The sequence below is a fragment of the Ascaphus truei genome, chromosome 11 (assembly GCF_040206685.1).
Source record: "Ascaphus truei isolate aAscTru1 chromosome 11, aAscTru1.hap1, whole genome shotgun sequence".
NCBI classification, from domain to species: domain Eukaryota; kingdom Metazoa; phylum Chordata; class Amphibia; order Anura; family Ascaphidae; genus Ascaphus; species Ascaphus truei.
Genome location: NC_134493.1, coordinates 60,015,098 through 60,087,186, shown reverse-complemented (window position 1 = coordinate 60,087,186; position 72,089 = coordinate 60,015,098). Strand labels below are relative to the sequence as shown.

Sequence of the window (72,089 nt, the reverse complement as noted above, 5' to 3'; positions counted from 1 at the left end):
CTGAATAATTTCGGGTTTAACTCAAGCCTCTTCCTACTGGCGGCCCTCAGCATTGAAAGATGTCTGGCTGTTCTCTACCCCATCTGGTACAGATGTCAACGTCCAAAGCACCTATCGACCATAGTGTGTGGGTTAATGTGGGGATTGTCCATCTTGATAACCCTACTGGAAAAATTTATCTCGGCTGAATACCAATCCCTCTACATATTCACCTCCATATTGTACCTTATCATAGCTATACTCATGGTCTTCTCCAGTCTGTTCCTTCTCGTTGAGATCCAGAAGAGCTCAAAGTGTTGTCGTCCCCGTAAACTCTACATTGTCATCATAGCTGCCATTGTAACCTTCCTCATTTCGCTGGTTCCAGTTAGAGTGATGAGGATGCTTCTCATTTTTGCAATAATTCCCTCAGGTCCCGTAAAGGTCATCATCTACGTTGTGGTTAACTTGTGCTCAGCCATCAACTCCAGTGCAAATCCATACATTTATATCGTGGTGGGGAGGTGGAGGAACAGAGCGTCCATCAGGGTGGCATTGGAAAGGGTCTTCAGGGAGGAGGTGGGAAGCTCAACACAACAAGAAGAACAAGAAGCCTCTGGATAACAATCGACATTAGAAGCAAAATTCAACAATCTGACGGCAGATAGAAGTTGTCTGGGAAAACCAAGAGGGAGGTAATCGGAGAGAATTTGGACCTCAATAATTACCTTCAATGATTGGGTTTGCATAGTGATCTGGTATTAACGAGCTGCCCTCTGCTAGATGTGAAACAGCATCTGCCCCTCAAGAGAAATGACTAGCAGTTAATATTGGAATGTATACTGAATCAGTGTACAATATAACACACTGCAATAGATAGATTACATGGGTCACCTCTCTTATCTGTCCTGTGATCTGCTTTACTGAGTGACCTGCAGAAGGGAGAGGAGACAGGGTAGTGGTTCTCTCTTATCTGTCCTGTGATCTGCTTTACTGAGTGACCCTGTAGAAGGGAGAGGAGACAGGGTAGTGGTTCTCTCTTGCTGTGCTAAGGGCACCCCAGTGGGCCACAGGTCTCTTCTGTCTGGGTAGGTACCATGGATCTTCTTTGCCACCGTTTGCAGAACAGGTGCGGTCAGCTCCAGTCCTAAAGGGCCACCAACAGGTCAGGCTTTCGGGATATGCCTGCTTCAGCACAGGTGGCTCAATAAGTGGCTCATTCATTATGTCTGCACTGCCTGTGCTGAAGCAGGGATATCCTGAAAACCTGAGCCCTGTTACAGAATATTATGGAGTTACACTGCGGTGTCAGAAATGCCGATTCCTGGAAGTGTGGGGCTGATCTATTTCCGTGCAGGCGTGTGTAATCACACAGATTAAGGGCTGACACAAGCAACACTTTAATTGTTACTATGTAACTCCAAGCGTCCTCCCTCCCGCAGGTACCATACTGCATCTTAATGCTGATTTAATTGTTACTATGTAACTCCAAGCGTCCTCCCTCCCGCAGGTACCGTGCCATACTGCACCTTAATGCGGATTTAATTGCCTCTTCCTTCTGCACAGGAATGTCAGACACCGGAATTGAGTAACCGCTTAAAAGAAAAGTTGTTAAACTCATTTCTGTAAATGCAAAATACCTTACTGAGGCTACGCCTGCTATCCATGCAAATAGTCTGTTTGCTATATGATTCTGTATATTTCCTTATCTCATTCTGTAATGTTTGATGTAACCAGATAATGTACAAACGTGTGTGTGTGCGTGTGCGTGTGTGTGTGTTCTGTATCTGTCATCATGACTCTGTGCCCAGGACATACTGTACTTGAAAACGAGAGGTAACTCTCAATGCATTACTTCCTGGTAAAACATTTTTATAACTAAATATATGTGTGTGTGTGTGTGTGTGTGTATATATGTATGTATGTATGTATGTATGTATGTATGTATGTATTGTGACAGAAACCAGGGGTTGGTAATAAACTCCATATACAGGGCTCCCAGGATACTGAACAGTTTCTGTCCTGTCTAAGCTGAACAGGGCAGCCTCGTGGTACAGGCACTCCATTCCACAGTTTGTCTGCTGCCTGTTTTCTGTCACCTGTCATGCTGATTAGAGTTCAGGTATATAAGACCTGTTTCCTGTTTCCTCTGAGCCCCGCCCAAGAGCCTGGAAGGCTGCTGAACTGCAGAGGGGTGAGAAAGCCTCTTTCCCAAATCGCTTCATTCATTCTGTTAGTTTGTCTAAAGACTGCAAAGGTACTTATTTTGTTGGTGGAAGTGGACAAGCCACTTCCAACTCTGAGTCAGGGACATCTAAGTTTAAGTTATCGCTCAGACGAGCAGCTTTTTGTTTGGCTTTGTTTTCTGTTTAAACTGTGGCAGTCTCAGTGCCTGGGACTGAATAAACCAGGCATAGCCTGTTTAAAGGAACAGTACGTGACGTCTCATCATTTAACCTACCCTAAAAGACCGTGTTCTAACAGTCCCGGACAGACGGCGGAGCCCCGGAGTAAGCCGTTTGTCACATATGGTGGAGAATGCGGGCAGAACACTGAAAGGTCTGGGGGTTAAAGAACATTAAAAAAAAAAAAAAAAAAAAAAAGAAGGTTTTTTTTTCTCTCTCTCCAAACAAGATGGAAGACGTGGTGAGTGCGCTGGTACGCAATGTCGCTGTCCAGAAAGACGCGAATGAAGCCCAGCAACAGGCGAGTGAAACCCAGCGACAGCTGTTAATAACCCAGCAAGAGACTAATGCAAACCAGCAAGAGACAAACCGCCTGCTGAGAGAGGAGCAAAAGCGGTTCGCTCAGGGCTTACAGCAGGAACTCGAGATCCTGAGGGGGACTATCAGTAACCTTCCACTGGCAGAGGCAGCCCCAGTTCCGAAAATGACCAGGGCAAGCCACTACCTTCAGAAGATGGGACCCTCGGATGATGTGGAAGCCTATCTTCTCACGTTTGAACGCACGGCACAGAGAGAGGGATGGCCAGAAGCTGAGTGGGCTGGTCTAATCGCACCCTTCCTAAGCGGCGAACCCCAGAAGGCTTACTTTGATCTAGAGCCAGCCGAAGCTAACGTCTATGCAAAATTGAAGTTCGAGATCCTCGCCCGCCTCGGCGTAACCACGGCTGTTCGTGCCCAAAGGTTTCACGCATGGTCCTTCACGATGGATAAAGCCACCCGAAGCCAGATGTATGACCTCATCCACCTCGCCCGGAAGTGGCTACAACCCGAGATCAACTCAGCAAGCCACATCGTGGAACGGTTGGTCATGGACCAGTTCTTGAGGAAACTTCCCTCTGCCTTACGCCGTTGGGTCAGTCGGAGTGACCCCCACAATGCGGATGAGCTTGTGGCCCTTGTAGAAAGGTACAGTGCAGCAGAAAAGCACCCGCAACCCACAGTCGTGGAGCAACCCCACTATCCGAGGTTCCAGGACTCTTCCAGAGACGGTAAAAGGGTACCGGGGTTAAGGGGCGCTGAAGAGCGGCGACCACCTTCACGCTGCTCCAGCAACAGTGGTTCGCACACTAAGGGTAATAGCCAACATGGGGAGCCGGGAAAAGGCTCTAAGTGGGACACAGACTATGTACCTAAATGTGTAAATTGTCATGAGAGGGGCCACACAGCAAAAATCTGCCCACTAAATGATGAGCCCATGCAATGCAACAGCGTGGAACCTTATTCGCTGTTGTCCCAATGTATGGGCCCTAGCCCAGAGGACCCCTTGAATAACCATCTGTGGGCATTTGTAAAGGTTAATGGTAAGAGGGTTCGGGCACTTCTTGACTCTGGGAGTATGGTCACACTAGTGTCCGAATACCTATTGCCCATTAAGAAGAAACAGGTAAACAGTTCACAAAGAGTGGCAATTTGTTGTATACATGGGGATAATCATGAATATTCCACTGTTGATGTTTTTTTTTAAACAGAATTTGGTTCTTTAGATTTCAAGGTGGGTGTTGTACCCAAACTGGCACATGATGTGTTAATAGGGACCGACTTTCCCCATTTTCTAAAAATGTGGTCCCCAGCTCAGAATAGCGCCCAGAGTTCAATAGCAGACCATAACGAAGTGTTAGAAGAAACAAATCCTTTCCCTTTTTCAGAAATGGAGGTTGACGAGGGCCCAAATAAGAAGGGGGAAAAGGAGGAGTGCTTTGAAATTCCCTTCCCCATCACTACTTTGGTAGGGAATACCCCAAATCAAGATGGTGATCAGGCACTTACCACCCCAGTACAGGATAAGACCCTCGCTGACCTAGAGGTCAGTCCTGGGAGTTTTAAGAAGGCCCAGTGGGAGGACCCCACATTAGCGGTAGCAAGGGGAAATATACGGGACCAGAATAGTACTCATGGCCAACCAGATAGGTCACTTGCTTACCCCTACTTCGAGGTAGAGAACGACCTAGTATATCGGGTTGATAAAAGAAAATCAGTTACAACTAAACAATTGTTGGTACCACGGACATTCCGTAACGTAGTATTACACCTCGCACATAGTCATCCATTGGGGGGACACCTAGGGGTGGAAAAGACAAAAGAAAAGGTTCTCCGAAGCTTTTATTGGCCTGGGGTTCTGGCAGAAATTACAAACTATTGTTCCTCATGCCCAGAATGTCAGATCACCGCCCCGTTCAAAGCATACCGCAGCCCATTGGTACCCCTTCCCATAATAGAGGTACCATTTGACCGGATTGCTATGGATCTAGTAGGACCCCTAATAAAGTCTGCTAGGGGACATCAGCATATATTGGTAATATTAGATAATGCTACCCGATATCCGGAGGCAGTTCCCCTACGTAGCACCTCTGCTAAAAACATAGCAAAAGAGTTAGTACTTCTGTTTTCCCGGGTCGGAATTCCTAAAGAGATCTTATCTGACCAGGGAACACCATTTATGTCCCAAGTAACAAAAGAGCTATGTAAACTCCTAAAAATCAAGCATCTCAGAACCTCAGTCTATCATCCACAAACAGATGGTTTAGTGGAAAGGTTCAATAAAACCTTAAAGAGCATGTTACGCCGGGCGGTCGATAAGGATGGGAAAAACTGGGACTGTTTGTTACCATACCTGTTATTTGCCATTAGGGAAGTTCCCCAGTCATCCACAGGCTTCTCCCCGTTTGAACTATTGTATGGCCGACATCCAAGGGGCTTACTGGATATAGCCAAAGAAACTTGGGAACACGAGGTTACCCCTTACAGAAGTGTAATAGAGCATGTTGCCCAAATGCAGGACCGCATTGCTGCAGTCCTACCCATAGTGAGGGAACACATGGAGAAAGCTCAAGAAGCACAAAGGAATACGTATAATAAGGGTGCTAGGGTCAGAATTTTTTTTCCAGGTGATAGGGTACTAGTTCTGGTTCCCACCGTGGAGAGTAAATTCCTTGCTAAATGGCATGGGCCATATGAGGTCTTGGAAAGAGTGGGAGAAGTAAATTATAGGGTAAGGCAGCCAGGTAGGAGGAAACCTGAGCAAATTTACCATATAAACCTACTCAAGCCCTGGAAAGATAGAGAGGTCTTGTTAACCCTAGTACCCCCAGGTCCGTCAGAGAATCAAGAAACTGACCCAGAGGTTAGCATAGCTGAAACACTGTCCGTGCATCAGAAACGAGAGGTCCAGAGTTTAGTGAGAAGGAACAAAGAAATCTTCTCTACACAGCCAGGTAAAACTAACGTAATTAAACATGACATAGTCTCTGAACCGGGGGTCCGAGTTAACCTTAAACCGTACCGAATCCCAGAGGCCAAGAGAGAGGCTATAAGTTTAGAGGTTAAAAAAATGCTAAAACTAGGCGTAATTGAGGAATCCCAAAGTGGGTGGAACAGCCCTATAGTTTTAGTCCCAAAGCCAGACGGTACAACAAGGTTTTGTAATGACTACCGGAAACTAAACGCGGTGTCAAAATTTGATACTTATCCTATGCCCAGGGTGGATGAACTTGTAGAGAGACTGGGCAAAGCCCGATATCTCACAACCCTAGACCTAACAAAAGGGTACTGGCAGGTTCCCCTCACAGAAAGGGCAAAAGAAAAAACAGCCTTCTCAACCCCAGACGGCCTCTTTCAATATAAGGTGCTGCCTTTTGGCTTACATGGAGCTCCCGCCACATTCCAAAGAATGATGGATAAAATTTTAAAACCACATGTTCGGTACGCTGCCGCCTACCTGGATGATGTGGTAATCCATAGTGAAGATTGGCAGTCCCACCTTCCAAAGGTCCAAGCTGTGCTCGACGCAGTTCGTTCTGCTGGACTAACTGCTAACCCCGCTAAATGCACTATTGGTCTGGAGGAGGCCAAGTATCTGGGGTATTCTATTGGTAGAGGGTTACTCAAACCACAAACACTCAAAGTAGAGGCGATACAAAATTGGCCAAGGCCAGTCACAAAAAAACAAGTAAGGACCTTTTTGGGGTTAATTGGCTACTATAGGAGGTTTATTCCCAATTTTGCAACTAAGGCAACCCCACTAACCGACCTCACAAAAGCAAGAGGACCGCTAATGGTAAAGTGGTCCCCCGAAGCCGAACAGGCCTTTAGAAGCCTGAAAGAAGCTCTCTGTGCCCAACTAGTGTTGGTCACACCTGACTTCTCCAAAGAGTTCGTAGTCCAAACCGACGCATCTGAGGTAGGGCTGGGGGCGGTACTCTCCCAGGAGTCTCAAGGGGAGGAGCACCCCATCCTTTATTTAAGTAGGAAACTAAATCCCCAGGAGAAAAATTACTCCATAGTCGAGAAAGAGTGTCTCGCAATAAAGTGGGCTGTAGAGACACTCAAGTATTATCTGTTGGGGAGAAAGTTCCGATTGGTCACAGATCATGCACCCCTTACCTGGATGTGTCAAAATAGGGAGAAGAACGCTAGGGTGACCAGGTGGTTCCTAAGCCTACAGCCCTTTAAATTTTCTGTGGAACACAGGTCGGGGCACAAACATGGCAATGCCAACGGGTTGTCAAGGATGCACTCCCTAATATCCATGGTCGCTCACCCCTCGAGGTCTGAGCTGGGGGGGAGGATATGTGACAGAAACCAGGGGTTGGTAATAAACTCCATATACAGGGCTCCCAGGATACTGAACAGTTTCTGTCCTGTCTAAGCTGAACAGGGCAGCCTCGTGGTACAGGCACTCCATTCCACAGTTTGTCTGCTGCCTGTTTTCTGTCACCTGTCATGCTGATTAGAGTTCAGGTATATAAGACCTGTTTCCTGTTTCCTCTGGGCCCCGCCCAAGAGCCTGGAAGGCTGCTGAACTGCAGAGGGGTGAGAAAGCCTCTTTCCCAAATCGCTTCATTCATTCTGTTAGTTTGTCTAAAGACTGCAAAGGTACTTATTTTGTTGGTGGAAGTGGACAAGCCACTTCCAACTCTGAGTCAGGGACATCTAAGTTTAAGTTATCGCTCAGACGAGCAGCTTTTTGTTTGGCTTTGTTTTCTGTTTAAACTGTGGCAGTCTCAGTGCCTGGGACTGAATAAACCAGGCATAGCCTGTTTAAAGGAACAGTACGTGACGTCTCATCATTTAACCTACCCTAAAAGACCGTGTTCTAACAGTCCCGGACAGACGGCGGAGCCCCGGAGTAAGCCGTTTGTCACAGTATGTATGTATGTGTGTATTTATATATATATATATATATATATATATATAAATACACACATACATACATACATACATACATACATACATACATACATACAGAACAAATGGGAGCGAAAGCACACAATTGGCAAGAGCATTGTCATAAATAGTAGGGTATTTAATTTATACCTGTGGATATGGATTAAATACCTTTATTTTTCATCTTGCTGTAGTGCATGGTCTCCTTCCTAGTCATTTGATTTTCGTGATGTGTCTTTGTATATACTGTACCAGCAGCATACTTCTAATGGGAGGAGTGTGGTAATATGTACAGTCTTCCACAAATGTTAGGCCAATTCTTTTCCATGCTGCATACGCCATAAGCGCATTTAATTGTGGTGTTACTGATACGTTAGGTTAGTTACAGAGCAGTCCCTTGGAGGTGTATGGCTCCTCCCTTCAGGATAAAGCCCCTACCAATTCTCCAATTAGCATAAAGGTAGAACACGCCTCATTGTCAGTCTGCGCATCACCCTCCACTGAAGAGCAGGTGAGTGTGTTAGGCTAGGTCCCCAGTGCGGCCGTGCGCGCGTCTCTCAGCAGCCCCTTACCTGCTCCCTGGCTGTCCCCGGTCCCTCCTTGCTCACTGCGCACTGTGACGCATCAGCCGACAGGGGCTACAGCCAGTTTGTGATCCCGGGCGGCGGCGCATCACGTGGTGTGGCAGGGAGCCAATCAGAGAGGCGGGGGAGTGGGAGCGAAGGGGGGGAGGGCGAGGGGGGCGAGAGCAAGGGGGTGGGAGAATTCTGCTGAGCTCCGTGTGTGTGTGTAGTGTGTGTTGGGGGGCATGGTTTTTTTTTATAGTTTGGCCGGCGTCGTGGCCCCGCCCCCTCGTCATAGCCGCACCCACACAGCCCATTTTGGCCACGCCCCCCGCTCCTCAGAACGCCGCCTGCAGATCGCGGTATAGCGCTCTGCACGCGCCGCCAGGTCACAAGGCGGGCGTGCAGTGGGGCCTCAGTGGGGCCGCAGCCTAAGGCTGACAGAGAGAAGAGATCTGTGTAAGTATTAATATTTCACACCAGGGTATTTGTGCCCCCGCAGGTTACCTTTATAATAAGGAAACTCTGAGACTGGCTGTGGCCAGCTTTTAATTGCACTGAATGACAAAACTTCATTTATTTAACCCCTTCAGTTCACATATTTCACAACGTTGAGTCCATATGACAATAAGAAATGACATATATTGAGTGTAGGTAGCTGCTAATCGGAGGTTACCGGGACGAGGTTGGCAGAATTGAATCATATTTTGATCAAAAGATGCAGCCAAATGACTCCTTTGTCACACAGACGTAGGATCTAAATGTAAACATGTGACTGGTATATTTTATCCCAATTTGGTAGGGGCGCAGGACCTGTTCTTTTGTTTTCCATAAATGAATAGCCTTGGCTGGGCTAGCTATCTTTCTGCCTTCCCTGTCACGTAAGTTCTAGTAAGATCCAGACCGTGACAGGCTATCCTGTGGGGGTTTCCCCCTCCTGCAGCCTCTGTGAGTGACAGAAGTGGAGATGACATGGGAGTCTGTGTCTGTCAAATAACGATGCAGAGCCTGTGCCCTCCCCATTTGCACTATAGAGGAGGTATCCTAAATTATAGAGATGTAACCAGCCCTCACAGGGTGGGGTTCAGGCAGTTCCCTCTTCCCCCGCAAGGGATGAGGGTGTAAGCCAAGTCTCCTCCCAGCTGGGAGGCAGACGTGCTCAGCCCTCATGGGCTGGGTGCAACCACTTCTCTAGTAAGGCCTCATCATTACCAGCAGGCCTGTACCATCCAGGTGCCTGGAAGCTATCCTGCCAACTGATTGCAATCGCTGTAATAACATCATGCAGTGGCTGCAGAATAAAGACCATCCCTTTTTATATATCTGGCTGAGTCGCAATCTATTAGACAGATGTATGGGGATAAAAGACTGTCATGGTGGGGATTGCCTTCATTTCTACTGGAGCCCACTATGGCTGGAGGCACTGACACCAAGAAAGAACATCCAGTATCACCCCACAAGCCTATCCTTTATCCCCATGTCATCGCGGAAGACTCAGCATCTCCTGAGCCAAACAGATACCGAGCACCACACAGGACTGTAGCCAGGGTAAATATCATGGAGGCGGGGAGCAGAGAGGGGGGGGGAGGCCTGGAGGCAGAAGCAGTTCTACAATTGGAGGCGCTGCTGAGATCTCAGACCTGGGGTGCCCTACTCAGCCGTCAAATTGTTAAAACTAAATCCACACCATGTTCATGCCCTCCCAACTACGAGGATCTCATGGAATGGATCCAAGATTAGGAGGTCATCCTCTAATTCCAGCATCCTGGGTTAACTCGCGACCCATCTCGAGAAGACCGATCTACGACTCGCACCAACAGACCCACAAGGGTGAACCCAAGGGAGTCTCTGCTCCGAAGTTCAAAGAAACCTACAGTACGGAGGATGACCTTCCTCCCAAACCTCCTAACAGCAAACCCAGCGCATCCGGGAGAACATCCCCTACTTATAGGACCGACGGGGACCTCAGTAACATCATCTGTTACCACTGTGGCCAGAAGGGTCACGTCACGGGCCTGCCCAGAGAAAAAAAACTCCTCCACTAGGACTGTCTATCCTAATGAGCTGTGGAGTCCAGGTGACCGAAACATCTTCCGTAACTGCCGAAACCCCTCCCGAACCAAACTCACCGATGGAACCCCACCATTGGACGCTTACAGTCGGGTGGGACCCGCCACCATCATACGCATCCTTGTGGACGGTGTTTATTCATCAGCGTTGCTGGACACTGGGTCACAAGTGATCATTGTTTACAGAGAGTTCTACAATCAACATCTCAAACACCGATCCTTACAGTCGGCGGAGCACGTGAAACAGTGGGGGCTCAGTAATGGGGTAGTGAAGGTTCGGCAGGAGATCCTGCAGTTGAACACTGGCAAGTTGCACCCTATGAATGTGGAGGCGCTGGTAAGCGTCCGAGCAGCCAGCCGGGCTGACATTCAACTTCGGAGATTAAACACTGCCGGCCGAGTGTAAAAAAGACGACAAATGGCCAGATTGGATGAATGCCGGGCCGTATTCTCCACAAGTGAGATGGACGTGGGCTGCAGCCAACACACCCAACACACTATCCGGCTAAGTGACGCCACCCTCTTCTGCAAACGTTCTCGTCGCATCGCCCCTTGGGATGTGGACGATGTGAGAAATGTCTTACAAGAGATGGAGACAGCAGGGATAGTGACTGAGTCCTGGAGTCCATTCGTCTCGCCTATCGTGGTGGTGAGAAAGAAGAATGGGTCGGTACAACTGTGCGTCGACTACAGGACTCTGAACCGTACCTGACCTGTACACTCTTCCAAGAATAGAGGAGATACTAAACATGCTGAATGGGAGTCAGTGGTTCAGTGTTCTCGACTTGTGATCTGGGTAATACCAGGTACCGATGAGTGCAGAAGACCAGGAGAAGACCACCTTTGTCTGTCCCCTGGGCTTCTATCAATTTACACGCATGCCTCAAGGCATCTGTGGAGCCCCTGCGACATTTCAGCGCCAAATGGAGAAAACCATCGGCGACATTAACCATTGGGAATGTTTGGTCTACCTGGACAATATCATCGTCTTTGGAAAGACCTTGGAAGAACATGAAGAACGGAAGCTAAAAGTGCTGGACCATCTGGGTCGAGAAGTCCTGAAACTGTCCCTAGACAAGTTCCGGTTCTGCCACACCTCTGTGACCTTCGTGGGACACATTGTGTCAGCCAATGGGATCGCCATTGATCCGGCCAAAGTGGAAGTCATGGTGAATTGGCCACGACCCGAGAACGTCATGGAGCTACACTCTTTCTTCTGCTTCTGTGGTTACTATCGCCGCTTTGTGGAGGGGTATTCAAGTAATGCAAAAGCCCTCAACAACCTCCTAAAAATATACCCCAAAGACACCGGGCGGAAAGCCACCTCTGCCAGATAGCCGTTCGACGACAAATGGATGACTGACTGTTAGAAGGCTTTAATTGGGCTGAAGAAAAGCTTAACTGAGGCACCCATTCTCGCTTATGCTGATCCAGAACAGCCCTACATTCTGCATGTAGACGCAAGTCTCAATGGTCTAGGTTTTGTACTTCACCAAAAGTATCCGGCTGGCATCTGACCAGTGGCCTACGTCTGCCGCAGCCTGACCAGCGGGCAAAATTATCCGGTACATAAGATGGCGTTTCTCGCTCTCAAGTGGGCAATCGTGGATAAATTCCATGATTACCTTTACGGCGTCACTTTCGAAGTGAGGATGGATAACAATCTGTTAACATACATATTAACATACGCCAAGCTGGATGCCACCGGCCACAGATGGCCTTGAAGTACAAGCCAGGGCCCCTGAACATCGGGGCTGATGCCTTGTCCCGAAGAACGTGACTAAATGTCACTCCGGACTATTACCTCTGGGAGGAGATCCCTGGACCAGGGATGCGAGTTATGCGCAATACTGCAGCTGTCGTGGGAAATGAAGTGGCTTTCTCTGAACTGAGTGTCGCAGATTCATTAGGATGCCAATCCAAGGCCATCCCCACCTCTTACTGTGACCCAGATGGTGTGAACATTATCCCAGATAAGATCATCGCATGGAAGGATATGGTACAATATCAGATACGGGATCCCGTGGCTGGCATTATCCATCAGGCAGTTCAGAAAAACAAGCCTGCAATCCTGAAACGTGCCCCCAGCGACATGGTCAGCATCCTCATGCGAGAAGCGGACAAATTTGAGATTGACAATGGTCTACTCTATCGGGTGGTATAATAACACAACCACCCGGATAGACAACGGGTCCTGCCCAGGAACCTACAACATATTGTCCTGAGGTCATTGCACGATGAACATGGACATCTCGGAGTGGAGAAGAACTTTGGACTGGTCAGAGACAGTTTCTCCTGGCCACGGATGCGTGAGTTGGTGGAACGAGACTGTTGCCGATTTTCAAGGTGCACCCAGCGCAAGACTCTCCCTACCAGAACCGCAACAATGGCTCATCTGAAGAGCTTGGGCATATATATATATATATATATATATATATATGTATATGCAGTGGAACAGTACACCCCAGGAAGAAGATCCCTCTGTAGGATCGAAACGTCTTTTGTTTCTGTTAACAATACAATTCTTTGTATACTTACCGCTGAGTGCTGCCTCTCTTTGCTGTTCCGCTGCTTGCTGGAAGGTAACGTACTATATATATATATATATATATATATATATATATATATATATATATATATATATATATATATATTCGGGCTTCAGTCTCCAGTGGTGTGTAAATGTCTTTATCTTGCTGTATACTGTATGAAGAATAAGGTCACAATAAACTGATATTGCACCAGCGTTCAGATCTGTTCATTGCACATTTTTCCGGATTCCTCATTTCTCTGCGATACTTGTCTCCGCTCACTGTTAGGGTTGTCAGGTGGCTTCTCCAAAAATACTGGACTCCATGGTGAAAGGTGCGTCAGGTTACTATGTCCAGGTACCTCTATTTTTTTACTGGACAGAATGTCCAAATACAGGACAGTCTGGTTCAATATTGGACACCTGGCAACCCTACTCACTGTCCCTAACTCCTGATATGGGAAGCTCTCTCCCATTCGGCTTCCAGTCTCCCCCATGCTCAGTGATAGATCATCATGATTATATACAGATATCGCTGGCATTTAGGCCTCCGGCGCCCTCCCTACGTCTATGTGATATTGGTTTATAGATTCACCTGAAGGGAACCTTACCTGGGTATGTTGACTAAATGCCTCCTTTAAATGCTGCGGAGGCCTGTAATGCTAAGCAAAGTAATGAGACGTGTCAAGCAAGTAAGGGGTGGAAGTTTTGTGTTTATTACTGAAAAGTATTTGTTAATAAAATGCATCCACCCACTCGCTGGTCATTAATCCACTTGGTGGTCATTAACAAACTCACTTGTCATCAACCCACTAGCTGGTCATTCACCCACTCACTGATCACCATTCCACCCACTTGTCATTAGCCCACTCACTGGTCATCAACCCACTCGCTGGTCATCAGGTCTATCTCCAGGATTGCACACGGATAAGTTTAAAGGGCATATTGTTTTCTGCTTTAGCACAGCCCCTGTTTTGGTTCCATTATGGATTGATGGTGTCGTACACACTTACCTGTGAGTGTGTGTGTAAGGGGTTATCAACAACTGGCCACCCAGTTGTTCTAATCACCTCCCCGCAGTGCACATTAACTAAGCACGCACCGCCCAAACCATCACACTACACCCCAATTACCCTGCCACGCCCCAATTAAACCACCACGCCCCAATTACCCAGCCACGCCAAGATTATTTCAAGGATTTCTGCCTATGCTGTCCTTCCTACCGGCAAAATATACAAATTAAACTAAAACTCAGTATAGCAAAACATGTTAAAAAACGAAGGCAGCTGAGGAATTCTCTAAATATTACAATAACTTATATAATCTCAATTCATCAGATCCTAATTTTAATAAACTCCCAGCGAACAAATAGATAGCTATTAACAAGCATACGAACTTCCAAAGCTGTCTGCGGAAGAATTGGAGGGACTCAATGTTAAAATAAATTTCACAGAATTAACAGAGGTTATTAAAGGTTTGAAACCCTCAAAGACCCAGGCCCGGATGGTTTCTCAAATCTATACTATAAAAAATATTGGGGAATACTAGTGTAAAAGCTGTAAAAATGTTACAACAAGATTCGGTTATCAAATGAGTTTATTCAAAGTGCACACAGTGGAGACAGCTTCAAAACAAAGCTATCCCCCAGATAACACGGTATGCCATATATTTATACCCTAAAACCTAAAGCTCCACTTCTTTATGGGGGGGCTTGCACGTCACTAATTATTACCTCATTTTGTAATACATAATAATACTGAATAAATGTATGTAAGCTAAAAATCATTATGGGGTTAAATGTGATGTCAGTTCTGCCACTTGGCACATTGTATGAGAAACTAAGCTTATCTTAGACTACTAACGAGGCTTTCTCATAACTTCTGGCCTGTTTACACTTTCATTTGGAGCTGATTGGATGAGGAAAGATCAATAAAGTCAGCTAGGAGCGAAAACATTCCATTCTCTGTTCACACGTTTGTTCACACAGAAATAAAACACAGAAATAAAACTCACAAAGACAAGACAAGATGGCGGACTAAAATAGTCAAACAAAATGGCTTCTGCTTCTTAGATCCTAATGCTGTTATGTCAGACCCCCTAATGTCTCAAGTTCATCACTAGCTCCATATCTTTTAGATTTGTTTAATAGTTTTCTATCGGGTTCCCAGATTCCCCCACAAATGTCAAAAGCAAATATAGTAGTAATACCCAAGGAAGGAAAAGATCCAATGAGTTATGCAAGTTACATGCCAATTTCACTGCTTAATACAGACTTACAGATTTATAGTAAAATTCTGGCGAATAGATTGAACCCAATTTTGCCTAGATTCATCCACAATGATCAGGTAGTTTTTTATAAGCAAGCGTCAAGTCTCAGACAATACACGTAAGATTATAAACATAATTGATTATGTCCTCTAAACCCAAATCGATGTTACTGAGTTTAGACACTGAAAAAGCTTTCTACAGAATTAATTGGGATTTCCTAGATAGAACTTTTCAGGGGTTTGGCTTCTCTGGCCCATTTTTAAAAGGGTCCAAGCTATATATGACGCCCCGTCAGCTTCCTTAAAAATGCCAGGGTGTGTGTGTGGGGGGGGGTGTGGGGGTGCTAAACAAAGTTAAGATTAGTAATGGCACCAGGCAGGGTTGTCTATTATTTCCCCTGCTTTTTGCGTTAACAATTGAACTGCTTGCATTTAAAATGAGAAAAAATACTAATATTCAAGGTATTAAGGTTGGTCAGGAAAACTTCAAATTATATCTCTTTGCCGGCGCTATTATTCTGACAATTTCTAACCCTCTGATTTCTCTCCCCAATCTACAAGAAGAGCTCTCTAGGTACGGCTTGTTCTCAGGTTATAAAATTAGAGGCTCTAAATTTAACCTTACCAGACACTGGGGTAAAAATAATCAAATTACATTTCAATTACCACTGAAATAAGGTAAGATTTAAATATCTAGGGATCTTTCTCCCAAAAAACTATTGATCTCTATATAAATATAATTATCCAGAGCTTTTCACAAGACAAAAAGAGGGTCTTTTACTCTGGAATGGTCACCAAATCTCCTGGATGGGCCGTATTATATCAGTCAAGATGAATATTCTCCCGAAACTGCTTTACTGTTTCCAGACATTATCGGTCGCTATTCCGATAAAATATTTAAGGGATTTACAGAATAAAATTATTCATTTTATATGTGGTAACAAAAGACCAAGTGTGCCGAGATCAGTAATGCTCGCACCAGAGAAAGAGGGGGACTGGCGGTCCCGGATATTAGGAAATATTATTTAGCCTCCCAGTTGAAACAGATGGTTTTCTGTAATTCCCAAGAAAGTCAAGACTTAGAAAATAAATTCAATAGCTCCGGGGCACTCACGCCCCTCCTATGGGTCCTATGAGATCTGACTCCAAAAGACTGTTCATGGTCCCAAGGCTCAACGAAGTATCTGGCCGCTCCTCCTTCTCTTACCGTGCACCCCAAAACTGGAACAGTCTACCGGAGGCTCTCACATCCACCACCAGTTTAAGTTCTTTCAAAACTAAAGCTGTCTCACATTTTAATCTGGTCTGTAACTGTTACATACGCCCATAATATATATTATCTGTAACTGTGCATGCAATGTCTTGTATATAATGTATACCCTGCTCACTTATGTAACTGTATTTGTAACCATGCATTCTTTGTCATCTTAACTCTGTGCCCAGAACATACTTGAAAACGTGAGGTAACTCTCACTGTATTACTTCCTGGTAACAAATTTTATAAATAAATAAATAAATATGGAATAACAAGCCAACAAAATGCTCTAAACGAGACTTTTTGGATTCGGCAGTAATACAATGTTCTATTAAGATTTGGCGTAGGGTCAAAATCTATTATCAATTGTCCTCAGCTCCTTTGAGATGCACCCCTATTTTTGACAACCCTGATTTTGGTCCGGGTTGGTCCGCAGGTACCTTTGATTTATGGAAGGTTAAACATGTTAGAGATGTGGTGGATATGCTTTGGAAAGGTAAATTACTACATTTTAGCGATTTTTGCCAGACATACCCTTTCACCGGTGCCGAGGTGTTCAGATTTTTGCCAGACATACCCTTTCACCGGTGCCGAGGTGTTCAGATTTTTGCCAGACATACCCTTTCACCGGTGCCGAGGTGTTCAGATTTTTGCCAGACATACTCTTTCACCGGTGCCGAGGTGTTCAGATTTTTGCCAGACATACTCTTTCACCGGTGCCGAGGTGTTCAGATTTTTGCCAGACATACTCTTTCACCGGTGCCGAGGTGATCAGATTTTTGCCAGACATACCCTTTCACTGGTGCTTAGGTGATCAGATTTTTGCCAGACATTCTCTTTCACCGGTGCCGAGGTGATCAGATTTTTGCCAGACATACCCTTTCACCGGTGCCGAGGTGTTCAGATTTTTGCCAGACATACTCTTTCACCGGTGCCGAGGTGTTCAGATTTTTGCCAGACATACTCTTTCACCGGTGCCGAGGTGATCAGATTTTTGCCAGACATACTCTTTCACCGGTGCCGAGATGTTCAGATTTTACAAGTTTCTCATTATCTTGGGCAGCTGTCCCCTGTGGGTTTTTCCCAGAATGTACTGAATTCGAAGAACTATGAGAAATAGAATTTATCAGTGGGGTCTCATCTCAATTTTGTACCAACTTCTTATTTCTAGGGAATATAAGGCTCCCTGCACCCACCGGCACATGGATCAATTTCAGGTAGAGATTTATTGGGAGGATTGGCAAGCTATCAGGATCAATGCAACAAATACTTAATTATGCACAATATCTAAAGAGAATATTTATAAAGTTATGTTCAGGGGGTTTCTGACATCTCAGAGGTTGACATTTATAAAGGGTAATAAAACCGCTCATCCGTGTATATATACATATGTGTATTGTAAGGGGCAGTATCTTGTTATGTATATGTATGTGTATTGTGCAACAGGTGCTCAGAGGGAAAAATCACTTGTATTACAGAGTAGATCCCAAGAGGATCAAAAAAGGCTCCCTCATATGTCGAGCACTCAATGTTGGGGTACAGTAGTAAGACTCACAGTGATCTATCGGTTTAAATACGGTTGATAGGACAAAATTAGGCCCATCTTGACCGGAAATAGCTAAGAAAAATAATAAAGTTTTATTCAGATAATTTCAAATAGTGAGGTTAAAAACACATATAAAACATTAAAACATTAAAAAAAAAACATTATCAAGTGGTAAGGTGAGCAATAAATCAATTAGTATCAGTGTAATATATAGGGTTAATTGCTATCCACAGACGTCTTATTGCAGAATATAAGTATTCCAAGACAAGCAGGTCAGTATCCCTGAGCTGGAATATACACCTGGTAATAGAGGTTTACGCATTATATCTCTGATACCACCTTGCCTGTAATTATACACATCGTGAATTTTCATTGCAGGGCTCAAATGCATGAGGGGAGCAGGGCTCCAGTGTGAGAGGGGAGCAGGGCTCCAGTGTGAGAGGGGAGAAGGGCTCCAGTGTGAGAGGGGAGCAGGGCTCCAGTGTGAGAGGGGAGCAGGGCTCCAGTGTGAGAGGGGAGCAGGGCTCCAGTGTGAGAGGGGAGCAGGGCTCCAGTGTGACAGGGGAGCAGGGCTCCAGTGTAAGAGGGGAGCAGGGCTCCAGTGTGAGAGGGGAGCAGCACTCCAGTGTGAGAGGGGAGCAGGGCTCCAGTGTGAGAGGGGAGCAGGGCTCCAGTGTAAAAGGAGAGCAGGGCTCCAGTGTATGAGGGGAGCAGGGCTCCAGTGTGAGAAGGGAGCAGGGCTCCAGTGTGAGGGGAGCAGGGCTCCAATGTATGAGGGGAGCAGGGCTCCAATGTATGAGGGGAGCAGGGCTCCAGTGTATGAGGGGAGCAGGGCTCCAGTGTGAGAGGGGAGCAGGGCTCCAATGTAAGAGGGGAGCAGGGCTCAAGTGTGAGAGGGGAACAGGGCTCTAGTGTGAGACGGGAGCAGGGCTCCAGTGTGAGAGGGGAGCAGGGCTCCAATATATGAGGGGAGCAGGGCTCCAGTGTGAGAGGGGAGCAGGGCTCCAATGTAAGAGGGGAGCAGGGCTCAAGTGTGAGAGGGGAACAGGGCTCTAGTGTGAGAGAGGAGCAGGGCTCCAGTGTGAGAGGGGAGCAGGGCTCCAGTGTGAGAGGGGAGCAGGGCTCCAATGTAAGAGGGGAGCAGGGCTCAAGTGTGAGAGGGGAACAGGGCTCTAGTGTGAGAGGGGAGCAGGGCTCCAGTGTGAGAGGGGAGCAGGGCTCCAGTATGAGAGGGGAGCAGGGCTCCAGTGTGAGAGGGTAGCAGGGCTCCAGTGTAAGAGTGGAGCAGGGCTCCAGTGTAAGAGGGGAGCAGGGCTCCAGTGTAAGAAGGGAGCAGGGCTCCAGTGTGAGAGGGGAGCAGGGCTCCAGTGTAAGAGGGGAGTAGGACTCCAGTGTAAGAGGGGAGAAGGGTTCCAGTGTGAGAGGGGAGCAGGGCTCCAGTGTAAGAGGGTAGCAGGGTTCCAGTGTAAAAGGGAAGCAGGGCTCCAGTATAAGAGGGGAGCAGGGCTCCAGTGTAAGAGGGGAGCAGGGCTCCAGTATGAGAGGGGAGCAGGGCTCCAGTGTGAGAGGGGAGCAGGGCTCCAGTGTAAGAGGGTAGCAGGGTTCCAGTGTAAAAAGGAAGCAGGGCTCCAGTATAAGAGGGGAGCAGGGCTCCAGTGTGAGAGGGGAGCAGGGCTCCAGTATGAGAGGGGAGCAGGGCTCCAGTGTGAGAGGGGAGCAGGGCTCCAGTGTAAGAGTGGAGCAGGGCTCCAGTGTAAGAGGGGAGCAGGGCTCCAGTGTAAGAAGGGAGCAGGGCTCCAGTGTGAGAGGGGAGCAGGGCTCCAGTGTAAGAGGGGAGTAGGACTCCAGTGTAAGAGGGGAGCAGGTCTCCAATGTAAGAGGGGAGCAGTGCTCCAGTGTAAGAGGGGAGCAGGTCTCCAATGTAAGAGGGGAGCAGGGCTCCAGTGTAAGAGGGGAGCAGGGCTCCAATGTAAGAGGGGAGCAGGGCTCCAGTGTAAGAGGGGAGCAGGGCTCCAATGTAAGAGGGGAGCAGGGCTCCAGTATAAGAGGGGAGCAGGGCTCCAGTGTGAGAGGGGAGCAGGGCTCCAGTGTGAGCGGGGAGCAGGGCTCCAGCATAATAAGGGAGCAGGGATCCAGCATAAGAAGGAAGCAGGGCTCCAGTGTGAGAGGGGAGCAGAGCTCCAGTGTAAGAGGGGAGAGGGGACCCACTGCTTCCTGAGTTACAGGCCCAGATATGGGGTGCCGGTATCTCCTTTATTATTTAAATGTCCCACATCACGGGACAATTTTAAAATGGCGGCGAGACTGGCATCTGATGCCGCATACCGGGGCCTGTAACTCTGGAAGAAGGGGGTCCTTGAGCCAGAAATCTAAGTGGTTCAGCTCAGGAGACGCCCTGCTACTGCATACTATTAATAAAAATTGACATTAAAGCAGCTTTATTACCTTAGCAGCTATTTGCTAAGGCAATGTAGGGGGATTAAGGCAAAATAGCAGATTTTTTGGGGACAATTGCCCCCAATAAACATTGCATTGTACTAACCCCCTGTGCCCCCAACAACCCCTATACCCCCTAATATACATAAACGTTTTTTTTAATGCAAAGGAATGATACTAGAGGCTGGCGGGGGCCCTCTGGTGGTATCTGTGGATGTCCGGGGGCCTCCAGGTCATCCCCGCAGGTGTCCAGACACCCCACATGGGTCCCATGGTGGTCCCTTGGTGTCCAGGGGTCCTCACGGGTGTCCGGGGAAACCAGAAAACCCACAAAGGACCACCTGAGCAGAGCTTCCTGAGACCCCTTACAATTAAAAGTGAATTCCAAAGTCCTTTTCTTCTTTCTTTATCTTCACCTGTTTATTGTAATCCATTTGGGGTCTTCTATCTTCTTCTTCCGTCACATGGTACTTCAGCCAATCCGTTTGAGAAATGTATATCCCCAATCTGATTGATTGTTGTTGACCATGTGACACCCTTTGGATGACGTCACAATCTTTCCCAAAAATTTATCTGCACATGGTCTACTACAGCGGTGTGCAAACTGGGGAGCCCACCCCTCTGGGGGGGGGGGGCACAAGATTGTTTAGGGGGGGGCGCAAGCAGGCGGCAAAACCTGGCGTCTGCGGGCCAGCAGACATCAAAACATGCTGTGCGTGGGCTGGCGCACGGACAGGCAGGAGGAGGGCAGGTGGATGGGCGGTGCTGGCTGCCAGAAGCAGAGAGAAAAGCAGTCGATAGCTGCAATATCTCCTTCAGCCATTAGGTAGCGCTGTGCTGCACAGCTCATGCAGCACCACCTTGCTGCATGCAGTGTAAAAAGGTGAGAGATTGAGTGTGTGAGTGTGTCATGGGGAGGGGGTTGAAAGAGAGACATGGTGATGATGGGAGGGGGTGAAAGAGAGACATGGAGAGGTGGGAGGGGTGAACGAGAGATATGGAGAGGTGGGAGGGGGTGAAAGAGAAATAGGAAGGGGGTGAAATAGAAATGGGGGAGGGAGCGTGTCACGGTAACTTGTGACAGGGTATAATATAAACCAAAATTCTGGGTTGAATTGAATACGACTTAGATATAATAAATATAGTTTATTCCTTAAAGAAGGAGAACACACAAGATGATACAAATAACAGACAAGAAATGGACACTTACTTAAGGGTTGGACAATGAAGCAATCAGGTTCAGGATTGGCAATTCATTCAGCAATACAGGTTCAAATGAAGACATCACGAAAAAGCACGAAAGACACTGGGTATAGAGCTTACACTCGTTTATATGGAGTTTCACTCCTATACCATGGCATTGAGTGCAAGTCATTGGAGGACAATTATCTGCACCCAATCCCCCCTTGCCACCTCACTTGAGAGGCAAAGTAATACCTGCCCACTGGGTGGATATTATTCTAAGCAGGGGCTAATCCCTAGCCCCCCTCCCACAAGACTGGCGTCGCACAGTCTGCTTGGGATAGGAAACCCTTTGTTCCAAAGTGTGAAACACAACACTTATCCCAAGTACCCACGTCCTGCGGTTTTGTTCCAGCATACACAAGCAGGGTGGGGGAGCCTTTGATCATGGGGCTTATTGTAGACCACTTGTCTCCCCCCTGAGCATTAACATACCATTTGGCCTCTGGTTTTCCCGGGCATAGGAATACCAGACCCACAAGATAATACATATCTTAATATCTACACATATTAAAATAATCCGTTCTGTGGGTCTGAGCAGGCTGAAATTGTCCAGGTCCTCATGCCGGAGGACCCTTGCCATAGTGGCCAAATATCAGCCTTCCACGACCCCCAGAACCGGAGATACAAAAATACAGTTTAAAAGCACATTACAAAAAGTGGCTTTTTTCTGCCATGCATGTCAATGGCAGAAACCTAAACTTTACCATTACCCTGACTCCGTTCTGTTGCCCCAAGAGGGTCGCTATTTGCCATGGAATCCTGCCGGTACTAGGACTACAAGGTGACCGAATCTCAGCCCTCTAGCTTGAACAGAACCGGAGTTATGGGTTCCAGGTTTCTGCTCATTCTGACTTAGCCGTTTTTTCACGCGGCTTCCCTCCATTAAAATCAATAGGGCCGGCGCCTCCATAGGAAATGCATGGGCCGGCGCCACCATAGGATTCAATGGGACCTCCGCTACCATTGAAGTTAATGGGACACACACACTTTTTAACAGTTAACCCTACTCCGTTCAGTTGAGGGGAGAGGGCTGGAAATTGCCATGCAGTCATGCCGGAGCAGTGACTACATCCTTGCCAAATCCCAACCCTCGGGTCCCCACGGAACCGGAGTTATGGGTTTTCAGTTTACCCTGTTTCACACTTAGTGTTTGAAAGCCACGTGGCTTTCTCCGCCATTACGGTCAATGGTAGGACCCTCCTGGCCGGCGCGACCCTTTCTCGCCGCCATTAATTGTCGGACCCTGTTGGGGTCAAGTGAGGGGGTTCCTAACATCTAGGGGCAAAAGGAGTTTTATTTCTGGGTGCCCTAGAACAAAAGATTCCACGCCAATTGGCCGTGAACTTGACCGAGGCCCTAGTTCCCACGCCAATTGCGCGATCAAAGCTCTTTTTTGACAATGTTGCCACTCTTGCGGTTTTGCGATCTGGCACGCTGCCAGCTCGTCTCCGGAGGTCGGCTTCCAGAATTCCACATTGAAATGTATTACTCAATTCACTTTCAATGGGGAACCGCCGCTCCTCCTCTCGAGCGCCACCTGCAGGTCTTCTACAGAAACGGGCCCAAATCGCCGGAATCTCCATAGGATTGTATTGAGCCCCCATGGTGACCTATGGGGAGACTGCAAAATGGAGCCTGCAAAGGCGGGAAAAGGGACAAAGGGCCATAAACACAGAATTAACATTAACCCTTTCCCTCCCGCATAGATCCTAGTGCATGTGTTGGTGCAGGCACTGGAATGGGAACAATACATCTTTACAGGGGAATACACATTTGGGTGCTGAAGCAGGGTAAAAACACATTACTGGACCGCAGTCCAGTTAACCCCTTGCCTCCCAAGTGAGAGCAGGGGGTGGCCAAATGGGGTGTAACCCCTTTAATACCGGGCCAAACTCCCTCTCCCATGGGTGAAAGAGAGACACAGGGTGGTGAAAGAGAGAAATGAGGGGGTGAAAGAGACATGGGGAGGGAGGGTGAAAGAGACATGGGGAGGGAGGGTGAAAGTGCGTCATGGGGGTGAGCGACATATTGTGGGGAGAGAAAGACACTGGGGGGAAGAGGAGACACCCTGGGGGAAGGTGAGAGAGACACTGGAGGGAAGGGAGAGACACACACTGGATGGAGGGAGAGAGAGACACTGAGGGGAGGGAAAGATACACTGCCTGGAGTGAGAGAGAGACACTGGGGGGAGGGAAAGTGAGAGAGACACTCAGGGGAGTGAGAGAGACACTAGGAGCAGGGAGAGACTGGGGGAGTGGAGAGTGAGACTGTGGAATAGGAGAGAGAGGTCCTGATGTGGCGGGGAGAGAGAAAGATTAATAATACAGCATAAATAGGGACGCTATCAGTCAAATATCATAATATTTATTTTTAAGTGATGTAATTTGTGCTATAAAGACTTTTTTTTGATGTGTCCCGTTTTTTACTATTGAAAGTCTGGTCACCCTAGCTGGCGGCAAACCAGTAAATATATATATATACGCCTGAATCCCACTACCCAAAATTATAGGAAGTAATAATGTAGCAAACAAAGATGTTATCAGAAACAGCACATTGTGGGTGATAATAAGGGTTAGAACCGGCTCTAAACAAACATATGTTGAGATGTCACTGATGATTACGTGGAAGGTAAGTATATGCATAATGTAGGACTGTGCTACTCTGGGCAACCCGCCCCCAAAGGGGGTCAAATCGGGTTTCTATAGTTAATATCTACCTGGATCCCACTACCCATGGTCAAATGATCAAATGAAGGTAAAGAGTGGTACAGAGAGATATATCAGATGAATGATATATCAGGCTCAACAAAGTATCCGGCCGCTCCTCCTTCTCTTACCGTGCACCCCAAAACTGGAACAACCTACCGGAGACTCTCACATCCACAACCAGTTTAAGTTCTTTCCAATCTAAGGCTGTCTCACATTTTAATCTGGTCTGTAACTGTTACATACGCCTATAATATATATTATCTGTAACTGTGCATGCAATGTCATGTATACTGTCGCGTCCGAGTTTATTCGAGCATTTGCCCGGTCTCGGCCGCGACAGTAACCGGGCGCGCGCAGGAGTGTGCCGGGCACGCGCCGAAGCCACGGAGGAGCGCCCTCCGATCGGGGCTTTCCCCCTCCCCTCTCCGGGTCCACCGGGTGCCCCGGAACCCCCCACCGCCGTCCCCCACATCGCGGGACACCAGTGCTCCCTCGGGGAGCCCTGGACGCGCGTGCAGTGGGCGCAGGCACCCGATGATGCGTGACCGCGCATCAGTGACGCGCGGCACGCCGAGGGAGTGGGGCTAGCAAGCCGGGGCATCCCCCGGCTTGCGGAACTAGCCCCACTCGAATAAATCGTGTCGCCTCTGTATTACTTATTACTTATTACTCTGTTCACTTATGTAACCATGTATTTTTTTTTTTTTTTTCAACTTATATTTTTTATTTTGTTCATTACATAATATGCATACAGTGAAAAAGCTCGTGAAAACAAACATTATCAGCTTACTGCATGTGTCATTCAACTTTGTAATTGGGTAGAGGGTTTTGGACATACGGGGTAGACGGACAGACAGACTGGGGGGGTCTCCGGCCAGAAGTCGGAGAGGAGAGACAAACAGAAAGAGGGGAAGACGAAAAGAGAGAGAAGGGGGGGGGGGGTCTCCTTCCATGGATCTGCCTCCGCCTCCCTCATGCTGGTCATCTGCGTCTAAGGACTTTATGCATACCCCGTAGGACCTCTGACTCCTGACTGGTTTGTCTCTCTCATTTTCTTATAGGTCCCTTCTGGGGCAGGCGAGGTTTTGGAGTGCGGGGGGAGGGGGCAGGGGGGGGGGGGGGGATGATACGTATGCCTAAGTGTGATGTGGGCTCCGTCGTTAAGCACTGTAACCATGTATTTTTAACCATGCATTCTTTGTCATCTTAACTCTGTGCCCAGGACGTACTTGAAAACGAGAGGTAACTCTCACTGTATTACTTCCTGGTAACAAATTTTATAAATAAATAAATAAATATGGAATAACAAGCCAACAAAATGCTCTAAACGAGACTTTTTGGATTCGGCAGTAATACAATGTTCTATTAAGATTTGGCGTAGGGTCAAAATCTATTATCAATTGTCCTCAGCTCCTTTGAGATGCACCCCTATTTTTGACAACCCTGATTTTGGTCCGGGTTGGTCCGCAGGTACCTTTGATTTATGGAAGGTTAAACATGTTAGAGATGTGGTGGATATGCTTTGGAAAGGTAAATTACTACATTTTAGCGATTTTTGCCAGACATACCCTTTCACCGGTGCCGAGGTGTTCAGATTTTTGCCAGACATACCCTTTCACCGGTGCCGAGGTGTTCAGATTTTTGCCAGACATACCCTTTCACCGGTGCCGAGGTGTTCAGATTTTTGCCAGACATACTCTTTCACCGGTGCCGAGGTGTTCAGATTTTTGCCAGACATACTCTTTCACCGGTGCCGAGGTGTTCAGATTTTTGCCAGACATACTCTTTCACCGGTGCCGAGGTGATCAGATTTTTGCCAGACATTCTCTTTCACCGGTGCCGAGGTGATCAGATTTTTGCCAGACATACCCTTTCACCGGTGCCGAGGTGTTCAGATTTTTGCCAGACATACTCTTTCACCGGTGCCGAGGTGTTCAGATTTTTGCCAGACATACTCTTTCACCGGTGCCGAGGTGATCAGATTTTTGCCAGACATACTCTTTCACCGGTGCCGAGATGTTCAGATTTTACAAGTTTCTCATTATCTTGGGCAGCTGTCCCCTGTGGGTTTTTCCCAGAATGTACTGAATTCGAAGAACTATGAGAAATAGAATTTATCAGTGGGGTCTCATCTCAATTTTGTACCAACTTCTTATTTCTAGGGAATATAAGGCTCCCTGCACCCACCGGCACATGGATCAATTTCAGGTAGAGATTTATTGGGAGGATTGGCAAGCTATCAGGATCAATGCAACAAATACTTAATTATGCACAATATCTAAAGAGAATATTTATAAAGTTATGTTCAGGGGGTTTCTGACATCTCAGAGGTTGACATTTATAAAGGGTAATAAAACCGCTCATCCGTATATATATACATATGTGTATTGTAAGGGGCAGTATCTTGTTATGTATATGTATGTGTATTGTGCAACAGGTGCTCAGAGGGAAAAATCACTTGTATTACAGAGTAGATCCCAAGAGGATCAAAAAAGGCTCCCTCATATGTCGAGCACTCAATGTTGGGGTACAGTAGTAAGACTCACAGTGATCTATCGGTTTAAATACGGTTGATAGGACAAAATTAGGCCCATCTTGACCGGAAATAGCTAAGAAAAATAATAAAGTTTTATTCAGATAATTTCAAATAGTGAGGTTAAAAACACATATAAAACATTAAAACATTAAAAAAAAAACATTATGAAGTGGTAAGGTGAGCAATAAATCAATTAGTATCAGTGTAATATATAGGGTTAATTGCTATCCACAGACGTCTTATTGCAGAATATAAGTATTCCAAGACAAGCAGGTCAGTATCCCTGAGCTGAAATATACACCTGGTAATAGAGGTTTACGCATTATATCTCTGATACCACCTTGCCTGTAATTATACACATCGTGAATTTTCATTGCAGGGCTCAAATGCATGAGGGGAGCAGGGCTCCAGTGTGAGAGGGGAGCAGGGCTCCAGTGTGAGAGGGGAGAAGGGCTCCAGTGTGAGAGGGGAGCAGGGCTCCAGTGTGAGAGGGGAGCAGGGCTCCAGTGTGAGAGGGGAGCAGGGCTCCAGTGTGAGAGGGGAGCAGGGCTCCAGTGTGACAGGGGAGCAGGGCTCCAGTGTAAGAGGGGAGCAGGGCTCCAGTGTGAGAGGGGAGCAGCACTCCAGTGTGAGAGGGGAGCAGGGCTCCAGTGTGAGAGGGGAGCAGGGCTCCAGTGTAAAAGGAGAGCAGGGCTCCAGTGTATGAGGGGAGCAGGGCTCCAGTGTGAGAAGGGAGCAGGGCTCCAGTGTGAGGGGAGCAGGGCTCCAATGTATGAGGGGAGCAGGGCTCCAATGTATGAGGGGAGCAGGGCTCCAGTGTATGAGGGGAGCAGGGCTCCAGTGTGAGAGGGGAGAAGGGCTCCAATGTAAGAGGGGAGCAGGGCTCAAGTGTGAGAGGGGAACAGGGCTCTAGTGTGAGACGGGAGCAGGGCTCCAGTGTGAGAGGGGAGCAGGGCTCCAGTATGAGAGGGGAGCAGGGCTCCAGTGTGAGAGGGGAGCAGGGCTCCAGTGTGAGAGGGGAGCAGGGCTCCAATATATGAGGGGAGCAGGGCTCCAGTGTGAGAGGGGAGCAGGGCTCCAATGTAAGAGGGGAGCAGGGCTCAAGTGTGAGAGGGGAACAGGGCTCTAGTGTGAGAGAGGAGCAGGGCTCCAGTGTGAGAGGGGAGCAGGGCTCCAGTGTGAGAGGGGAGCAGGGCTCCAATGTAAGAGGGGAGCAGGGCTCAAGTGTGAGAGGGGAACAGGGCTCTAGTGTGAGAGGGGAGCAGGGCTCCAGTGTGAGAGGGGAGCAGGGCTCCAGCATGAGAGGGGAGCAGGGCTCCAGTGTGAGAGGGGAGCAGGGCTCCAGTGTAAGAGTGGAGCAGGGCTCCAGTGTAAGAGGGGAGCAGGGCTCCAGTGTAAGAAGGGAGCAGGGCTCCAGTGTGAGAGGGGAGCAGGGCTCCAGTGTAAGAGGGGAGTAGGACTCCAGTGTAAGAGGGGAGCAGGGTTCCAGTGTGAGAGGGGAGCAGGGCTCCAGTGTAAGAGGGTAGCAGGGTTCCAGTGTAAAAGGGAAGCAGGGCTCCAGTATAAGAGGGGAGCAGGGCTCCAGTGTAAGAGGGGAGCAGGGCTCCAGTGTAAGAGGGGAGCAAGGTTCCAGTGTAAGAGGGGAGCAGGGCTCCAGTATAAGAGGGGAGCAGGGCTCCAGTGTAAGAGGGGAGCAGGGCTCCAGTATAAGAGGGGAACAGGCTCCAGTGTAAGAGGGGAGCAGGGCTCCAGTGTAAGAGGGGAGCAAGATTCCAATGTAAGAGGGGAGCAGGGCTCCAGTGTAAGAGGGTAGCAGGGTTCCAGTGTAAAAGGGAAGCAGGGCTCCAGTATAAGAGGGGAGCAGGGCTCCAGTGTAAGAGGGGAGCAGGGCTCCAGTGTTAGAGGGGAGCAAGGTTCCAGTGTAAGAGGGGAGCAAGGCTCCAGTATAGGAGGGGAGCAGGGCTCCAGTGTAAGAGGGGAGCAGGGCTCCAGTATAAGAGGGGAACAGGCTCCAATGTAAGAGGGGAGCAGGGCTCCAGTGTGAGAGGGGAGCAGGGCTCCAGTGTAAGAGGGGAGCAGGACTCCAGTGAAAGAGGGGAGCAGGGCTCCAGTGTAAGAGGGGAGCAGGGCTCCAATGTAAGAGGGGAGCAGTGCTCCAGTGTAAGAGGGGAGCAGGGCTCCAATGTAAGAGGGGAGCAGGGCTCCAGTGTAAGAGGGGAGCAGGGCTCCAATGTAAGAGGGGAGCAGGGCTCCAGTGTAAGAGGGGAGCAGGGCTCCAATGTAAGAGGGGAGCAGGGCTCCAGTTTAAGAGGGGAGCAGGGCTCCAGTGTAAGAGGGTAGCAGGGTTCCAGTGTAAAAGGGAAGCAGGGCTCCAGTATAAGAGGGGAGCAGGGCTCCAGTGTAAGAGGGGAGCAGGGCTCCAGTGTTAGAGGGGAGCAAGGTTCCAGTGTAAGAGGGGAGCAAGGCTCCAGTATAGGAGGGGAGCAGGGCTCCAGTGTAAGAGGGGAGCAGGGCTCCAGTATAAGAGGGGAACAGGCTCCAATGTAAGAGGGGAGCAGGGCTCCAGTGTGAGAGGGGAGCAGGGCTCCAGTGTAAGAGGGGAGCAGGACTCCAGTGAAAGAGGGGAGCAGGGCTCCAGTGTAAGAGGGGAGCAGGGCTCCAATGTAAGAGGGGAGCAGTGCTCCAGTGTAAGAGGGGAGCAGGGCTCCAATGTAAGAGGGGAGCAGGGCTCCAGTGTAAGAGGGGAGCAGGGCTCCAATGTAAGAGGGGAGCAGGGCTCCAGTGTAAGAGGGGAGCAGGGCTCCAATGTAAGAGGGGAGCAGGGCTCCAGTTTAAGAGGGGAGCAGGGCTCCAGTGTGAGAGGGGAGCAGGGCTCCAGTGTGAGCGGGGAGCAGGGCTCCAGCATAATAAGGGAGCAGGGATCCAGCATAAGAAGGAAGCAGGGCTCCAGTGTGAGAGGGGAGCAGAGCTCCAGTGTAAGAGGGGAGAGGGGACCCACTGCTTCCTGAGTTACAGGCCCAGATATGGGGTGCCGGTATCTCCTTTATTATTTAAATGTCCCACATCACGGGACAATTTTAAAATGGCGGCGAGACTGGCATCTGATGCCGCATACCGGGGCCTGTAACTCTGGAAGAAGGGGGTCCTTGAGCCAGAAATCTAAGTGGTTCAGCTCAGGAGACGCCCTGCTACTGCATACTATTAATAAAAATTGACATTAAAGCAGCTTTATTACCTTAGCAGCTATTTGCTAAGGCAATGTAGGGGGATTAAGGCAAAATAGCAGATTTTTTGGGGACAATTGCCCCCAATAAACATTGCATTGTACTAACCCCCTGTGCCCCCAACAACCCCTATACCCCCTAATATACATAAACGTTTTTTTTAATGCAAAGGAATGATACTAGAGGCTGGCGGGGGCCCTCTGGTGGTATCTGTGGATGTCCGGGGGCCTCCAGGTCATCCCCGCAGGTGTCCAGACACCCCACATGGGTCCCATGGTGGTCCCTTGGTGTCCAGGGGTCCTCACGGGTGTCCGGGGAAACCAGAAAACCCACAAAGGACCACCTGAGCAGAGCTTCCTGAGACCCCTTACAATTAAAAGTGAATTCCAAAGTCCTTTTCTTCTTTCTTTATCTTCACCTGTTTATTGTAATCCATTTGGGGTCTTCTATCTTCTTCTTCCGTCACATGGTACTTCAGCCAATCCGTTTGAGAAATGTATATCCCCAATCTGATTGATTGTTGTTGACCATGTGACACCCTTTGGATGACGTCACAATCTTTCCCAAAAATTTATCTGCACATGGTCTACTACAGCGGTGTGCAAACTGGGGAGCCCACCCCTCTGGGGGGGGGGGGGCACAAGATTGTTTAGGGGGGGGCGCAAGCAGGCGGCAAAACCTGGCGTCTGCGGGCCAGCAGACATCAAAACATGCTGTGCGTGGGCTGGCGCACGGACAGGCAGGAGGAGGGCAGGTGGATGGGCGGTGCTGGCTGCCAGAAGCAGAGAGAAAAGCAGTCGATAGCTGCAATATCTCCTTCAGCCATTAGGTAGCGCTGTGCTGCACAGCTCATGCAGCACCACCTTGCTGCATGCAGTGTAAAAAGGTGAGAGATTGAGTGTGTGAGTGTGTCATGGGGAGGGGGTTGAAAGAGAGACATGGTGATGATGGGAGGGGGTGAAAGAGAGACATGGAGAGGTGGGAGGGGTGAACGAGAGATATGGAGAGGTGGGAGGGGGTGAAAGAGAAATAGGAAGGGGGTGAAATAGAAATGGGGGAGGGAGCGTGTCACGGTAACTTGTGACAGGGTATAATATACACCAAAATTCTGGGTTGAATTGAATACGACTTAGATATAATAAATATAGTTTATTCCTTAAAGAAGGAGAACACACAAGATGATACAAATAACAGACAAGAAATGGACACTTACTTAAGGGTTGGACAATGAAGCAATCAGGTACAGGATTGGCCATTCATTCAGCAATACAGGTTCAAATGAAGACATCACGAAAAAGCACGAAAGACACTGGGTATAGAGCTTACACTCGTTTATATGGAGTTTCACTCCTATACCATGGCATTGAGTGCAAGTCATTGGAGGACAATTATCTGCACCCAATCCCCCCTTGCCACCTCACTTGAGAGGCAAAGTAATACCTGCCCACTGGGTGGATATTATTCTAAGCAGGGGCTAATCCCTAGCCCCCCTCCCACAAGACTGGCGTCGCACAGTCTGCTTGGGATAGGAAACCCTTTGTTCCAAAGTGTGAAACACAACACTTATCCCAAGTACCCACGTCCTGCGGTTTTGTTCCAGCATACACAAGCAGGGTGGGGGAGCCTTTGATCATGGGGCTTATTGTAGACCACTTGTCTCCCCCCTGAGCATTAACATACCATTTGGCCTCTGGTTTTCCCGGGCATAGGAATACCAGACCCACAAGATAATACATATCTTAATATCTACACATATTAAAATAATCCGTTCTGTGGGTCTGAGCAGGCTGAAATTGTCCAGGTCCTCATGCCGGAGGACCCTTGCCATAGTGGCCAAATATCAGCCTTCCACGACCCCCAGAACCGGAGATACAAAAATACAGTTTAAAAGCACATTACAAAAAGTGGCTTTTTTCTGCCATGCATGTCAATGGCAGAAACCTAAACTTTACCATTACCCTGACTCCGTTCTGTTGCCCCAAGAGGGTCGCTATTTGCCATGGAATCCTGCCGGTACTAGGACTACAAGGTGACCGAATCTCAGCCCTCTAGCTTGAACAGAACCGGAGTTATGGGTTCCAGGTTTCTGCTCATTCTGACTTAGCCGTTTTTTCACGCGGCTTCCCTCCATTAAAATCAATAGGGCCGGCGCCTCCATAGGAAATGCATGGGCCGGCGCCACCATAGGATTCAATGGGACCTCCGCTACCATTGAAGTTAATGGGACACACACACTTTTTAACAGTTAACCCTACTCCGTTCAGTTGAGGGGAGAGGGCTGGAAATTGCCATGCAGTCATGCCGGAGCAGTGACTACATCCTTGCCAAATCCCAACCCTCGGGTCCCCACGGAACCGGAGTTATGGGTTTTCAGTTTACCCTGTTTCACACTTAGTGTTTGAAAGCCACGTGGCTTTCTCCGCCATTACGGTCAATGGTAGGACCCTCCTGGCCGGCGCGACCCTTTCTCGCCGCCATTAATTGTCGGACCCTGTTGGGGTCAAGTGAGGGGGTTCCTAACATCTAGGGGCAAAAGGAGTTTTATTTCTGGGTGCCCTAGAACAAAAGATTCCACGCCAATTGGCCGTGAACTTGACCGAGGCCCTAGTTCCCACGCCAATTGCGCGATCAAAGCTCTTTTTTGACAATGTTGCCACTCTTGCGGTTTTGCGATCTGGCACGCTGCCAGCTCGTCTCCGGAGGTCGGCTTCCAGAATTCCACATTGAAATGTATTACTCAATTCACTTTCAATGGGGAACCGCCGCTCCTCCTCTCGAGCGCCACCTGCAGGTCTTCTACAGAAACGGGCCCAAATCGCCGGAATCTCCATAGGATTGTATTGAGCCCCCATGGTGACCTATGGGGAGACTGCAAAATGGAGCCTGCAAAGGCGGGAAAAGGGACAAAGGGCCATAAACACAGAATTAACATTAACCCTTTCCCTCCCGCATAGATCCTAGTGCATGTGTTGGTGCAGGCACTGGAATGGGAACAATAAATCTTTACAGGGGAATACACATTTGGGTGCTGAAGCAGGGTAAAAACACATTACTGGACCGCAGTCCAGTTAACCCCTTGCCTCCCAAGTGAGAGCAGGGGGTGGCCAAATGGGGTGTAACCCCTTTAATACCGGGCCAAACTCCCTCTCCCATGGGTGAAAGAGAGACACAGGGTGGTGAAAGAGAGAAATGAGGGGGTGAAAGAGACATGGGGAGGGAGGGTGAAAGAGACATGGGGAGGGAGGGTGAAAGTGCGTCATGGGGGTGAGCGACATATTGTGGGGAGAGAAAGACACTGGGGGGAAGAGGAGACACCCTGGGGGAAGGTGAGAGAGACACTGGAGGGAAGGGAGAGACACACACTGGATGGAGGGAGAGAGAGACACTGATGGGAGGGAAAGATACACTGCCTGGAGTGAGAGAGAGACACTGGGGGGAGGGAAAGTGAGAGAGACACTCAGGGGAGTGAGAGAGACACTAGGAGCAGGGAGAGACTGGGGGAGTGGAGAGTGAGACTGTGGAATAGGAGAGAGAGGTCCTGATGTGGCGGGGAGAGAGAAAGATTAATAATACAGCATAAATAGGGACGCTATCAGTCAAATATCATAATATTTATTTTTAAGTGATGTAATTTGTGCTATAAAGATTTTTTTTTGATGTGTCCCGTTTTTTACTATTGAAAGTCTGGTCACCCTAGCTGGCGGCAAACCAGTAAATATATATATATACGCCTGAATCCCACTACCCAAAATTATAGGAAGTAATAATGTAGCAAACAAAGATGTTATCAGAAACAGCACATTGTGGGTGATAATAAGGGTTAGAACCGGCTCTAAACAAACATATGTTGAGATGTCACTGATGATTACGTGGAAGGTAAGTATATGCATAATGTAGGACTGTGCTACTCTGGGCAACCCGCCCCCAAAGGGGGTCAAATCGGGTTTCTATAGTTAATATCTACCTGGATCCCACTACCCATGATCAAATGATCAAATGAAGGTAAAGAGTGGTACAGAGAGATATATCAGATGAATGATATATCAGGCTCAACAAAGTATCCGGCCGCTCCTCCTTCTCTTACCGTGCACCCCAAAACTGGAACAACCTACCGGAGACTCTCACATCCACAACCAGTTTAAGTTCTTTCCAATCTAAGGCTGTCTCACATTTTAATCTGGTCTGTAACTGTTACATACGCCTATAATATATATTATCTGTAACTGTGCATGCAATGTCATGTATACTGTCGCGTCCGAGTTTATTCGAGCATTTGCCCGGTCTCGGCCGCGACAGTAACCGGGCGCGCGCAGGAGTGTGCCGGGCACGCGCCGAAGCCACGGAGGAGCGCCCTCCGATCGGGGCTTTCCCCCTCCCCTCTCCGGGTCCACCGGGTGCCCCGGAACCCCCCACCGCCGTCCCCCACATCGCGGGACACCAGTGCTCCCTCGGGGAGCCCTGGACGCGCGTGCAGTGGGCGCAGGCACCCGATGATGCGTGACCGCGCATCAGTGACGCGCGGCACGCCGAGGGAGTGGGGCTAGCAAGCCAGGGCATCCCCCGGCTTGCGGAACTAGCCCCACTCGAATAAATCGTGTCGCCTCTGTATTACTTATTACTTATTACTCTGTTCACTTATGTAACCATGTATTTTTTTTTTTTTTTTCAACTTATATTTTTTATTTTGTTCATTACATAATATGCATACAGTGAAAAAGCTCGTGAAAACAAACATTATCAGCTTACTGCATGTGTCATTCAACTTTGTAATTGGGTAGAGGGTTTTGGACATACGGGGTAGATGGACAGACAGACTGGGGGGGTCTCCGGCCAGAAGTCGGAGAGGAGAGACAAACAGAAAGAGGGGAAGACGAAAAGAGAGAGAAGGGGGGGGGGGGTCTCCTTCCATGGATCTGCCTCCGCCTCCCTCATGCTGGTCATCTGCGTCTAAGGACTTTATGCATACCCCGTAGGACCTCTGACTCCTGACTGGTTTGTCTCTCTCATTTTCTTATAGGTCCCTTCTGGGGCAGGCGAGGTTTTGGAGTGCGGGGGGAGGGGGCAGGGGGGGGGGGATGATACGTATGCCTAAGTGTGATGTGGGCTCCGTCGTTAAGCACTGTAACCATGTATTTTTAACCATGCATTCTTTGTCATCTTAACTCTGTGCCCAGGACGTACTTGAAAACGAGAGGTAACTCTCAATGTATTACATCCTGGTAACACATTTTATAAATAAATATGGAATAACAAGCCAACAAAATGCTCTAAACGAGACTTTTTTGATTCGGCAGTAATACAATGTTCTACTAAGATTTGGCGTAGGGTCAAAATCTATTATCAAATATCCTCAGCTCCTTTGAGATGCACCCCTATTTTTGACAACCCTGATTTTGGTCCGGGTTGGTCCACAGGTAACTTTGATTTATAGATGGTTAAAAATGTTAGAGATGTGGTGGATATGCTTTGGAAAAGTAAATTACTACATTTTAGCGATTTTTGACAGACATACTCTTTCACCGGTGCTGAGGTGATCAGATTTTTGCCAGACATACTCTTTCACCGGTGCTGAGGTGATCAGATTTTTGCCAGACATACTCTTTCACCGGTGCTGAGGTGATCAGATTTTTGCCAGACATACCCTTTCACCGGTGCCGAGGTGTTCAGATTTTTGCCAGACATACTCTTTCACCGGTGCCGAGGTGATCAGATTTTTGCCAGACATACTCTTTCACCGGTGCTGAGGTGATCAGATTTTTGCCAGACATACCCTTTCACCGGTGCCGAGGTGTTCAGATTTTTGCCAGACATACTCTTTCACCGGTGCCGAGGTGATCAGATTTTTGCCAGACATACTCTTTCACCGGTGCCGAGGTGTTCAGATTTTTGCCAGACATACTCTTTCACCGGTGCCGAGGTGTTCAGATTTTTGCCAGACATACCCTTTCACCGGTGCCGAGGTGTTCAGATTTTTGCCAGTTTCTCATTATCTTGGGCAGCTGTCCCCAGGTGGGTTTTTTTCCAGAATGTACTGTATTAGAAGAACTATGAGAAATAGAATTTATCAGTGGGGTCTCATCTCAATTTTGTACCAACTTCTTATTTCTCGGGAATATAAGGCTCCCTGCACCCACCGGCACATGGATCAATGGGCCCACGATTATCAGGTAGAGATTTATTTGGAGGATTGGCAAGCTATCTGGGTCAATGCAACGAATACATCATTATGCACAATATCTAAAGAGAATATTTATAAAGTTATGTTCAGGGGGTTTCTGACATCTCAGAGGTTGAGGCAGATTTATCCAGAGACCACGAATCTCTGCTGGAGGGGGTGTGGTGGCGTCGGAGATATGGCCAATATCTGGGGGTTCTGCCCCAAAATACAGAGATTACCGGGGAATAGTGCAGAAATTGTTCTGAGAATCATTAGAGATAAGAAATGGTAATTCTGTGTAATATGTGGAGTTGGGATTATATGGCGTTGTTGTACTCTTGGTTTTTTGATACTGGTGTTAAATTAATGGTACCACCCCCCCCCCCCTTTCTCTATTTCTGTATCCCTTCCCTGATATTTTTAAAAAAATTGAATAAAAAATAATGCCAGGGACAGCACCCGCTTTCCTTCAGCCTCAGCGCACCTCCGCACGCCAGCAAAAACCATGGCCGAGGCCTAAAGCCTCAAACATGACCCGGTCAGCCATAATTCTCTGAAACTGCAGGTGGTGATTATGTATGTATATAAACCTCCCCCTCCCAACATTCTTAGCAACACTATATTATTAAGGCATCAAGTCATCCAACAAGCATGTGTATATGTTCCAGCCATGCCAGTCAGCATGTGTATATGTTCCAGACAACCATGCCAAACAGCATGTGTATATGTTCCAGCCATGCCAGTCAGCATGTGTATATGTTCCAGACAACCATGCCAAACAGCATGTGTATATGTTCCAGCCATGCCAGTCAGCATGTGTATATGTTCCAGCCATGCCAGTCAGCATGTGTATATGTTCCAGCCATGCCAGTCAGCATGTGTATATGTTCCAGCTATGCCAGTCTGCATGTGTATAGGTTCCAGCCATGCCAGTCAGCATGTGTATATGTTCCAGCCATGCCTGTCAGCATGTGTATATGTTCCAGCCAACCATGCCAGACAGCATGTGTATATGTTCCAGCCATGCCAGTCTGCATGTGTATAGGTTCCAGCCATGCCAGTCAGCATGTGTATATGTTCCAGCCAACCATGCCAGTCAGCATGTGTATATGTTCCAGCCAACCATGCCAGACAGCATGTGTATATGTTCCAGCCATGCCAGTCAGCATGTGTATATGTTCCAGCCATGCCAATCAGCATGTGTATATGTTCCAGCCATGCCAGTCAGCATGTGAATATGTTCCAGCCAACCATGCCAGTCAGCATGTGTATATGTTCCAGCCATGCCAGTCAGCATGTGTATATGTTCCAGCCATGCCAGTCTGCATGTGTATAGGTTCCAGCCATGCCAGTCAGCATGTGTATATGTTCCAGCCATGCCAGTCTGCATGTGTATAGGTTCCAGCCATGCCAGTCAGCATGTGTATATGTTCCAGCCAACCATGCCAGACAGCATGTGTATATGTTCCAGCCATGCCAGTCTGCATGTGTATATGTTCCAGCCATGCCAGTCTGCATGTGTATAGGTTCCAGCCATGCCAGTCAGCATGTGTATATGTTCCAGCCATGCCAGTCAGCATGTGTATATGTTCCAGCCATGCCAGTCAGCATGTGTATATGTTCCAGCCATGCCAGTCAGCATGTGTATATGTTCCAGCCATGCCAGTCTGCATGTGTATAGGTTCCAGCCATGCCAGTCAGCATGTGTATATGTTCCAGCCATGCCAGTCTGCATGTGTATAGGTTCCAGCCATGCCAGTCAGCATGTGTATATGTTCCAGCCAACCATGCCAGACAGCATGTGTATATGTTCCAGCCATGCCAGTCTGCATGTGTATATGTTCCAGCCATGCCAGTCTGCATGTGTATAGGTTCCAGCCATGCCAGTCAGCATGTGTATATGTTCCAGCCATGCCTGTCAGCATGTGAATATGTTCCAGCCATGCCAGTCAGCATGTGTATATGTTCCAGCCATGCCAGTCAGCATGTGTATATGTTCCAGCCATGCCAGTCAGCATGTGTATATGTTCCAGCCATGCCAGTCAGCATGTGTATATGTTCCAGCCAACCATGCCAGTCAGCATGTGCATATGTTCCAGCCAACCATGCCTGTCAGCATGTGTATATGTTCCAGCCATGCCAGTCAGCATGTGTATATGTTCCAGCCATGCCAGTCAGCATGTGTACTGTATATGTTCCAACCAACCATGCCAGTCAGCATGTGTATATGTTCCAACCAACCATGCCAGTCAGCATGTGTATATGTTCCAACCAACCATGCCAGTCAGCATGTGTACATGTTCCAACCAACCATGCCAGTCAGTATGTGTATATGTCCCAACCAAGTCAGTCAGCATGTGTATATGTTCCAACCAAACATGCCAGTCAGCATGTGTATATGTTACAACCAAGTCAGTCAGCATGTGTATATGTTCCAACCAAACATGCCAGTCGCCAGTCAGCATGTGTATATGTTCAAGCCATGCCAGTCTGCATGTGTATATGTTCCAGCCATGCCAGTCTGCATGTGTATATGTTCCAGCCATGCCAGTCTGGAATTCAAGTGAGCAGAGTCTTCTACTGAACTTTAGGTATGATGAATGAACTGACACATACATGGACTACCCTCCATACGACGCCTCTGATGTGAAATAAGAAGGGGTTATTGGGGATACCCTGAGCTCACATTTGCCTGTGTCACAGCTTACATCTGATTGGATGTTTTTCTCTGAGTTGGTCCTCAGCAGGAAATACTCTGGTAGCAGAGAGTGTAACTAATGCAGCCTGCAAGCCGGATCATTGCAGATATTCCTTCAGTATCCAGCACAGAGTATACCAGTGCGGAGGCCCATATCTCAATAATAATGCCCTACCTGTACAAGGGACTGTATGTGTCGTGGTGGCTTAGCTAAGGTTAGAAGGTTGCAGTCTATATTAGTACATTACATCACACAGGTGGCATTATCCAACACATACCTAACACAATGCTATATAAAGAAAGAGGACACGCCCATTGCTATCCAATCAGGATTGTAATTGTGTAATCTGGAAGCAATAAAGGGATCTGCCCTAAATGATTACCTGGCGTGCTATATCCTATCTTTGGTTTGAGCCTCTGCCTCTGCTCAATGTCCTGCAGACCCAGAGAATAGAAATCAGGGACAGGCAGCTGATGGATTCAGGAGTATCTTGTGGAGCCGTTATAGTCTCACTCCCCTGGGAGAACCCCTTAACTGGACACTGACCAACAGACAACTCATTTCCCCACTCGGAGATCTAAGGCGGAGGGAAGGAGGGTGAGTAGTGAGTATGACACTAACCTTACTAGAACAGGAATACACTTTACATGTAGTGCAAATTCTATAAAATGCTAAACCTCCCTATTTAAGTTATTAAATGATTAATATAAAGTATTGAAATCCGCAGGGATATGTATACATTGTTCATCTTTAGATAAGGCCTCGGGGTGTCTGCGTTTTGCCTCACAACAACTTCAACAGCAACGTATGTTTTACCTATACCAAATACATGTGCTTGTCCTTATACTGCAGCACAAACATTGTCTATATGGTAACCTGGGTACACCCTATATAATTACAGTATAAGTCCAGGGGGATTTTGGATACTTAATACATTTAGGGCTTCTATATCACTGCCATTAAATGGGCTTGTGTGTCTGAGAGTAACAGGTTTCAGAAGTAACAGACCAGACTTAAGGGAAGCAACAGGGAATGTGACCAAGTCTGGTACTCCAGTACTACCCTGAGCACTAACTCATACATTCCCTGTCATATCCACAACACCTCTCAGTTACACAATGTTCCTGCAATCTCTGGGGTACAATACTGCTGCTCTGTATACAGCCTCCAAAGTATCAAATAGGAGGAATAAACAATGCTACAGTAATATTATTATTATCCCATTAGCACAACAGAAAGAACCGCAGCTCAGGAACATATGGAGGTTGTCCCCATGTTACACAAAATCTGGTTACGTACCAACACTGGGGGGTGGGCTGTGGGGAGGGGGGGTGAAGTATCTCAACCACTACACCAGCTCTGCTCCAATGGTATTTTTGGGTGAAAGATGTGTTGACCTTTTACCTTTATGTTTTATCAGATCCTAAACATATAGAACTAAAGAAATCAACTCATTATCAGTGTTTCTGAAGATGTCTTTCAACGTGTCCCTCAGCACTGAGTCGCCAGAATCATTGTATAATGCAACAGTGAAACCAAGACCACCCATTGGAAAGGTCACTGTGATATCCGTGAGCTTCCTCACCTTATTCATCTGTCTCCTTGGCTTGGTCGGGAATGGAGTTATTATTTGGCTTCTCTCTTTCAGAATAAAAAGGAACCAGTTCACAGTTTATATCCTAAACTTGGCCGTGGCAGATTTCCTTTTCCTCCTTGGTTGTGGCATATACACAATGTACATTATCTGCATATTAGTTGTTAAAAATATACCAGCCACAGCTGACATATATATTGGCATTCTTTCGGAGATGTTGGCCAAGACGGGGTTTAATGCCAGTTGCTACCTGCTGGCTGGGATCAGTGCGGAGAGATGCCTTTCCGTTCTCTTCCCTTTCTATAACAGCATCTTGCGCCCAAAGCACCAGGCCGCCATTGTTGCTGCATGTCTGTGGGGTCTGGCCACCCTGACCATGGCATTGGAAGTCTTTGTCTGCAAGGATGATGGAAACTACCTAAGCAAAGGGGCTGAGAGGTGTATACCAGTCATCATATTCACCTCCACCGTGTTTGTGCTAGTGCTTTTACTTATGGTATTTTCCAGCATGATTCTTCTGATCAAAATCCAGAAGACCTCGAAGTTCTGCCGGCCTCCACGGTTTTACATTGTTATCCTCTTCACGCTCCTGGTTTTCTTTGTTTCAATCATCCCTGCACGGGTGCTCAGTCTGCTGATATTCTTTGACGTTGTCAGATCCAAGACGCTTCCTCTCATCTTCTACTTCATAATATCCATCTGTACAGCCATCCACTGCACTGCCAACCCTTACATCTACATTACGGTGGGCCGTTGGAGCAAGAGAATTCCTCTCAAGATGGCCGTGGAGAAGATGTTCCAATGAGGACGCATACCTGTACCTACCCACAGGAACGAATCACAGCTTCAAATAAGAATTCAAAAACCGAACTGCTTCCTAAAACCAAGATGTATCACCCAAGGAACATATGCAAATGTTTTATTTGTATCCCTGCATTTGTGGGGTTAATTCCTTCAGGAAAGAGTGAGGATCGAGAGGGAGTTACCTGCATTGGGAGGTGGACACGTTCTAAAAACTTCCTTACTCAGCTTTGCATGGTGCTGTGTGTGGAAGCTGAATAACTAGAATGAAAGGCAATGCAAGTTTTACACTATGACTTAAAGCTGCAGTTCCAGCTGCCGTTTTACATTTCTTTGTTTTTCCCATTCAATATGTGCATCATACAATCTGCACACAGACAGGTGATTAGCCATGTTACAGATTGATCCGTTCTCCTGTAATCGATCGCTTTGCTCGGGGCTATTTAATTCAGTTATTGCTGGACTACATTACCCACAATGCAAAGTTCTGTGGGGAAGATCATGTGACTGGGCAGTTACTAGATACAATGGGTGCACTGCTAGAGAGAGGGCGGGGCTCAGCAGCCAGAGCCAATCAGAAGGGAAAGTGGCTTTGTAAATGGTTTCTATGGAAACAAAAAGGCTTCCTTCATTAGAAACATTAAAAATGTCTTTAATTTTATTTTTATTAATGCTACAAGTATTTTCTCATAGTACAGAACTGATTTATTTAAAGACACACGTAGGATATTGCTTGAACGGCTGCTTTAATATGAGTGTGTGCCTGTCTGACACACCAGCATCCCTCGCCCCACACACACGCATTATGAATCTGGGCCACAGAGAGAGAGCGAGAGGTTGATGCTAATTTGGCATTAGACTCTCAGACACATTAGCGCTGCTCCTATACATTAATGCTGTTATATACAGTAAAGCTGTGTATCACATTACCGATTCCCACACTCTGCAAAGTGCTCGGAATGCGGTGTGACCAGTTTGCCATAATTACAGCGCACGGCCACATACTGTGCTTAGCAATGGTACTGTCAGGGTTAAATCGCGGGGCATTGTGCGCTCAAAGGAAACGGGGAGATTAGTGACAAATAAAATGCAGAAAGTCCGTCTTCCTGTGAGAGCTAAAGCCAGAGTATTACAATGCAAAATACAGCGCCCCAGCACGCGGCTGCGTTGTGTTTCAGTGAGTGCTGCGTTTTCCAACTTCAAACTGAGCGCTTAGATTGGTGGAGGATTGCCATATAGGTCACGGCGCCCAGAAAGTGCCCAGTTAGTGCCCAGTTAGTTGCTGCTTGGAAGAGATGGGCAAACATTTCGGAAATTCAACCCCAAACAAGCTTTTTTCGCCTAACTTAACAAACCAAGTGAGAGAGGGAAACACCAGTGTACAAAATGGAGCACACCTGAGATACTGGACAGTGTGCTAATTTAGGCCAGGTAAATATACCTAATTAGGATATTTCCCAGATATCTCAGGTGTGCCCTTTTTTGTTGTATAAATGTTTCTTGAGGTTTGTAAAATGCAATTTGGGGATTTAATCAAAGAAGAGGCTCTCCCCCTCTCCCTCTCTCCATCCCTCCCCCTCTCCCTCCCCTCTCTCCATCCCTCCCTCTCTTACTCCATCTCCCTTCCTCTTTCTCACCCCTTTTCCCCACCATCTTTCCCCCTTCCCTCTCTCTCCATCCATCATCATCATCATCATCTTTTTTCCCTCCCTATTTCCTCCTCCCACCCCTTCCTCTTCACATCTCCCTCTCTCACCATCTTTCCCCCTGCCTCTCTCCCCAATCCGACTCTCTCCTCCTCCCACCCCCTCCTTCACTCTCCTCCATTATCTTTCTCCGTCTCTCTCTCCCACACCTCTCAACCTACTCTCTCCCCCAATCTCTCAACTTTCATCCCCCTCCCTCTCTCCCCTCTTTCTATCTTTGCACCATTCCAACCACTCCCTCTCTCCTCCTCTCCACTCTCTCTCCCTCTCCCCTCCTCTCCACTCTCTCTCCCTCTCCCCTCCTCTTCTCTCCACTTTCTCTCTCTCTCCCCTGCACTTCTCTCCACTCTATCTCTCCCCATCCCAGACCATCTCTACTTCTCCCTCTCCACCCCATCTCCATTCCCTCCACCACTAGCTCTCTATCCCCCACCCTATCTGTTGAACCTGAACCACCCCTAGACTTTACCCGCAGAGGATTCTGGGTAAGTAGAGAGGCTGTTTGTTCATAAGAAGAAAGACTTTTTAAGACTTGGCCAGTGGGATCCAGCAAATAATGAGTTAATGTCTCAGAGACAAGGCAAGATGAAAAAGCCAACATTTTTGGGGTATCCAGTATAAATAAAGACATACAATACAATACAACTCTGGACATCGACTACCTAGACACATTCTGACAACACTTTCTCCGCAACCCCCCCCCACCCCCCTTTAAACTCATACCCTAGCAATCCCTGCGTGCTGGCATCCCTGGAATGGCAAAAACACAAAAAATCTTTATCGTCGCACAATTACAGGTTGTGAATATACAACAGTTGGGTTCAAGAGATGACACTCTAGAACCCCAAAACATGGATCAGAGTTAATGAAACAGGCTTATTAGTGAGCCTGCTTACCCCCTCACAGTCACAGTTTTCATCCCTGATGAAGCCACATTACGGGGAGAAACGAGTAGGATCTAGAAAATACATTTTTGTCCCCCATCAGCTGTCTTCCTCAGCACCTTTGCATCAGCTGTCTTCCTCAGCTCCCAGCCGGCTCCTCAGCATCAGCTGTCTTCCTCAGCTCTCAGCCGGCTCCTCAGCATCAGCTGTCTTCCTCAACTCCCAGCCGGCTCCTCAGCATCAGCTTACTTCCTCAGCTCTCAGCCGGCTCCTCAGCATCAGCTGTCTTCCTCAACTCCCAGCCGGCTCCTCAGCATCAGCTTACTTCCTCAGCTCCCAGCCGGCTCCTCAGCATCAGCTGTCTGTCCCAGCTCCCAGACGGCTCCTCAGCATCAGCTGTCTGTCCCAGCTCCCAGCCGGCTCCTCAGCATCAGCTGTCTGTCCCAGCTCCCAGCCGGCTCCTCAGCATCAGCTGTCTTCCTCAGCTCCCAGCCGGCTACTCAGCATCAGCTGTCTGTCCCAGCTCCCAGACGGCTCCTCAGCATCAGCTGTCTTCCTCAGCTCCCAGCCGGCTCCTCAGCATCAGCGGTCTTCCTCAGCACCCAGCCGGCTCCTCAGCATCAGCTGTCTGTCCCAGCTCCCAGCCGGCTCCTCAGCATCAGCTGTCTGTCCCAGCTCCCAGCCGGCTCCTCAGCATCAGCTGTCTTCCTCAGTTCCTAGCCTGTGACGGTGAAGGAATAACCAGGCCATCAATAAAGGTATTATGCCCGGCTTGTTACCTCTGAGCCCTGTTTCGGGTTTTAGAGTGTCAGCTCTTCAACCTGTGTATTGTACATGCAATGAATGTATTGTATGTCAATAAAGAATTGATGTGTTTTACCTTCCCAGGAGTGCTAACCAGTGGAGATTGTCAGGCTATGAGTTTCAGGGGGGACTTTCCGGTAAAATTGTTGTCAGATTGTGTCAAGGTCCACTGTTACTGGCCACCCCAAAAATGTAGCCAGGAATCTGGTCAGATTCCCGGGGACATATACAGTAGGCACATCAACGGCACATCAACCGGTCAAGTTCCTCCCTTGAAAACAGTTACGCGACTCACCGCCTGGTTTCCCTGCTTCAGAACAGACCAGAAAGGTAAAACGGGGCATAGGGATTTGTGTATCCTGGGTACGGTCAAGGGTCCCTAAGTTAGTGAGGGTCCCCCAGTATATGCCCAGAACATCCGAACCCGGTATAGGGGTTCGGAGTGTCTCCAACCATTCATGAGGTTGCGAGAGTGAAATTATTTCTAAGTCCAGCTTCGGCTCAATGGAAGCAACTCTGAAACTTAACCTAGGTGTTATTTGAAGAAACTTTTCAGTAAACTTCTTATAAGAATGTCTAGGGGCTCTGAAAATGAACGGACACATCTTTTCAATAGATCCTAGGGGACGAGGGACTTAGAAGAATTTTGTGAGATTTTTATTAACATGGTGTATGAAGGTATATATGTTTTATGCACTGTATATACGCTGGGGAATTTCCAAGTCCCTGGTTCTGAGAGACCAGATGGCCACCAGGCTTGGTGCCACTGTCCCTGCTCGGGTCCCGGACTTGAAAGTCTCAGAGATGCCAAGGTGTTAGGGCGGGCGGAGTAACGGAGTTATACTTAAGTAGCCACGTCCTGGCATGAATAAGGGATATCTGGCGACCATTTGCCCATCCCCAGACTCTGAGGAGCCTGGCACAATGGGGGTTCAATATGCTAAGTGGCAGAGATGCCAGGTTGGTGCATGCTCTTTGCAGAATTGAAATCCATGCCCACCTTCAGGGTAGTGGCAAATGGCTGATAGGCTGGTAGAAATATTCCCACGTTCTGATTGGTTGAGGTGTTCTGTGAATGGGACTGAAATCCTATAAGAAACCCAGAAGCCAATCATCTCAGGAGATTCTGGAATGCCCTTCCCCTCAGTACCCGACTAGCATCCTCTCTATCCACCTTTAAGACCCACCTTAAGACACACTTGCTTAAAGAAGCATATGAATAGCACTGTGGATAATCCTGGACACATGATACATAAAGCTTGGCTCCCTGCAGACACACTTACCAGAACTCCCTCCTACTGTCTCTGTACGTTCTCCCTACCTACCAATTAGACTGTAAGCTCCTCAGGGCAGGGACTCCTCTTCCTTAATGTTACTTTTATGTCTAAAGCACTAATTCCCATGATCTGTTATTTATATTATGTGTTATTTATTTGATTACCACATGTATTACTACTGTGAAGCGCTATGTACATTAATGGCGCTATATAAATAAAGACATACAATACAATACAATTCTAAGCGCCAAGACAGCAGCGGCAAATTCAAAATCACCAAAAGATGCTCTGTGAGAAATAGACGCGAGCCGGCTTCCAGGATTTTAAGCTGAAATATTTTCGACGCCCTGACAATTTGCGGCCAAGTTCTACAAATCGACGTAGCGGTCGCAGCTGGAACTACAAGTCGATTTGAGTTCCAGGAGGTTTGGGATTTACTCGTGATCAAACTATTTCAGCGCTCCGGCGCTTACCCAGCGGTGGCGTGTGGAACTTCATGCCGATTTGAGTTCCAGGGATTTTGTGGGTAATTCCTGGTCAACCCGAGGACTTTCTGTGCTATTTTCACTAGGAAAGGTTAGTTTGTAGCCCAGACCCCCAGTAAGTGTGCTTCCTCTGCATATTGTAACTCACGGTGTGTAAGTCTGTTTCTAAGGAATAAATCACAATATGTTTTACTTCTTGGTTTTCCTCAGTAATTTGATCCCGGTATAAAGGTGTAATTACCTGGTCACCAGTCACAGCAGTAACATGACATGATGTAGACATGGACACAGGATTCCACTTACATCTGGGAATATTCCCAAGGATACTGAGGCCTGAATGTAGCAGCAGATACAGAAATGTGTTTAACATGAGAAAATATAAACCCAGAAAAGAGTTAAAATAAAGTACCAAAGAGTTTCTCAGATGTGAGATCCCCCAAGATACAATGTAAGAAATGTTTCCTCCGTCCCATGAGGCTGAGCAGAAATTAGTAACTTTAATTAGTTCCCCAGAAAGGTGACAGGTGGCAGTACTGGGCTATATAAGGCAGAGCTGTGTGTGTGTGAGAGACACACTGTGCATCATACACTGTCACACAACGTGTGATCACATACAGGTAAGAGAGGCACATATGGCTGTGTCTAATTCCTAAGAAAGGGCTTGCAGAGACTATAGCAGCAAACATCACATCCTCACCCAGCACAGGAACAGCTCCCTCCCCAGCACAGGATGCAATCTGGTGAGTAATGATACGCAGGACTGATGTATATTTGTGAACAACTACAGCACGAAAATATTATCTCACATGATTTGCACAGATTAGGAATTATTCACTTCTTCATATATAATTCAGGTTTCATGTATTGTTTCTGCTCCTTATTCATTATTTTGTGAGCTGCTTTTTTATTCTCTGTTATAATTAAACTGATCTCTTCTCCAGAATTGATTCATGTGTTCAATTGTGTTACTGTGTATCCTCTCAGCACCTGTAATATTGTGTTACTGTGTATCCTCTCAGCACCTGTAATATTGTATTACTGTGTATCCTCTCAGCACCTGTAATATTGTGTTACTGTGTATCCTCTCAGCACCTGTAATATTGTGTTACTATATATCCTCTCAGCACCTGTGATATTGTGTTACAGTATATCCTCTCAGCACCTGTAATATTGTGTTACTGTGTATCCTCTCAGCAACTGTAATATTGTGTCTTTCTTGGATTTCCAATGCAGGCGACTACATGATCAACACAAACCAGGAAAACCAAACAATATTACATGAATTCTTCCTTCTTGGATTCTCTGACCATCCAAAAATTCGGTACATATTATTCCTGCTGTTTTACCTCATTTATCTCATGACTTTTTCAGGAAACCTTCTCATTCTTGTTCTTATCCACAATGACTTCCGTCTTCACACCCCAATGTATTTCTTCCTTGGTAACCTGGCGTGTTTGGACGCCAGCTCTTCCTCTGTCACTGTCCCTCGGATGCTCGCTGACTTACTCACTGACGTTAGGACAATTTCCCTAACAGCTTGTAGAGCTCAGGTATTTTTCTTCTTACTTTTTGCCAATTCTGAGGCCTTTTTGCTGGCAGGGATGTCCTATGACAGATACGTTGCCATCTGCCACCCTCTGCATTACAGTCACGTCATGTCTTGGGAAGTCTGTGCCCAACTGTCCTCAGTAGCGTGGGCTCTTGGATTCTCCAACTCATTGATACACACACTTTGTACACACAGGTTGACCTTTTGTGGCCCAAATATCATCCAGGGCTTCTTCTGTGACCTGCCCCTCCTGTTACAGCTCTCGTGCACTGACACCTTCATAAACATCCTGGTCATATTTCTTGTAGTGTTATTTATAGCTTTACCTGCCTTATTAAACACTGTTATACCATACATACACATATTTCGTACAATCCTGAGGATCCCGACCAAGGAAAGGAAACACAAAGCTTTCTCCACCTGCGCGTCTCACCTGTCTGTGGTCTTTATCTTTTATGGGACGATAATATTTACATATTTACGTCCCGCACCAAGTCACCCTGGTATTAGTGACAAACTGGTGTCTGTTATTTATACAGTTATTACCCCTTTATTAAACCCATTTATTTACAGTCTGAGAAACAAGGAGCTAAAAGGAGCACTTAGAAATACTCTGCACAAACACTTTCACATAGGAACAGACATTAGGCTGAGTTTATAGATGAGTTCTGGATTCACGGCATGTGAGAATGGTATGTGAGGGATCTGTAGGTGCTATATACTGTGCTAGTGTTACATAAGGTTTGAAGAAATCCTGAGGTTTCTTGTTGGGCAGAATGTCTCCTTTTTATATATCTAATACTGAAATATTACATGTACAACTTGGCAATAAAAGGCTTTGGATAACGCAGGTGTGTATGGTCAGAAAATAAAGTAAAGATAATGCAATAATATGTTCCATAGGTTATAATACGGACCGGCCCCTAAATAAGTGCGGCCACACACATGGAATCCTTGCAATGAATAAATTCAGCAACTGATGTTCCAAAGGAATCCCAGCATTTTATTGCCAGGAGCAGGCAGAGGATGCAGTGTTTCTGGCATTAGAGGATCCTTTAGAACAGGGAAACCCGGGTGCTACCTGGAACTAAATTGGAGTTAGAATGGGGTATACTATCCACCTTGGGAGTGGGCAAAGTGTCCCTCTGTTGCTGTTCCTCCTGCGACTCAAACCCCAAAAGAGGATCTACCCAGGATCCTTCAAAGATAGAGAAAATAGAAAAAGGGGGGATGGGGGAGCACAGGTGGAATCGTATATACTCTGAACTCAGATGTGTGAGACTCTGAGCTGCTGGTGTGGGTGATGTGAATCTATGTATAATCTCAAACACTCACACGGCCTTGTGCAAATGCGTGTGCATCAAGGTATCTTTACGTCCTATGTTCTTTTCTTTAAGGATCTTGTCTTTGCTTTTCCTTCTTCGTTGGTGTAGATCCGCCTGTTTTGTTCTGAAATACTCCACCTCTCGTCCGGACTGGTTCTTCTGTTTCTGGTATTCGTTGTTACCCTGGGAATTAAAGAACAACAGGTTCAGCGAAAATGGGATAACATGCAAAGGGGACAATCTAGGTGGGGGGTAATCTATGGGGTAGACGGTGTGTAATCAAACACTCACACGGACATGTGTGGGTGTACTCAAGGGCTAAGGTATCTTTTGGTTCCCTGGATTGGTCTCACTGTTCCAAATAGCAAGTGATTGATTATAATAAATATAAAATATTGTTACTCACACGGCCAAGTGTGAGTGCACACTTGGAAAGGTATCTTTGGTTGGTCCTGGTGTCTTGTATTGGAGAATTTCTTGCCGCACCTGTTCTGGATTCCTAGCTCCCAGGTGGGTAAATAAGGATATAAGTCCAAGGATACCGGGCAGAAACTTTATTGGAGTAATAAACAGATAAACAAATAAACAAATAAAATGATAAAAACAAGCCCTCCGCTTGCTCAACTCGTGAGCTGCGGTAGGGAAAGGGGTGGGAGGCCCGTCTCTGGGATATTCAGCAGTCTCGTGGTGCTACAGCCGCTCGCTCCGCGTCCGGATGGAGCTCTGTACTTCCCTGTTCCTGCTCCCGACGGTGGCCGCAAAGTGTCAAAGTAGTGGGGGGATTTTGAGCAACGCGTTTCGCCCTATGGGCTTCCTCAGGCTCCGTAGTTAGGAAGGGTATGGTGCACCGCTCCGCTTTTATGTGTTGTGGACATCCTAACTACTACGCCCCCCTCGATCTCAAACAGCTGGGCTATATTACATAAATGAACATTATGTGTGGTGGGTTGATTAGCCCCAATTGGAACTTTCATTAGTTCACTTCATATATCAAAAAGGCTTTGTTTTAAGCGTGCTTTTAAGCAGCCCTCTCATTAGAGTTAAGTGATCTTTGTTTGCGTTCCTTCATTGTTACAGTCCATAGATTTTTTTTCAAACTGATATCATGCATCATTATTCTTTCAGGAATAAAGAGGTGGTGTAATACAAAAGTGTAAAAAAGTGTAACAAAGAAATATATTTACTATTATGTAAAAACGAGTTAAAAAGTAAAAATGTAACAATAAATATCCAAGTCCAAATGCACGTCCTGCGTAATTGTGTATATATATATTGATATATATAATAAAATGTCTCATATACATTATAAAAATGGTTCTAGGCGCATTTAAAATAAGTCCATAGCCTGTAATAGTTTGTTAGTTTATCCAGATCTGCAATATGAATCAAAAACATAATTAGTGCCCTATAGTTGGATATGGGGTGCATAACTCATCTGAAATCAATATTCTGAAAAAAGGGAATAGGTAGGGGGGGGGGTGTGGGGGGGGGGAGGGGGGGGAGGGGGTGGAAACAACTGGACTTAAGTCGGGCCTATCTGCTTTAAGTCTAAAACGTGGCGTGTGGGATTTCTGAAACCACTTCTTTGGGGTGGGGTGGAAAACTTTATAATTGATGAAATTAATAAAATCAATAAAATGCCCCTACTGTAGGTCTATGTCAATGTTGAGGCCCTTGGGTGCCAGGGTCTGGAGTTTGTATATCCAAAAGGTCTCACGTTGAGCTAGTTTATTGAGCTGGTCTCCACCTCTCCAATGAGCCTCAACTTTCTCTATACCTTGATATACTAACCCCTCTGGGTTCCCTCCATGTGACAGACTGAAATGCCTGGAGACGCTATGGGTCATAACCTGTCTGCGTATGCTGTCATGGGCAAGGGGGACCAGCTCAATAAACTAGCTCAACGTGAGACCTTTTGGATATACAAACTCCAGACCCTGGCACCCAAGGGCCTCAACATTGACATAGACCTAGGGGCATTTTATTGATTTTATTAATTTCATCAATTATAAAGTTTTCCACCCCACCCCAAAGAAGTGGTTTCAGAAATCCCACACGCCACGTTTTAGACTTAAAGCAGATAGGCCCGACTTAAGTCCAGTTGTATCCACCCCCTCCCCCCCCTCCCACCCCCCACACCCCACCTATTCCCTTTTTTCGGAATATTGATTTCAGATGAGTTATGCACCCCATATCCAACTATAGGGCACTAATTATGTTTTTGATTCATATTGCAGATCTGGATAAACTAACAAACTATTACAGGCTATGGACTTATTTTAAATGCGCCTAGAACCATTTTTATAATGTATATGAGACATTTTATTATATATATCAATATATATATACACAATTACGCAGGATGTGCATTTGGACTTGGATATTTATTGTTACATTTTTACTTTTTAACTCGTTTTTACATAATAGTAAATATATTTCTTTGTTACACTTTTTTACACTTTTGTATTACACCACCTCTTTATTCCTGAAAGAATAATGATGCATGATATCAGTTTGAAAAAAAATCTATGGACTGTAACAATGAAGGAACGCAAACAAAGATCACTTAACTCTAATGAGAGGGCTGCTTAAAAGCACGCTTAAAACAAAGCCTTTTTGATATATGAAGTGAACTAATGAAAGTTCCAATTGGGGCTAATCAACCCACCACACATAATGTTCATTTATGTAATATAGCCCAGCTGTTTGAGATCGAGGGGGGCGTAGTAGTTAGGATGTCCACAACACATAAAAGCGGAGCGGTGCACCATACCCTTCCTAACTACGGAGCCTGAGGAAGCCCATAGGGCGAAACGCGTTGCTCAAAATCCCCCCACTACTTTGACACTTTGCGGCCACGGTCGGGAGCAGGAACAGGGAAGTACAGAGCTCCATCCGGACGCGGAGCGAGCGGCTGTAGCACCACGAGACTGCTGAATATCCCAGAGACGGGCCTCCCACCCCTTTCCCTACCGCAGCTCACGAGTTGAGCAAGCGGAGGGCTTGTTTTTATCATTTTATTTGTTTATTTGTTTATCTGTTTATTACTCCAATAAAGTTTCTGCCCGGTATCCTTGGACTTATATCCTTATTTACCCACCTGGGAGCTAGGAATCCAGAACAGGAGCGGCTAGAAATTCTCCAATACAAGACACCAGGACCAACCAAAGATACCTTTCCAAGTGTGCACTCACACTTGGCCGTGTGAGTAACAATATTTTATATTTATTATAATCAATCACTTGCTATTTGGAACAGTGAGACCAATCCAGGGAACCAAAAGATACCTTAGCCCTTGAGTACACCCACACATGTCCGTGTGAGTGTTTGATTACACACCGTCTACCCCATAGATTACCCCCCACCTAGATTGTCCCCTTTGCATGTTATCCCATTTTCGCTGAACCTGTTGTTCTTTAATTCCCAGGGTAACAACGAATACCAGAAACAGAAGAACCAGTCCGGACGAGAGGTGGAGTATTTCAGAACAAAACAGGCGGATCTACACCAACGAAGAAGGAAAAGCAAAGACAAGATCCTTAAAGAAAAGAACATAGGACGTAAAGATACCTTGATGCACACGCATTTGCACAAGGCCGTGTGAGTGTTTGAGATTATACATAGATTCACATCACCCACACCAGCAGCTCAGAGTCTCACACATCTGAGTTCAGAGTATATACGATTCCACCTGTGCTCCCCCATCCCCCCTTTTTCTATTAGTGGATCCTTTGTCAGGGAAGGGATTAAGGATGGTCCGTACATTTCAGCACCCTGTAGCTCAGTCTCTCCCTGCTATTTCTGTGTTACATTTATTATTAGTCATGTTTTTTCAACAATTTCCCAAGAAAATAATGCAGTAAAAGACCTGGAAGCAGTAAGCGCTGTTTCTCATTCCTGTCTCAGCTGCTTATCAGAGGGGAACCTGCAGCATGTATAGTGTGTATGTATAGAACAGCCCTGTGCCTTACAGGGACCCTGCACAGTACATGGGAATATCATATAAATCAGGGATACTGCATCATGTACAATATAAAAATATATATATTCTTACACACACACATACACACACACAGGAACACACACACACACACACACACACACACACACACACACACACACACACACACACACACACACACAAAAACACACACACACACACACACACACATACATTTTTATTATATAATTATATTCCTCTGTATAATAGTAACGAGCTCCTGAGTGAATAAATGTGATTTCCCCTAAACATTTGGGCTAGAAGTGTATAACCAGCCTGTTATAAATAGCAGAGAACATCACCCTTCCTACAAACCCTTAGAGTAACTCAGGGACCCTTCCCTAGCAGGAGATATTAAGCTCATTTCTAAGGACTGATAATATTCTGTGTTGGGAGGAGGGAGGCTGCAGAATGGGGTATACCCAGCACTTTTACACAACCCACAAAGGGGACTGTGAGAATGGAGCTGTAATTACCTGAGCCCCCACAGCTATCTGTCTGATCTCTGTACTGGGGCACACATGCTGTAATGCAGAGACGGTGATACTCACTACCTGTGTATACATCTGCTGTGTCCCATGTATGTGTGGGTACTTACAGTATGGCTTTATCATAGAATAAAAGAGGAAGGGTGCTGCGGACCCCCTAGTATTATCCCACTTCTCCTGCAGCATTCACGTGATGAGAGCTGGCACATATATACCAGACGAATATATACTGTATACCCGAGGTATATAAACATACACACACACTGTTGTAATGTATCAGTATTGGGAAATAAGTGTTTCATTTATCTTCATCATTTTACGTTGTTATAAAATAATGTATTGTTTTTCAGCGATGGGTGATATGTATTGTGAAGGAAGAGTATTTCAGAGGTGTGCTGTATTTTGACATTCTGTTTGATAATTTTTGAATGAGATATGTATGATTGTTTGAATGATTTATAGTGATTCTATTACAATCTAATTCAGGGGGGCTGTAAGAAATCCAATTTAGCAATAATTATATTGTAACAAATGAATCTGTTATCAAAGTCAGAATGTTAAAGTATACAGTATAATAGTCTGGACTTTCCTTCATAAATATATATTTGTCTGATATATATATATATATATATATATATATATATATATATATATATATACATATACATATATATATATATACAGTGGTTGACAAATCACCAAAAAATCTACTCGCCACACAAAAAAATCTACTCGCCACCTAGTACCAAACGTGTGCTGCTTGGGCCAATAGGAGCTCGCCACGATGTTAAATCCACTCGCCCGGGGCGAGCAAATGTATAGGTTTGTCGAACACTATATATATATATATATATATATATATATATATATATATATATATATATATATATATATATATATATATATATATATATATATATATTATCTGATTGTATGTTCAGTTATTGTACATTGGAGACTAAGTAAAAGGTCAGATATATTCTGACAGACAGAATTGACAGACAGACAGAATTGACCCAAAGGGTCAATTTGTGGTCTAAAGATGTTGAACAGCTGTAAGTCCTAACTGGGAACATGCTGCATAAGACTTTTCCATTCAGCAAGTTTGAAACTACTTATATGTTCAGGGGTAGTTCATATGACATCAGTAATGTAGGTGAATACCATGTTTTGATATAACATTTTACAGGTTAAAATGGCTTACTGGGTGGGTCTTTTTGGATAAATACAGCAGTGAGTTTAGTAAGCTTCAGAAGAAAGGCCAGAGGAAGAAAGGCCAAAGGAAGGAGCTAGGAGGAAAGCAGGTGGCCAGGCCGAAGAGTGATAATACCACGAAAAGGAGAAAAGGCATGTTAATTCCTGGAGAGAATATTAACATGTCTTTTCTCCTTTTCATGGTATTATTGTTATCCCAAACCCTTGAATAGCCCATACATGGATTAATCTCCTTACATTATATTACTTATATTGTACAGTAGCATTTACTGTGTTTCCTGCGCAGATATAGATATATACAGATAGAATAGATATAAATTCTATATATATTTGGAGGGAGAGGGAGAGAATAGATATAATACAACTTCAGGGTGGCGTCAAGCATTAGTGGCAGGAAGCGAAACAATCCGCAGTAGTGGATGACACTCAGGAAAGCAAATGGGAGAAGGAAAAAAAGGGGGGGGAGAGGGAAGGGAGGTAGCAAAGAGGTGGATGAATGCCGCCTCACATGGACTGCCTTTGTGCACCAGAACAAAACATATTACCAGATGCCAGCAAACAATAAAATAAACAGTGATCCCATACTAGTATACGCCTGCGTGCACGCCTGCAGCCATTTGTGAACTTGGCTGCAGGAGATTGTAGACACTTGGCAGGGGCGTGGCGGGCGCGTCCAAAGCTGAATTTATACAGTTTATCCACAGAATATGAATCTCTGCTGGAGGGGGTGTGGTGGTGTTGGAGATATGGCCCATATATGGGGGTTCTGCCCCAAAATACAGAGATTACAGGGGAATAGTGCAAAAATTGGTGCGAGAAACATTTGGGATAAGAATCCCCCTAGACCCTATTATAATGGTCCTCGGTAAGCTGCTAGATAATTTATACTAAAATAAATCTAAATTATTGTTACATATTCTGACCGCGGCAAGAAATGCAATTGCGGGGCCTGAAAAAACCCTACACCCCCTCCAGGAGAGAAAGCACCCCGAGAGTAAATGAGGTGCAATCTATGGAAAGACTTAACTGCTTATGTGAGACATAATTCAAGAACACTTCCAAAAAGTCCTGGGGCCCTGGAACTGTGGGGGGAACAGGGGAATGTTTCAGTCACTGCGGGCGGAGGGCTGTGCTTTCTCCTATTTTCTACTTTGTCAGAGTTGGTAATTCTGTGTAATATGTGGAGTTGGGATTGTATGGCGTTGTTGTACTCTTGTTTTTTTGATACTGGTGTTAAATTAATGGTACCATCCCCCCCCCCCCCTTTCTCTATTTCTGTATCCCTTCCCCGATGTTTATCAAAAAACTTAAATAAAAAATAAGTTAAAAAGCCCCCGAAGGCCAGCTCCCCCACCGGCACGAGGTTAGATTAGACATCACGTATGAAAGTTTAGACTTAATATAAGGAAAGGCGTTCGCTGCTTGTTACAGGGAAACCAGCGCCAGAGATGGACCCGGCCTCGGTATTACACACTCTGTGCTCTCCATGGTGCTGAGTTTGGGGAATAGGCTCAGGGATACATACAATAGGGACTCAACTCCAGTCTGCAAGACCCCCAAACAGGTCAGGCTTTCAGGATAATCCTGCTTCAGCACTGGTGGCTCAATCAGTCCCTGCTTCAGCACATATTGCTCAATCAGAGGCTCAGTCTTTGACTGGGCTTTGCTGAAAACCTGACCTGTTGGGGGAGCTTGAGGACTGGGGTTCAGCCCTCTGCTCTGGACTGTCACCCCTAGAACCGAGCACATGTCTACAGCTTTATATATGATTTCCCCATCTAGTCCTTATACTGTATGAGCCGTGTTTCCAGCAATGTTACAATGTCCCTAAATGTCATGGCTCTCTTTATTTGGAGTGGTATACTAATACTGCATTTGCCTCGCAGACAATGCTTGAGAAGGTAAGTGCACAGCGTTAACTATCAGTGCGAGAAACACTGCGCTCAGAGAAACGGTAAGCCTGGCATTTCTGTGTGCCAGTCCTGGGACTGTTTTCCTGCAGGCTGCTTACTGAATGACGGTTTTACAGCTCCGGTTACTTTCAGCATTCCAGCAACAGAAGGAGTTAGAAGAAGTTCTGAGATGTTATTATATTACGATACTTCGATGTTCAGAACAGATCTACGTGAAATGCAAAAACCCAACTCGTTTCTCCCGCTGGGCAGCAGCTTAAGGGTTTATGCAGAACCTTCCTGACTTACTGTAAGGCCTCAAACATGACCCGGTCTGCCATAATTCTCTGAAACGGCAGGTGGTGATTACTGGGCCACTTTCTATAACCCTCCCCCTCCCCACATTCTTAGCAACATTATATTATTAAGACATCAAATCATCCAACAAGCATTTGTATATGTTCCATCCATGCCAGTCAGCATGTGTATATGTTCCAGCCATGCCAGTCAGCATGTGTATGTGTTCCAGCCATGCCAGTCAGCATGTGTATATGTTCCAGCCAACCATGCCAGTCAGCATGTGTATATGTTCCAGCCATGCCAGCCAGCATGTGTGTATGTTCCAGCCATGCCAGTCAGCATTTGTATATGTTCCAGCTATGCCAGTCTGCGTGTGTATATGTTCCAGCCATGCCAGTCAGCATGTGTGTATGTTCCAGCCATGCCAGTCAGCATGTGTATATGTTCCAGCCATGCCAGTCAGCATGTGTATGTGTTCCAGCCATGCCAGTCAGCATGTGTATATGTTCCAGCCAACCATGCCAGTCAGCATGTGTATATGTTCCAGCCATGCCAGCCAGCATGTGTGTATGTTACAGCCATGCCAGTCAGCATGTGTATATGTTCCAGCTATGCCAGTCTGCATGTGTATATGTTCCAGCCATGCCAGTCAGCATGTGTGTATGTTCCAGCCATGCCAGTCTGCATGTGTATATGTTCCAGCCTTGCCAGTCTGAAATTCAAGAGAGCAGAGTCTTCTACTGAACTTTAGGTATGATGAATGATCTGACACATACATGGACTACCCTCCATACGCCCCATGTGATGTGAAATAAGAAGGGGTTATTGTGGATAACCTGAGCTCACATTTGCCTTTGTCACAGCTTACATCTGATTGGATGTTTTTCTCTCAGTTGGTCCTCAGCAGGAAATACTCTGGTACCAGAGAGTATAACTAATGCAGCCTGCAAGCCGGATCATTGCAGATATCCTTCACTATCCAGCACAGTGTAATCCAGTACAGAGGCCCATATCTCAATAATAATGCCCTACCTGTGCAAGGGACTGTATGTGTTGTGGTGGCTTAGCTAAGGTTAGAAGGTTGCAATCAATATTAGTACATTACATCACACAGGTGGCGTTATCCAACACATACCTAACACAGTGCTATAAAAAGAAAGAGGACACTCCCATTGCTATCCAATCATGATTGTAATTGTGTAATCTGGAAGCAATAAAGGGATCTGCCCTAAATGATTACCTGGCATGCTATATCCTATCTTTGGTTTGAGACTCTGCCTCTGCTCAATGTCCTGCAGACCCAGAGAATAGAAATCAGGGACAGGCAGCTGATGGATTCAGGAGTATCTTGTCGAGCCGTTATAGTCTCACTCCCCTGGGAGAACCCCTTAACTGGACCCTAACCAGCAGACAACTCATTTCCCCACTCGGAGATCTAAGGCGGAGGGAAGGAGGGTGAGTAGTGAGTATGAAAAGAAAAAAAGGGCGCAAAACCCATAGTGCAAATATGTAAAGTTTTAATGCTAAAAAACACAGTTAAAAACACTTACAAGATGTAAGTAGATAAGAGGCACATCTAGGGTGGTTAATCCGCGACTTAAGCATAGGCTGGGATAGCCTCAGTGTCACCGTTTCTTGTGTGGAGAGAGCCTCAGTCATAGACACCCTCCTCCTGGGTCCGGCGTTGCTCCACTCCTGCTTCCGCGTCACGTGCGCTCGTGACATCACCACGTTCGTGTCCTCGCGCCGTCACTCTGGGGGTTGGGCTTGGGGCTGGTATGCTGTCTCCGGCAGACTGACAAAACAGACTCAGGATCCTCCAGCTATGCTCCACAATTCAGCAGCCTTGGTAGATACAGCCCTATGCGTTTCGAGAAACACTTTCTCTTCGTCAGGGGCTCTGTATCCACAAGGCTTCTGATCTATCTATTTATTGGTAATTCTGAAAGCCATCAACCAATAGGTACATATTCCCAATTTATCCTCAATAGCTGTTGTATAAAACTAGAGTGTACTGAATCTAAATGACCAGTTGATGGCACTAAGATATTAGATAAGAATAAATGTAAAGAGTATTATACCCCATAATCCTACAACTATAATTAACATAAGAAAATATAAATTATTATGTTTACATGAAATTAAATTAATATTCGAATGGATATACATTATGATAATTATCTTATAAAATTAATAATAAAAACAATAAATTGAGCAATCTTTAGAGATATTAAATTTTGGATTATTCACAATAAAAAATTACTTAAAAACTAATATTGAGAATTATAATTACTGATAATATTGGATCCAACAGCTATAGAGTTTACATTAATACTAATAACATACATTGTACAGAAGTGTACAAAACAAAATGACCCCCTATCAAAAGATTAAAACACACTTTAAAACCATATTTATAAAAAGTCTACCAGATCTATGTCTTCACTTAGGCCATTTGGTGACATTGTACCCAGCTCATGTATCCAGTACGTCTCCCTTTGTCTGAGTATCATTATTCTATCGCCACCATAATCACTGTTTAAAACATGTTCTATCCCTATAATCTTTAGCCCTTTAGGGTCTTTATTGTGTCTAATACAAAAGTGCTTTGAAACACCGCGGGTGATCACTCCTTTCAGTATATTCCCACGGGGTTACAAGAAGCGCTGTTTCAGGCTCCTTTTGGTCCTACCTATATACTGAAGGCCGCACTCACATTCTAAAGGGTATACGGCATAAGTTGTGTTACAATGTTTCAAGCTTTTAATATCATAAGTTGTCATGGAATCCTTAGCTTTAAATGTGGTAGCCCCATTCGATATATGACTACACGTAATGCATCTACCTCCACATGTAAAATTCCCTATAACTGGTTTTAATGCTTGATTAATGTTCCCATCACCACAGGTTTTGGGAATTGTAGATGGTGCCAATTCATTTTTGAGTATTTTGGCACGTCTATAAATTATCTTTGGCCTATCGGTGAGTAGAGGTGCTAGTATGGGGTCACATTGAAGAATGTTCCAATGCTTCCCCATAATGTGGCTAATCTTTCTAGACGCCGCGTTACATTTGGTAATGAATAAAACATTATCATTAATATTCATTTCCTTGTCTTTATCTTTTTTATTTTCCAATGTACAGACCCTGTCTGTAGCCAAAGCTGAATCTAATGCCCTATCAATATGTCTCTCCTGGTGGCCTTTATTTAATAGTTTAATTCTAAGTGCTGCAGATTGGCTAATAAAATCCTCCTCCCTACTACAATTTCGTCTTAATCTTAAAAATTGGCTATATGCTATGTTAGAAATCCATCGCGGATGATGATTACTTGCTGCATCTAAATATTTATTCGAATCTACTTCTTTAAAATGAGTATTGGTTGTTATTAATTAGTATCGCTACTATATATGGCCAGATCTAAAAATGTGATATTGGTAGGACTGTATCACAAGGGAAAGTGGCTTTGTAAATTGTTTCTATGGAAACAAAAATGCTTCCTACATTAGAACCATTAAAAATGCCTTTAATTTTATTTTTATTAATGCTACAAGTATTTTCTCATAGTATCATAGTACAGAACTGATTTATTTAAAAAGACACACGTAGGACATTGCTTGAACGGCTGCTTTAATATTAGTGTGTGCCTGTGTGACACACCAGCATCCCTCGCCCCACACACACACTTTTGAATCTGGGCCACAGAGAGAGAGCGAGAGGTTGATTCTAATTTGGCATTAGACTCTCAGACACATTAGCACAGGGCCGCTCCCATACATTATGGTGTTATATACAGTAAAGCTGTGTGTCACATTACCGATTCCCGCACTCTGCAAAGTGCTCGGAATGCGGTGTGACCAGTTTGCCATAATTACAACGCACGACCACATACTGTGCTTAGCAATGGTACTGTCAGGGTTAAATCGCGGGGCATTGTGCGCTCAAAGGAAACGGGGAGATTAGTGACAAATAAAATGCAGAAAGTCCGTCTTCCTGTGAGAGCTAAAGCCAGAGTATTACAATGCTAAATACCGCGCCCCAGCACGTGGCTGCGTTGTGTTTCAGTGAGGGCTGCGCTTTCCAACTTCAAACTGAGCGCTTAGATTGCTGGAGGATTGCCATATAGGTCACGGTGCCCAGATAGTGCCCAGATAGTGCCCAGTTAGTTGCTGCTTGGAAGAGATGGGCAAACATTTCGTAAATTCAACCCCAAATAGCTTTTATCGCCTATCTTAACAAACCAAGGGGCCTATGCAGAGAGCAGCGAATTTTAAAATTGGCGAATTTATTAAAAAGTAGCTTTTTTGGAGAGTTTTATTCTCCATATGCAGAAAAGTGAGAATTCTGCTATGTTTAACATGGATGCGTGTGGCGAGTTTAAATTGGCGAGATGCGCGCTTCAGAAACGTGTAAAAACAAATTTGCGCCTTTTTTTCCCTTTGCAATGGCCGCGAGCGGCAGCTTCTTGCCAGTTTTTTCTGGCGAGGCAAAAAGGAGACAATCGCGCCATTTTATTGGCGCGAACAGCCGCTAGATGCCGTTCGCGCCTCTCTGCATACGGATATTTTTAAAACTGGCGAGATTGAGGTTCTCGCCAGCCGCGAGGTGAGTTTTACAAATAGAAAAGAAAAATTGGCGCGTTTTTCGGAACTCGCCATTTTCTGCTGCTTTCTGCGCGATTTTCTCCAAAAAATGGCGAATTTCGAAATAGCGCTGCTCTCTGCATAGGCCCCCAAGTGAGAGAGGGAAACACCTGTGTACAAAATGGAGCACACCTGAGAAACTGGACAGTATGCTAATTTAGGCCAGGTAAATATACCTAATTAGGATAGTTCCCAGATATCTCAGGTGTGCCCTTTTTTGGTGTATAAATGTTTTTTGGGGGTAGTAAAATGCAATTGGGGATTTTATCAAAGAAGAGGCTCTCCCCCTCTCCCTCCCCATCTCTCCATCCCTCCCCCTCTTACTCCACCTCCCTTCCTCTTTCTCACCCCTTTTCCCCACCATCTTTCCACCTTCCCTCTCTCTCCAACCTCATCATCTTTTTTCCTTTCGTCTCTGTTTCCTCCTCCCACCCCCTCCCTCTTCACCTCTCCCTCTCTCACCATCTTTCCCCCTGCCTATCTCCCCCTCTGACTCTCTCTCCTTCTCCCACCCCCTCCTTCACTCTCCTCCATTATCTTTCTCCTTCTCCCTCTCCCACTCCTTCTCTTAACTTTCTCTCCTCCCCAATCTCTCAACTATCCTCCCCCTCCCTCTCTCACCCTCTTTCTGCCTTTGCACCCTTTCAACCACTCTCTCCCCCTCCCCTCCTCTTCTCTCAACTCTCTCTCCTTCTCCCCTCCTCTTCTTTCCACTCTCTCTCCCTCTCCTCTTCTCTCCACTCTCTCTCTCCCCCCATCCTAGACCATCTCTCCTTGTCCTTCTCCATCCCATCTTCATTCCCTCCCCCACTAGCTCCCTATCCCCCACCCTATCTGTTGGTCATGAAACACCCCTAGACTTTACCTGCAGAGGATTCTGGGTAAGAAGAGAGACTGTTTGTTCATAAGAAGAAAGACTGTTTAAGACTTGTCCAGTGGGATCCAGTAAATAATGAGTTAATGTCTCAGAGACAAGGCAAGATAAAAAAGCCAACATTTTTGGGGTATCCAGCAACTCTGGACACTGACTACCTAGACACATTCTGACAACACTTTCTCCCTCCTCCCCCTTTAAACTCATACCCTAGCAATCCCTGCTTGCTGGCATCCCTGGAAAGGCAAAAACACAAAAAAAAATATATTATCGCACAATTACAGGTTATGCATATACAACAATTGGGTTCAAAAGATGACACTCTAGAACAACAAAACATGGATCCGAGTTAATGAAACTGGCTTATTAGTGAACGTGCTTACCCCCTCACAGTCACAGTTTTCATCCCTCATGAAGCCACATTACATGGAGAAACGTGTAGAATCTACAAAATACATTTTTGTCCCACTTCTTAGTAGCTCCCAGTCGGCTCCTCAGCATCAGCTGTCTTCCTCAGCTCCCAGCCGGCTCCTCAGCATCAGCTGTCTGTCCCAGCTCCCAGCCGGCTCCTCAGCATCAGCTGTCTGTCCCAGCTCCCAGTCGGCTCCTCAGCATCAGCTGTCTTCCTCAGCTCCCAGCCGGCTCCTCAGCATTAGCTGTCTTCCACAGCTCCCAGCCGGCTCCTCAGCATCAGCTGTCTTCCTCAGCTCTCAGCCGGCTCCTCAGCATCAGCTGTCTTCCTCAGCTCCCAGCTGGCTCCTCAGCATCAGATGCCTGTCCCAGCTCCCAGGTGGCTCCTCAGCATCAGCTGTCTTCCTCAGCTCTCAGCCAGCTCCTCAGCATCAGCTGTCTGCCCCAGCTCCCAGCCGGCTCCTCAGCATCAGCTGTCTGCCCCAGCTCCCAGCCGGCTCCTCAGCATCAGCTGTCTGTCCCAGCTCCCAGCCGGCTCCTCAGCATCAGCTTTCTGTCCCAGCTCCCAGCCGGCTCCTCAGCTTCAGCTGTTTTCCTCAGCTCCCAGCCGGCTCCTCAGCATCAGCTGTCTGTCCTAGCTCCCAGCCGGCTCCTCAGCATCAGCTGTCTTCCTCAGCTCCCAGCTGGCTCCTCAGCATCAGATGCCTGTCCCAGCTCCCAGGTGGCTCCTCAGCATCAGCTGTCTTCCTCAGCTCTCAGCCAGCTCCTCAGCATCAGCTGTCTGTCCCAGCTCCCAGCCGGCTCCTCAGCATCAGCTGTCGGTCCCAGCTCTCAGCCGGCTCCTCATCATCAGCTGTTTGTCCCAGCTCCCAGCCGGCTCCTCAGCATCAGCTGTCTTCCTCAGTTCCTAGCCTGTGACGGTGAAGGAATAACCAGGCCATCAATAAAGGTATTATGCCTGGCTGGTTATCTCTGAGCCCTGTTTCAGGTTTTAGAGTGTCAGATCTTCAACCTGTATATTGTACATGCAATGAATGTATTGTAAGTCAATAAAGAATTGATGTGTCTTTTGCCTTTCCAGGAATGCAACCGCTGAGAGTTTCAGGGGGGACTTTCTGGTAAAAGTGTTGTCAAGGTAGCCGGGGTCCACTGTTACCATAGGCACATTAACCGGTCAAGTTCCTCCCTTGAAAACAGTTTCGCGACTCACCGTCAGGTTTCCCTGCTTCAGCACAGACCAGAAAGGTAAAACGGGGCATAGGGATTTGTGTATCTTGAATACGGTCAAGGGTCCCTAAGTTAGTGAGGGTCCCCCAGTATATGCCCAGAACACCCAAACCTGGTATAGGGGTTCGGAGTTTCTCCAACCATCCATGAGCTTGTGAGAGTGAAATTATTTCTAAGTCCAGCTTCGGTACAAAAGAAGCAACTCTGAAACTTAACCTAAGCATTATTTGAAGCAACTTTTTAGTAAACTTCTTTTAGGAAGGTCTAGGAGCTCTGAAAATTAACGTGCGAGTCTGAGGGACAGAAGAATTTTGTGAGATTTTTAATAATATGTTGTATGAAGGTATATATGTTTTATGCACTGTATATGAGCTGGGGAATTTCCAGGTCCCTGGTTCCGAGAGATCAGATGGCCACCAGGCTTGGTGCCACTGAGTCTGCTCAGGTTCCGGATTTGAAAGTCTCAGAGGTGCCAAGGTGTTAGGACAGGCGGAGTACCGGAGTTATACATGAGTACCCACGTCCTGACATGAATTAGGGCTATCCGGCAACCACTTGCCCATCCTCAGACTCTGAGGAGCCTGGCCCAGCGTGGGGTTCAATTTGCTAAGTGGCAGAGGTGCCAGGTTGGCGCATGCTCTTTGCAGAATTGAAATCCGTGCCCGCCCAGCTTCAGGGTACCAGCAAATGGCTGAAAGGCTGGTAGAAATATTCCCACGTTCTGATTGGTTGAGGTATTCTGTGAATGGGACTGAAATCCTATAAGAAACCCAGCAGCCAATCAGGTAGGCAGATTCTAAGCTCCAAGATATCAGCGGCAATTTCAAAATCACCAGCCGGCTTGAAGGATTTTGAGCTGAAATATTTTGTAAGTCCTGACAATTTGCTGCCAAGTTCTACAAATCGACGTAGTGGTCGCGGCTGGAACTACAAGCCGATTTGAGTTCCAGGAGGTTTGGGATTTTTCTCGCGATCAACCTATATCAGCGCTCCGGAGCTTACCCAGCGGTGGCATGTGGAACTTCATGCCGATTTGAGTTCCAGGGCTTTTGCGGGTAATTCTCGGTCAGCCCGAGGACTTTCTGTGCTATTTTCACTTTTAAAGGTTAGTTTGTAGCCCAGACCCCCAGTTGTGTTCCTCTGCATATTGTAACTCACTGTGTGTACGTCTGTTTCTAAGGAATAAATCACAATATGTTTTACTTCTTGGTTTTCCTCAGTAATTTGATCCCGGTATAAAGGTGTAATTACCTGGTCTCCGGTCACAGCAGTAATGTGACATAATGTAGACATGGACACAGGATTCCTCTTACATCCGGGAATATTCCCAAGGATACTGAGGCCTGAATGTATCAGCAGATAAAGAAACGTGTTTAAGATGAGAAAATATAAACCCAGAAAAGAGTTAAAATAAAGTACTAAAGAGTTTCTCAGATGTGAGATCCCCCGAGATACAATGTAAGAAATGTTTCCTCCGTCCCATGAGGCTGACCAGAAATTAGCAAACTTTAATTAGTTCCCCAGAAAGGTGACAGGTGGCAGTAGTGAGCTATATAAGGCAGAGCTGTGTGTGTGGGAGAGACACTGTGCATCATACACTGACTCACACCGCGTGTGATCACATACAGGTAAGAGAGGCACATATGGCTGTGTCTAATTCCTAAGAAAGGGCTTGTAGAGACTACAGCTGCAAACATCACATCCTCACCCAGCACAGGAACAGCTCCCTCCCCAGCACAGGATGCTCTCTGGTGAGTAATGATACACAGCACTGATGTATATTTGTGAACAACTACAGCACTAAAATATTATCGCAAATGATTTGCACAGATTAGGAATTATTCACTTCTTCATATATAACTCAGGTTTCATGTATTGTTTCTGCTCCTTATTCATTATTCTGTGAGCTGCATTTTTATCCTCTGTTATAATTAAACTGATCTCTTCTCCAGCTTTGGTTCATGTGTTCAATTGTGTTACAGTGCGTCCTCTCAGCACCTGTAATATTGTGTTACTGTGTATCCTCTCAGCACCTGGAATATTGTGTTACTGTGTATCCTCTCAGCACCTGTAATATTGTGTTACTATGTATCCTCTCAGCACCTGTAATATTGTGTCTTTCTTGGATTTCCAATGCAGGCGACTACATGATCAACACAAACCAGGAAAACCAAACAATATCACATGAATTCTTCCTTCTTGGATTCTCTGATTTCCCAAAGATTCGGTACATATTAATCCTGATATTTTACCTAATTTATCTCATTACTTTGACAGGAAACCTTCTCATTCTTGTTCTTATCCACAATGACTCCCGTCTTCACACCCCAATGTATTTCTTCCTTGGTAACCTGGCGTGTTTGGACGCCGGCACTTCTTCTGTCACTGTCCCTCGGATGCTCGCTGACTTACTCACTGAAATTAGGACAATTTCCCTAACGGCTTGTAGAGCTCAGGTGTTTTTCTTTATGACTTTTGCCACTTCTGAGATCTTCCTGCTGGCAGGGATGTCCTATGACAGATACGTTGCCATCTGCCACCCTCTGCATTACATTCACGTCATGTCTTGGGAAGTCTGTGTCCAACTGGTATCAGTGGCGTGGGCTCTTGGATTCTCCGACTCATTGATACATACACTTTGTACACACAGGTTGACATTTTGTGGTCCAAACATCATCCAGAGCTTCTTCTGTGACCTGCCCCTCTTGTTAAAGCTCTCGTGCACTGACACCTTCATAAATATCGTGGCCATATTTCTTGCAGCATTTTCTTTAGGCTTATTTGCCTTGTTAATCACTTTTATCCCATACATACACATATTACGTACAATCCTGAGGATCCCGACCAAGGAAGGGAAACACAAAGCTTTCTCCACCTGCGCGTCTCACCTGTCTGTGGTCTTTATCTATTATGGGACTATTTTATTTACATATTTACGTCCCGCACCAAGTCACCCTGGTATTAGTGATAGTCTGGTGTCTGTTATTTATACAGTAATTACCCCTTTATTAAATCCATTAATTTACAGTCTGAGAAACAAGGAGCTCAAAGGAGCACTTAGAAATACTCTGCACAAACACTTTCACATAGGAACAGACATTAGGCTGAGTTTATAGATGAGTTCTGGATTCATATCAAGGTGAGAAAGGTATGTGAGGGATCTGTAGGTGCTCTATACTGTGCTAGTGTTACATAAGGTTTGAAGAATTCCTGAGGTTTCTTCTTGGGCAGAATGTCTCCTTTTTATATATCTAATACTGAAATATTACATGTACAATTTGGGAATAAAAGGCTTTGGATAAAGCAGGTGTGTATGTGGTTACTCAGGTCAGAAAGTAAAGCAAAGAAAATACTAATAAGGGGAAAATATCTCCCAAAGGTGCCTGCCCCTAAGTAAGTGGGGCCACACACAAGGAATCAGTGACAGGAATATAAAGGGCAGCTCTCAATCAGCGCGACTCAATGTTTGCTGATTCCTGACAAGGAATAAATTCAGCAACTGATGTTCCAAAGGAATCCCAGCATTTTATTCCCAGGAGCAGGCAGAGGATGCAGTGTTTCTGGCGTTAGTGGGTCCTGTGTCAGGGAAGGGATTAAGAATGGTCCGTACAATTCAGCATCCTGTAGCTCAGTCTCTCCCTGCTATTTCTGTGTTTTTTATTATTAATCATGTTTTTTCACAATTTTACCAGAAAAAAATGAAGTAAAAGACCTGGAAGCAGAAATTGCTGTTTCTCATTCCTGTCTCAGCTGCTTATCAGAGGGGCACCTGCAGCATATATAGTGTGTATGTATAGAACAGCCATGTATTGTATTGTATTTTATGTCTTTATTTATATAAATAAATAATGTATTTTTAATGTACATAGCATAGTACATACATTAATGTACATAGCGCTTCACAGTAGTAATACATGTGGTAATCAAATAAATAACAGATAATATAAATAACAGATCGTGGGAATAAGTGCTTTAGACATTAAAGTAACATTAAGGAAGAGCCTTACAGGGACCCTGCACAACACATGGGACATATCATATAAATCAGGGATACTGCGTCATGTACAGTATAAAAATATATATATTCTCAGATAGGAACACACACACAGTGTATATATTTTTATAATATAATTATATTCCTCTATATATTAGTAACGAGCTCCTGCGAGTATAAATGTGATTTCCCCTAAACATTTGGGCTAGAAGTGTATAACCCGCCTGTTATAAGTAGCAGAGAACATCACCCTTCCTACAAACACTGAGAGTAACGCAGAGACCCTTCCCTAGCAGGAGATATTCAGGTCAATTCTAAGGACTGATAACATTCTTTGTGGGGAAGAGGGAGGCTGCAAAATGGGGCAAACCCAGCACTTTTACACAACCCGCAGAGGGGACTGTGAGACTGGAGCTGTAATTACCTGAGCCCCCCCAGCTATCTGTCTGATCTCTGTACAGGGGCACACATGCTGTAATGCAGAGACGGTGATACTCACTACCTGTGTGTACATCTGCTGTCTCCCATGTATGTGTGAGTACTTACAGTATGGCTTTAGCATAGAATAAAACAGGAAGGGTATCGCAGACCCCCTAGTATAATCCCACTTCTCCTGCAGCATTCACGTGATGAGAGCTGGCACATATATACCAGAGGAATGTATACTGTATCCCCGAGGTATATAAACATACACACACACTGTTATAATGTATCAGTATTGGGAAATAAGTGTTTCATTTATCTTCATCGTTGTATGTTGTTATAAAATGATGTATTGTTTTTCAGCGATGGGTAATATGTATTGTGAAGGAAGAGTAATTCAGAGGTGTGCTGTATTTTGACATTCTGTTTGATAATATTTGAATGAAATATGTATGATTGTTTGAATGATTTATAGTGATTCTATTACAATCTAATTTAGTGGGGCTGTAAGAAATCCAATTTAGCAATAATTATATTGTAACGAATGAATCTGTTATCAAAGTCAGAATGTTAAAGTATACAGTATAATAGAAGAGAGAAACGGTAGAGCAGAACCGGAATTATCCAAAAAAAAGGGATTAAAAAGAGGAAAGTGCGTTATCCATAAAAGGGTTTAAAAGTCATGGAAAAAGGGCACGGCATTACCCTACCAACATGTTTCGTGCTACACAGAGCACTTTATTAAGCCTCTTTTTAATCCCTTTTGTTGGATAATTCCGGTTGTACTCTACCATTTCTCTCTTCTATTGCATTCTATCCTCACGGACGGAGGCACACCTTGAAGGTCCCATGGGAACAACATGGACGCTGCAGCAGACTCGTGAGTGTTTCCTGCCTGCTACAGTACATGGTTATATCATTCTACTAAGGGATTCATTGGGGTGATTATTAGCTCTTGGGTTCCTGGACAACTTGAGTGCCATCTATGCTGGCTTACCAACTAGGATACCCCACCCAGTAACTTGTATGTTCAGTTATTGTACATTGGAGACTAAGTAAAAGGTCATATCTATTCTGACAGACAGAATTTACCTAAAAGGTCAATTCTTGGTCTAAAGTTGTTGAACAGCTGTAAGTCCTAACTGGGGAAAATGCTGCCATAAGACTTTTCAATTCAGCAAGTTTGAAACTACTTATATATTCAGAGGTAGTTCATATGACATCTGTAAAGTAGGTGAATACCATGTTTTGATATAACATTTTACAGGGTAAAATGGCTGACTGGGTGGTTCTTTTTGGATAAATACAGCAGTGAGTTTAGTAAGCTTCAGAAGAAAGGCCAGAGGAAGAAAGACCAGAGGATGGAGCTAGGAGGAAAGCAGGTGGCCAGGGCAAAGAGTGATAATACCATGAAAGGGAGAAAAGACATGTTAATTCCTGGAGAGAATATTAACATGTCTTTTCTCCTTTTCATGGTATGATTGTTATCCCAAACCCTTGAATAGCCCATACATGGATTAATCTCCTTACATTATATTACTTATATTGTACAGTAGCATGTACTGTGTTTCCAGCGCAGATACATATATATACAGATAGAATAATAAAAAATTCTATGTATATTTGGAGGGAGAGAGAGAGAATAGATATAATACAACTTCAGGCTGGAGTCAAGCATCAGTGGCAGGAAGCGAAACAATCCTCAGTAGTTCTTGCTTAAATCCAGATGGTATCAGGAATGTAATCACCCAAATCAAAGCCACAATTGCCATTGATGAAACAGTGACACCACTGTATGTGGGGAGCAGGGCTCCAGTGTGAGAGGGGAGCAGGGCTCCAGTGTAAGTAGGGAGCAGGGCTCCAGCATAAGGACCCACTGCTTCCTGAGTTACATGCCCAGATATGGGGTGCCGGTATTTCCTTCATTATTTAAATGTCCCACGTCACGGGACGATTTTAAAATGGCGATGAGTCTCTCATCTGATGCCCCATACCGGGGCCTGTAACTCTGGAAGCAGGGGGTCCTTGAGTTACAAATCTAAGCGGTTCAGCTCAGGAGACCCCCTGCTCCTGCACACTATTAATAAAAATTTACATTAAAGCAGCTTCATTACCTTAGCAGCTATACGCTAAGGCAATGTAGAGGGATTAAGGCAAAATAGCAGATTTTTTGGGGACAATTGCCCCCAATAAACAATGCATTGTACCCACCCTCTGTGCCCCCAACAACCCCTATAACACCTAATATACATAAACATTTTTTTAATGCACATGAATGAAACTAGAGGCCGACGGGGGCCCTCGGGTGGTCTCTGTGGATGTCTGGGGGCCTCCAACTGGTCCCCGCGGTGTCCAGGGGCCCCACATGGGTCCCAGGGTGGTCCCTTGGTGTCCAGGGGTCCTCACGGGTGTCCGGGGAAACCAGAACCCCCACAAAAGTCCTTTTCTTCTTTCTTTATCTTCACCTGTTAATTGTAATCCATTTGGAGGTCTTTCATCTTCTTCTTCCGTCACATGGTACTTCAGCCAATCCGATTGAGAGATGAATATATCCCCAATCTGATTGGTTGTTGTTGGCCATGTGACACCCTTTGGATGACGTCACATTCTTTCCAAAAAAATTCTCTGCACATGGTCTACTACAGCGGTGCGCAAACTGCCCCCCCTGGGGGGGGGGCGCAAGATTGTTTAAGGGGGGGCGCAGGCTGGCGGCAAAACCTGGCGTTTGCGGGCCAGCAGGCACCAAAACACATGCTGCGCGAGGCTGGCGCACGGATAGGCAAGGCAGGGGGCGGGCAGGCAGGGGGGTGGTCAGGCAGGTGGGCAGGTGGATGGGCGGTGCTGGGTGCCAGAAGCAGAGAGAAAAGCAGTCGGTAGCTGCAATTTCTCCTTCAGCCATTAGGTAGCACAGTGCTGTACAGCTCATGCAGCACCGCCTTGCTGCATGCAGTGTAAAAAGGTGAGAGATTGAATGTGTTAGTGTGTCATTTGGAGTGGGTTGAAAGAGAGACATGGTGAGACGGGAGGGGGTGAAAGAGAGACACAGAGAGGTGAGAGGGGTGAACAAGAGACATGGAGAGGTAGGAGGGGGTGAAAGAGAGACATGGAGAGGTGGGAGGGGGGTGAAAGAGATATGGAGAGGTGGGAGGGGGGTGAAAGAGAAATAGAGAGGGGTGAAATAGAAATGGGGGAGGGGGTGTGTCACAGTAACTTGTGACAGGGTATAATATACACCAAAATATCTGGGTTGAATTGAACACGACTTAGATATAATAAATATAGTTTATTCCTTAAAGATGTAGAACAATTAAGATGATACAAATTACAGACAAAAAATGGGCATTTACTTAAGGGT

The 72,089-nt window shown here is 46.2% G+C and overlaps 4 protein-coding genes across 5 annotated transcripts in view; all 4 read left to right on the top strand.

Annotated features, from left to right (window-relative positions):
* Positions 1–1,878, top strand: part of LOC142463014 (mas-related G-protein coupled receptor member H-like) — a 4,066-nt gene extending 2,188 nt beyond the window's left edge. Inside the window, exons 2-3 of one of the 2 annotated variants that reach the window (XR_012787335.1) lie at positions 1–1,421; positions 1,490–1,878. The exon at positions 1–1,421 is cut by the window's left edge and continues 369 nt beyond it. Coding sequence is in view for 1 of the 2 variants with exons in the window: in XM_075565208.1 (XP_075421323.1) it covers positions 1–603 (603 nt within the window). In the remaining variant the exon portion in view is untranslated. The other variant, XM_075565208.1, reaches the window with a different exon arrangement.
* A 37,296-nt stretch (positions 1,879–39,174) lies between these two features.
* Positions 39,175–42,826, top strand: LOC142463013 (mas-related G-protein coupled receptor member H-like). The gene is made up of 2 exons (XM_075565207.1): positions 39,175–39,439; positions 40,263–42,826. The coding sequence occupies exon 2, from the start codon at positions 40,315–40,317 to the stop codon at positions 41,239–41,241; it is 927 nt and encodes a 308-aa protein (XP_075421322.1). The 5' UTR covers positions 39,175–39,439; positions 40,263–40,314; the 3' UTR covers positions 41,242–42,826.
* A 4,851-nt stretch (positions 42,827–47,677) lies between these two features.
* LOC142463012 (olfactory receptor 1G1-like) lies at positions 47,678–56,285 on the top strand. The gene is made up of 2 exons (XM_075565206.1): positions 47,678–48,544; positions 56,266–56,285. The coding sequence occupies exons 1-2, from the start codon at positions 47,752–47,754 to the stop codon at positions 56,283–56,285; spliced, it is 813 nt and encodes a 270-aa protein (XP_075421321.1). The 5' UTR covers positions 47,678–47,751.
* A 9,636-nt stretch (positions 56,286–65,921) lies between these two features.
* On the top strand, positions 65,922–67,460 carry LOC142463011 (olfactory receptor 5B21-like). The gene is made up of 2 exons (XM_075565204.1): positions 65,922–66,068; positions 66,457–67,460. The coding sequence occupies exons 1-2, from the start codon at positions 66,059–66,061 to the stop codon at positions 67,431–67,433; spliced, it is 987 nt and encodes a 328-aa protein (XP_075421319.1). The 5' UTR covers positions 65,922–66,058; the 3' UTR covers positions 67,434–67,460.
* The last annotated feature ends 4,629 nt before the right edge of the window (positions 67,461–72,089 follow it).

Bases quoted from the DNA above. Each gene is read 5' to 3' on its own strand.
- LOC142463013 (XM_075565207.1), top strand. From the start codon at position 40,315: ATGTCTTTCAACGTGTCCCTCAGCACTGAGTCGCCAGAATCATTGTAT.
- LOC142463012 (XM_075565206.1), top strand. From the start codon at position 47,752: ATGACTTTTTCAGGAAACCTTCTCATTCTTGTTCTTATCCACAATGAC. The intron at 48,545-56,265 runs TTAGAAATACTC...CTTCCCCGATGT, and splicing joins CAAGGAGCTAAAAGGAGCAC to TTATCAAAAAACTTAAATAA.